This window comes from Erigeron canadensis, chromosome 5 (assembly GCF_010389155.1).
Source record: "Erigeron canadensis isolate Cc75 chromosome 5, C_canadensis_v1, whole genome shotgun sequence".
In the NCBI taxonomy this organism is placed as follows: Eukaryota; Viridiplantae; Streptophyta; class Magnoliopsida; order Asterales; family Asteraceae; genus Erigeron; species Erigeron canadensis.
In genome coordinates, this window is record NC_057765.1 from 1,232,020 (window position 1) to 1,304,108 (window position 72,089).

The 72,089-nt window shown below is 32.6% G+C and overlaps 5 protein-coding genes across 8 annotated transcripts; 4 read left to right on the forward strand and 1 right to left on the reverse strand.

Annotated features, from left to right (window-relative positions):
• The first annotated feature begins 6,356 nt into the window (after positions 1 to 6,356).
• LOC122602278 (senescence/dehydration-associated protein At4g35985, chloroplastic-like) lies at positions 6,357 to 8,168 on the forward strand. Its single transcript, XM_043774988.1, has 5 exons — positions 6,357 to 7,027; positions 7,196 to 7,329; positions 7,418 to 7,584; positions 7,800 to 7,884; positions 8,012 to 8,168. The coding sequence occupies exons 1-5, from the start codon at positions 6,443 to 6,445 to the stop codon at positions 8,166 to 8,168; spliced, it is 1,128 nt and encodes a 375-aa protein (XP_043630923.1). The 5' UTR covers positions 6,357 to 6,442.
• A 797-nt stretch (positions 8,169 to 8,965) lies between these two features.
• On the forward strand, positions 8,966 to 18,953 carry LOC122598847 (tRNA A64-2'-O-ribosylphosphate transferase). Of its 2 annotated transcripts, none has more exons than XM_043771327.1 (7): positions 8,966 to 9,292; positions 11,038 to 11,195; positions 11,490 to 12,180; positions 12,393 to 12,493; positions 12,829 to 12,937; positions 13,151 to 13,210; positions 18,631 to 18,953. In XM_043771327.1, exons 1-7 carry the CDS (start codon positions 8,983 to 8,985, stop codon positions 18,786 to 18,788), a joined length of 1,587 nt encoding a protein of 528 aa, XP_043627262.1. In that variant the 5' UTR covers positions 8,966 to 8,982; the 3' UTR covers positions 18,789 to 18,953. The 2 variants fall into 2 exon arrangements, with proteins under 2 accessions (XP_043627262.1, XP_043627264.1); XM_043771329.1 differs by having other exon boundaries at positions 9,205 to 9,292; positions 11,043 to 11,195.
• An 8,106-nt stretch (positions 18,954 to 27,059) lies between these two features.
• LOC122598832 (putative ABC transporter B family member 8) lies at positions 27,060 to 32,632 on the forward strand. The gene is made up of 8 exons (XM_043771317.1): positions 27,060 to 27,392; positions 27,578 to 27,632; positions 27,769 to 27,947; positions 28,069 to 28,526; positions 29,023 to 29,563; positions 30,070 to 30,249; positions 30,332 to 32,028; positions 32,139 to 32,632. Exons 1-8 carry the CDS (start codon positions 27,141 to 27,143, stop codon positions 32,491 to 32,493), a joined length of 3,717 nt encoding a protein of 1,238 aa, XP_043627252.1. The 5' UTR covers positions 27,060 to 27,140; the 3' UTR covers positions 32,494 to 32,632.
• A 566-nt stretch (positions 32,633 to 33,198) lies between these two features.
• On the reverse strand, positions 33,199 to 41,620 carry LOC122602155 (protein phosphatase 2C 56-like). The gene is made up of 4 exons (XM_043774879.1): positions 41,314 to 41,620; positions 34,772 to 35,059; positions 34,270 to 34,375; positions 33,199 to 33,841 (listed from the first exon to the last, which is right to left on the reverse strand). The coding sequence occupies exons 1-4, from the start codon at positions 41,548 to 41,550 to the stop codon at positions 33,543 to 33,545; spliced, it is 930 nt and encodes a 309-aa protein (XP_043630814.1). The 5' UTR covers positions 41,551 to 41,620; the 3' UTR covers positions 33,199 to 33,542.
• Positions 41,621 to 63,686: 22,066 nt separating this feature from the next.
• Positions 63,687 to 65,801, forward strand: LOC122600885. 3 transcript variants are annotated; one of them, XM_043773663.1, is made up of 2 exons: positions 63,687 to 63,891; positions 65,116 to 65,801. In XM_043773663.1, exon 2 carries the CDS (start codon positions 65,116 to 65,118, stop codon positions 65,689 to 65,691), a length of 576 nt encoding a protein of 191 aa, XP_043629598.1. In that variant the 5' UTR covers positions 63,687 to 63,891; the 3' UTR covers positions 65,692 to 65,801. The 3 variants fall into 3 exon arrangements, with proteins under 3 accessions (XP_043629598.1, XP_043629599.1, XP_043629597.1); XM_043773664.1 differs by lacking the exon at positions 63,687 to 63,891 and adding an exon at positions 64,277 to 64,316; XM_043773662.1 differs by lacking the exon at positions 63,687 to 63,891 and adding an exon at positions 64,909 to 65,019.
• The last annotated feature ends 6,288 nt before the right edge of the window (positions 65,802 to 72,089 follow it).

The following is a 72,089-nucleotide window of genomic DNA, read 5'->3' on the forward strand; positions in this document are numbered from 1 at the left end:
GCACAAAACACCAGACAACACAACAATAAAATCAGCCTCAAAACAACCTGAAAAGCTGCACACAACAACCTCAAAACAGCAGCAAATTTGCCTCACAAGGACCACAAAAATCTGTACAAAACAGCGTACAAGAAGCAGCTAAACAGCAGCATATAACCTTCCAAACAAAACAACAATTTTATAGCTCCCAAACAACAAATTTACTGCAAAACCGTAGCATAAGCAATAGGCGAAACAAAAACTGCATAAAATTCGAATACTGATTTGTTTATTTGTTTGACCTAATAGCCTTCAGACGCTTACACCTTGTTTCAAACAAATTTAATAAAAGTTGAGTTTATTGTATTGTTTTAGTCTGATCACTTGCCACATGTGCTGCCATTGCACTTCTGTGAATTGCTTTAGTCAGATCAAACAACTTTAAAAACATAGTGTGAAACATAACTTGATCATTTTATCATTAAAATAGTTGTTTTTCTCCATTCACTAAATAAAGTCAAACATGTACCATTCTAAGTTTCTAACTAATACCATCAAAACCAAGAAGCATATCCGATTTCCAATAAAAAAAATACAGTTATGAACTTAAGACGTTAAACCACATAAAGAAATAAAACTTTGCAAAGTTTGTCATATGCCTGTTACGTATATCATCAATAACATGGCAGCAAGCAGCAACAACCCATGCCTTTGCATAAATGGAGCATAAATGAAGCAATTTATCAGTATAGATTTAGGTTATTTGGCTGTTGTATGTACAACTTGTTTCTTTGGGAAGGGGTTTTCTTATAAAATTATTAGAGGTGGTAAGATGGGTGGGGTGTTTAATGGGTCAAAATAAGTTTGAAATGAAAGTGAACATTTTTTAAGAGGTTAAAATGGGCAGAATTGGGTTGACCCGAGAACTTTTTTTTTTGTGTGTCATTTGTTAGTATTTAACAGATGATTAACCCATCAATAATGACTACAAAACAAAATTATTAAGAAACAACCTAAATCTTTGGATTTACCGTTAATGAGGTAATATACTTTAAAAAAAAAGGGTAATGGAGGGAACCCTAGCCCCGGTACCACAATTGGATTGCACTGAAAATGGAATTTGGGTAAGCTCCTACGCATTTGACTCGAAGTTCCTTTAGATGTAATACTTTTGTTGACCCATTTGTTCTACTTGAGATAACTTACAAGCCAAATAGCCCTACCCCCTTTAAATATTATAATAGTATCATGATCTTATACAAAACTTATTCAGCTTGGAAATAACCCATTGTAATCGTAGGTTAAGCTATTGCTCAAAACGTATTTTTATCCTACACCATTCTAATGGTCTGCCGTAGATTCAGTATTGACTTGGAGGAAATTGAGGCCATGACAAACTTAGAAGAGCAATTCACTGGTAATAAATTACTACTATAGGAATTCAAAGGGAACCAACAACCAAGTTTATTGCTAATATGTAATATAAAAATTAATGTTGTAATATGTAAAAGACTAAACAAAATTGAAGCCAGACTCACGTCCAAGGCATTGTGAAGAACATGTGAAGAGGTACACCAAGAGCTTCAGCTACATGTGCATGCCCTATTGACCAAAGAAACATGTTAAGATGTGATAACTAACCTTTTCCAATATTCAATATTCAAAGAAACGAGTTTTTTGTGAACGACTGAAGCATCCCAAAACCTAGATAAGGACTCTAAGGAGTGTTTCAATTTGCATTTTCAACATGAACTTTGTGACCAAAGTAGATAATATGGTAACTCAGATATAAACATGGGGAAAATTAAGGTACAATTATCTCAATAATCAGTTTTTAACTGCAAATTCTTGCTATCTTTAAATCGAGTTATCGTAACCATTAATAATCAAAGAACCATAATCAGTTTCTACAAACACTCCAAACTGACTATCAAGAATTTTTGTCGCAATAGGGGGTCAAAGCCAGAGATAAATTTAGCCCCTTTATAAATAAATGTGTCCACTTTAGTTATTATCAACGGTGTAAGATACAAAAATTGAAACATGGCAATTCACTTCACATTATAGTTAAGGGGCCAAAACCATGGCAAAATATAATCTTGTCATCATAAAAAATAAGGTTCTTAAAGGTTGGAGATGTATTATTACTCATCTATTATCTAAAAAAACTCAATAAGTTATTATAATACAAATATCTTGGTATTCGAGAAATGTCTCGTACAGGATTTTCCAATTCCGTTCAGGGTATTTACTATCATAACAGGTTAACAACTTAAGATCAGTGTGTGAATTAGAATAACTAATTCTTTGATTTGGTTACAAGCTACAGCTTTTTCAAGAGTATACATATGCGTACCAAACCGGCCACATATGTCTGCTCAAGACCTGAGAAATGAGTCATACACTCATACACTGCCTTCATGTAATTCAAAATGTAAAAGCCGTCCAAGAAAACTGTTTCGGATGATTTTGCACATGCTCAGACAAAAATTTAGAAGTGGCAAAATCGGTCGGTTGAGCGATGAGTCAAAATGGGTGAAATTTCTTACAACTTCAGTTGACCTGACACACCTTTTGTCCATGTTTTACTTATTACTTATTTCCAAATATATCAAACATTGTCTCATATACGTAATAAAAAATGTATTATTTTCATGATAATCTAACTTCTTGAATAATATGGTTTAGGAGGTTTTTATGCATTAAAAAAAGCATTTGAAAGGTTTTACCCATTTGATCCATTTCTTTTGCATCAACTTCTTATTCATCTTTGAATTTGCCCATTTCACCCATTAGAGATAAATGATTATTCAACTTAGCTCATCATGAGTAAATTGATTAAAATTACCACCTCTAGATGAGGTTAGCAAATATATATTCCTTAGATAAGGAATATATACACATCAACTTTTTAGTTTTGAAATAATAAAAAATGACTTTATTTTTCTGGAAAAAGACACTTTTTTGGTCAAAGCGTGTAAACGTGTTTGCTAAGACACACCTGAAGTCTCTTTGAAATGGCAAGAAAAGGTTGAACATCTCCCCTTGTTCCAACAACAAGCACTGCAATTTTTAATTTTGGAATCACTTTGTAAGAATCCGTAACAATAAAATCCATTTCAGGGGGAACCCCTTCCATACTTTGATATTCAAACAACTCTGAAGGTACATGTGCATTGTCAGATATATCCACCTCCATTGTACCATCACTTTGAATCTTTACAAGTTCCACAATAAGCTTTTGCTGAAAATATAATTATGAAAAGATTCAAAAGAACATTCATAAGAGACAGAAATATACAATTACAACATATTAGAAAAGCTTAAAACTAAGACATGAAACGCTTTCAAAAAAAAAAAAAGATATAGGTTCATGCTAGATTTAATAGTTAAACCACTACGAAGGTGGCTTAGTGGTAAGGCGTCCTGATGTCCTCACAAGAGACCTTAAGTTTTAAACCTACATAGGTAAACATCTTGAGAGTGGCCATGGAAAAGCTTCGGAATCGGTCACGGGGACACCCCGGTTAGGACACTTACATCTGAGCAACAACCTAAATTTTCTGAACTTTCCTCAAAGACCTCCATATATGCTCCCACTTATGAAACAATTAAAATCCAGAAGATTGTCAAAAGACAAAATATGATGACTTTGCAAAAATGTTATGTCACAATTGAACCCATGCCTGTTCACCAAGACATATGTCACAAAAGACTAAAAAAATGTTGTGTCACATATTACTAATATCCCCAAATTTCTTTTACACATTTCATCGAACACTTTATATGTATCACCAAAAGTTTTGTTTGTTTATATTATAATCACCTGAATCAAAAAATAAAATTAAGGAATCACTTTTTATCATGGAAAAACATATCTAAATGACCCATCAGCAACAAAAACCAGATGAATCCCTTCAAAATCTTTGACACCAGAATCTCCAAAAAGAAAGAATACAGATATATTCCGTCCCACTTGGTTATCATTCACGCAATATTTTAAAATCTTTCCCCATATTTTTTCTTTACAAAATCTGATATAAATTAAACACACAAGATTAGAACACTAAAACCAAGAACTCACCTTGTTATTTCCTTCATCAAATTTCACATGAATCCATTATCGTATGTTATCGGACTTTACATCTTGTCACATAAACTATTCTGAGCTCTCCATTGACGAATTAATCGCTTTGAATGATGTTTTTCTTCCTAGAACTTCATCTTTAATCTCGTTATCTACAACCCTTCACATCAAAGAAAATATAATAAAACCCACTAACAAAAAAATTAATAATATAAAAAAAATAACTAATCAAATGATGGAAAACAAAACCTAGTGTAGTGATTTATACACAAACCTTCATAAATATTAAGGAATATGGGGAAGATGATTAATCGGGAGAAAAAGGAGAGAAAGGGGGAAAGAAGATGCAAAGAAAGAAAGATAAAAAAAAAGTGAAAATAAGATTGTACTAAAAGCATATTTCACCAACTTATTTCAAATTTAAAATCCCCACACATTTACATATCCCCACACATTTATTTCAAAGGACCCGCCCATTTCATCTTTGAATTTTCTGACATAACTATGCAGTCAAAGTACCTTTGAAATCCCACATATCACTTTCATACTTTCCTATACATACATATATCCGTATACAATAAATCACATAGTATAAACACCTTAAAATACACACCAATTTCATCATCAAAAAGTTAAAAAACTGACGTGGCCTATCTATCTATTTGAGAATTCCTATTTTGTGACATCATGCGAAATCCTCCTCTAGTAGAGAAGGAGATGTGTATGCATACAGATTAGGGTTGTGCATGGTCCGGTTTGGTCGGTTTTTGCTAAAAATCTCAACCAAACCAATGCAAACGGTTTAACATTTTTTCAAACCAGTCCGTCCAAATTGTTATGCCAAACCAAACCAACCTAAACCAATTAACCGGTTTGGTTTGGTCCGGTTAAACTGTTATCATACTTTTGACGTTCATATATAAAAGCTTTTAGTAATACTAAATTGCAAAAGTTTCACTTATACTTAAAATGAAACACACAAAGTATTTTGAAAAATATAAATCATATAATATTAATTAGCTTGGTGATTTAGGAATCGTATCTTTGAAAATTTTAAATCTAGAATTTGAATATGTTCAACTTTATACCAACTAATAATTTGTTATTTATAATTTATAACATTGAATATTAATATATACATGTATATGTATATATATATAATAATAATAATAATAAACATACCATTGATATAATTAAATGGTCTGATTTGGTTAAACCGGTTTGATAAAAGTCTAAAACCACGTACCAAACCATAAGAGCGGTTTATTAGAAAGGCAAACCAACGGTTTAAGTTTTTGATTTTAAACCGACCAATCCGTCCAATTACTTCGGTTTAAACAGTTTAACCGGTTTAGACCAAACCGTGCACATCCCTAATACAGATATATAGAGTTGTGGCATAAGAGAATTAAGTGGTTATCAATTTTGGCTTTCCAATTGATAAACAAAATCAATGATGGTTGAACCGGTAAACGTGTTTACATAAAAATTCGGAGGTCGCGGGTTCGATCCCACCTCCCGAGTTTTTTAATTAAAGATTATTTAGGGCGCGTTTAGTTGGAGAAAATGTTTTTAAGTTTTCCATTTCTAGTTTTCTAGAAAATGAAAAGGTTTTTCATTTCTAAAAAACCCTTGAAAATTTTGAAAACGCGTTTAAAATAAAAGATAGAGTTTTCATTTTTCCATTTTAGAAAACTAGAAAACATGTTCAAATTCACTTGTTTTCTAATTTCAGGTTTAGAAAATAGAAAAGTGAAAACAAAAACTGAAAAAAAACAGTTTTCTAATTTTAGTGCAAAAGTTGGAAAAAGGGAATTTTCATTTTCTAGGAAAACTTTTCTAAAAAATTACAATTTGAACGCGTTTCTTGTTTTCCATGTTTTCTTGGAAAATGAAAATGGAAAACAAAGGAGTTTTCTTGAACTAAACGCACCCTTAGTGTTCCTCATATCATACTTAAGTGGACACTCCACATCTGCCTACATGACTTGTTGCTCGCCACATTGTTAGAGGTATTTTTTGCTAAATTATACATCCATGTTATTCATTGGCCCTTGATAGAATCATATCGTTTATACATGTTTATAGCATTTTAGTTCTGTTCACTCAAAGAATTTGGAATCATCTTTTACCAAGATGTAAGATCCATCCATTTTGACATAAAATTATCCCACTGAAAGTTAATTATGCCAAAGTTAAAAATAAGATAAAGTTCTTTGACAAAGAGCATAAATTAAAGCTTTAATTCCCTCTCATCTTGTCAAATTACCTATTTACTCCTACCCTTCATCATGCTATTCTTGCATTCTTGATTCTACTTCAACATCACCATTAGGACCACAAACCAAAAGATCCAACAGTTACAATCGAACCAAAATGAGCTGTTGCGGAGTTAGGAAACCAAGAACACTCTCTCCTTCAAGAAGTTCACCACCACCAATGCCACCACCACCAACAATCAATAACTACCCGCAACCAAAAACTGCCAAACATGAAGTCCTTTTATCAATGCCTAATTGTAAAGTTCATTTAATGGATGAAGGGGAAGCCATAGAGCTTGCGAGTGGAGATTTCAAGCTAATTCAGATATCAGACGATGATATTTTGTTAGCAACCATAATCAAAATTAATGATGATCTCCAATGGCCATTAACCAAAGATGAACCAGTAGATCCTCTTCACTACTTGTTCTCTTTGCGCCTTATCAAAGATGAGGCTCCTTTGAGTTATGGCGTGACCTTCTCAGAGAATGTCCATGGGAATTTCAAGTTGTTGGATAAGTTCTTGAAAGAGCACTCAACTTTTTCAAGTTCATCATCATCAAGAAAAGCGGATATTGATTGGAAGGATTTTGCTCCAAAGGTTGATGCTGATAATAATTTTCTTGCAAAGGCTATCGCAGAAGGAACTGGCCAGATCATTAAAGGGATTTTGTTATGTAGCAATGCCTACACAAACCAGGTTTGTGTTTGTTACGAGTCCATACTTTTGTTTACATGCATGGCTAAGGGTGATAAAATGGCGAGTTGGGTAATATGGTCTAGTATAATTCTCAATTTATTTTGGTTATCGTAATAGATGCTATTTGCTATGTTTGTTCTAACAAAAATTATTCATGAATCAAAACAGGTTCAAAAGGGAGGTAATATGATCTTAAACCAGGCAATGGAGCAAAAGAATGGCATCTCAAGAACCACTATAAATGAAAGCAACAAAATCAATGGTTCAAGAAAGGAGAATGGAATCAACAAAAGCTTAAAAAGGTGCAATAAAAACACTTTCCATTTTATTTTATTTTTGTTTTGAAGATTGCTCTCCTATTTGGTTATTTAAACATGTGTGCATATTTAGTGCTAGAAACCTCTCAAGGATGACAGAAAACATGAGCAAAGCAATGCTGAATGGTGTCGGAATAGCAACCGGGTCTGTCATGGGTCCGATGGTTCGGTCACAAGCAGGGAAGACCTTTTTTAGTATGGTTCCAGGGGAGGTCCTTCTAGCTTCTCTTGATGCAGTTAGTAAGTTGTATCATCCAAGCTCTAGTTTTTCTTCCTTCATATACAAAATATGACAATTATGACTCATGTAAGAAAAACTTCTTGTTTGGGTTCTTATTATATAGAGTAGTTTGGTATATAAAGTAACAATTGATTGGCCAAATTAATTAAATTTTTTATAAGAGTACAATCAACTGTTTGAACATATCAAATTGTTATTAACCAAAAACTTGCAGACACAGTAATGGATGCAGTTGAAGCTGCACAAAAACAAGCCTTATCTGCCACATCTGGTGCAGTCACTAGGATGGTCGGTGAAAGGTAAGAAAACCTCTTTTTTAACATCTTCTATATGACTTTTCGTGTATCTTTTACGTGATAACTTACATTACAGTCATGTACGTGATAACTTACATTACAGTCATGTATTTTGCTATGCGGAAAACAGGTTTGGTGAAAGTGCAGGGGAAGCAACGGGCGATGTGCTTGCAACTGCAGGGCATGTTGCTGGCACTGCTTGGAATGTTGCAAAGATTAGAAAGGCTATTACTCCAGCATCCTCGGTCTCCAATGGCGTTCGCATGAATGTTACTAAAATTCGATAAATTAAATGATTAAGTTGTGTGTCCTACTAAATGAAAATGATCATACAATTGTGATCATTAGTGGTATCTCATATGGAATTTATGCATTTGAATCTTAAACAAACTATTGGAAGGAATTGGTTATCTTTGTGTCCTTATTCTTTAATCTTCAAGTTTTTAAAACTTTTGATTAAGTCACGAGCAATTATTGGACTTGGCTCAAAAAGGTTGAGGACTTTGAACACCAAAAGATTTAACATCCAGCTAATGCTTATGATTAAGTATACTTTATGGTATACTTTGTTAGAATTTATGAAAACGATGGATCAAGACAAAATATGTGAAGCTTGCTTCACGTGATCCATTTGGTCAACATAATCAATTGCGTCACTTTATCTATCTAATATCTTATCGATTTCTCTCTTTATGTTGACTAAATTAAACACGTAAAACACACCTGATATATTTTGTCTTGTTCCATTATTTTCATAAATACAAACAAAGTATACAATAAAGTATACTTAATCATATGCAAACAAAAAGGGTTTATTTTTTACAAAATAAAAACCTTTGGCTACTAATTAAGTTTATCTATAGAAAACTTGGGCTACAACTATTACCATGGCAACTTCACATGCAAATGATAAAACCTCAAAAAGGTCAAAAGTAGAACACCCACGAAAGGCTATACACCAAACTTGTATTTACAACCAACATTAAGGGGTCTATAACATAAAACAAATCACGCCGCATTTTTTTTCTTTTACCAGAACTACTTTTTAAATAGTAACAAACCTTTGCAACCCATAAACCCTAACAAAAAAAAAAAAAATCAATGTCGGACGATGATATGAAAACATCATCAATGAATAACATATACAAAGTATCAAGAAGAATAAAGAGGAAAGAAAACTCATTATATAATTCGTTACGTTCGATACACGAGGACTCGATATTCGTATCGGAGATAGCTGAATTATGGCCTGAGTTACCTCTTGTAGCCAACTTACGTTGTGGACTTTGGTATTCTAATAAGTTTATTAATCATTCAAATTATAATTGTTACTTTAAGTCAACTGATGGACATACTAATAACCTGTCGTTTAATACTTCTCGCCTTAATCTTCATCTAGCTTTACTTGCAGGTTAGTCTTTTTATTTTTATTTCTAATTACTAATTCTTTAGTAAAATTTTGTTGTAATTGTTATATTAAATATGTTGTTGTACGAATATTGATTTTGGTTATAGATTTGTAGGTTATCTTTAGTGTAAAATTAAGGTCCTAGCTAGCTATTCGTGTCATCTAGCAGAGTATATTTTATATATATGCCAATTTATTCGGATTTAGGTAGATATCTTTAAGGATCATCATGTTTCAACATAGGATGTTGTGATGTAGAATAGTTGATATCCGATTAGATTGAATTTAATGTGAGGTCAACGTTCCTCCAGTTAAACTAATTTGAAACACTGTTGTGTAGAAGTACAGAGTTATGATCAAACGATTGTCGTCTCTCTGATTCAATGATTTAAAATCTCTTTATCTGGGCATATTGTTACTTTACACACTATGAGCATGACTGTTTAGCAGAGTCTCTTGTCGGTGACGATTGACGAATAGATGTCTTCCTACCAATTACGTCATAATGACCATGATAGTGATTAAACAAGTACACAGGGTAAAAAAGCTCTAAAATTATCATGGTTGACAAAGCTTAAACATAACAGAATTCGAGTAAAACTAATATCTATACTCCTTTATAAAAATTATCACACCCTCCATTTTTAGAAATACTAACACAATAGTTACATATGAAATTACTAAATTACCCTTTAAAACACCCACTATGGAAAGAGTTTTTATAAGATATCAAATTTGCTCTTAATGAATTAATTTACACTCTAAACCTTTATTTTAATAATTATCACTTTAAGCCCTTACGTTCTAAAAATTTCCACTATCACAATTACATCAACCTACACCACTTGACACCGCCACCACCACCAATAGTACCATCACCGACACCACTAGGCCGCCTTCCCCACCATCACCGCCACATTGCGTGGGTACCATGCTTGTTTCAGTATAAAAAGAGAAGCATAGTGATCAGTTAAAGGATCAGAATAGCTGGAAATCTGCTATGGACTTTTCAGTGTCTGACTGATGAGGTCTTTCTTTCAACAAGTGTCAAGTTTTCTGTATCTAACTCCATAAGTTCGTCCATCTCCTAAAGTCTCTTCCAGAGAGACTCAGAATCAGTTTTTGTCAGTCGCCTTTGTTCCTTGACGGTCTGACCTTCAAGAGAAGCTTGACATACAAGCTCGCAGACTCGTCTGGAGCGTAATGCAAGCAACATCTACAAATGGGTTGTCACCATGTATGGCAAGCTCATTATTCTTCACCTACCCGTGTAGGCCTTATCCTGAACTGGTGTAATTACTTGATCCAAAATGTCCCTTTGGGACCATGGATCGGTGCGAGGGGTCAACTCTCTTATAGCTTCACTTCAAAATAAAGCCAGAGAGCTTGTAACCTCTAGACCCTTAGTTAGGATAGCATCTGACGTAGCTCCTTGACTCTTTATGGCACAAACCATGGTTGACAAATTATAAATTTCCTTGGGCAGCCGCTTTCGAACATATTAATTATGAAAATGGAAGCCCTTTTTTTTGGTCTGCCTGAGGTCACATCATTACTTGCTTATCTGCTCGTTATGACCCGGTACTTATAATTTACTTTGGGTATGGAGTTTGGCAACTGGTTTAGTGTATGCACTCCACTTATGATTCATAGAGTTTTAATGTTCATACTTATGTGAATATATGTAAGGTGAATATGTTTTGGATAGATAATAATATTTGGAGTTTCGGTTTCTTGTTTATGGATAGGACAGAAGGGAGGGTGTATGATCGTTGATTCTACTCGGAAAGGGAAGAGGTTTCCAGACAGTATGTCAAAAACCATACCAATTTGGACTTGTGTGTTGAATCGTGCTATCTTGAATTACAGAAACAAAATGGATGGGATCATTAAGCCAATGGAGCGAGTAAGTAGCGGTTGTTTCCATTTATACTGTTATTGCAAGTACTTAATGAATTATATCATGGGAATATATTGCTACCGACAATTCCATTGATTGTTGTTGAACTTTCCCCAATTAAACGAATAATGGAACTTTGATAATTTAACATGTAATTATAGATGAAATATATATTTTATCTTTAAAGTGTAGTTAGTGATGCCTATGATAATTTAGTCACAAAGATATATCTTTCTAACAATTGCATACTGTATGAGTTAGTATAACTTAGTATTGTGTATCTTGCTGGCATGATTGTAGATGGATTTATCTGCTCAAAATTCTGAGACAACTGCGCCAGAGTCCTTTGAATGGGACACATCTTTGCATCTTCCCCTTTGGGTGCCAGACACAGAGAAAACTAGGATAGAGAATCACTTGGACGGATGGGTAAAGCAATTGGAAACAAGTGGAGCAGATATCGCTTCGATCTCATCTTTACTGAGAAAACCTTTACGACCTCTCTGGATCTCACAAAAAACTGTCATATGGTTGAACGAAGTTCCTGATTATGATTCATGGGATTTTACACCAATAATCCTTATTTCTGCATCTGCTTCAAGCGATATATATAGACAAAAGACGAGTTCTGAGTTTAGTTGGAACTACATAGCAGGAGCTGGTGATGATGAAGAGAGTTGGGCAAGAGGTTTAACTCCCGCCCTATTTTGGAATAATGTCTATGATTTGATTAATTCGGGGCCTGATATGTGTAACCAAAAGGTAGCTGCACTTGTTGAAAAGGATAGAGTATATCGTGCTCAACGCGGACAAATTGCTCCCCAGCTATCGGTTAAAGCTACAAAGTCAGGGGGTACCGCTTCAACCCATATTCAAGATCAACCATTTGACATCACAAACGAGAACGGAAGTAGTGGACATTTGTTGGGTGATGAGCATTCAATGTTTTGGTTGGGTTTGACGAACCTTGCGGTTTGTTCAAGTGGATATGGTAAGCTTATTTATTTATTTTTTTTGTATACATGATAATTAGTTATATATTTGCTTGATAATACGAGACCAGCTGAGTAGAGGTGTTTTTTCAGACTCTTCGGAATTGGTCTGTTTAGTGTACATAGGAATTTGTTATGAGCTCAAGAGAAAGAATGGAATTTTATTTCTCTTCTTCCCGTATGATTATTAAAATCATGTCCTGTTTTGCAGATTTCAAGGCATCCAATGTCGATGTCATACTCAACTGTGATCAAAATCAGGTTCTTTGTACCCTTGTGGATGCTGAAGCTCATTTACACCTGCCTATTATGGTTCGTAGTGTCATTGTTTTTAGCCTCGGTCACTATATCCCTTATATTCTCGTCGGAGGTGACAAAATGGGTGGGTTCGGTAATAGGTCAAAATGGTTTTATTCTAAGCTTGGATCTGACCCATCAACACTTTGTTGGCGGTTTTTGAATTTTATAAATACTAATGTGTTAAATAGTACACCAAATATGTTTACTGTTTTAACCCTTTTGAGATGGAACGCAATGCAAATCGACTGATTATTAGGCAAATGGGTCAAAACTGCCAACTGTAGTTTTATTTTCTTTATTAATCTGCCTTAGCTTATTTCATAATTTTTTATTTTTTAACTTTACAGAACTCAAAGTTTGATAGATTTTCTCTGCAAAGAAATTTACCTTCTGCATTGAGTTTTGCCATGCTGCATCTGAGAGGGGGGAAGAGGCTTGCAGTCTGCTGCAACAGTGGTAAGCATCATCTTATACGTTCTCCATGGACTTTTTATTTGAAATACTGTTGCTCACTGATTTTAAAAGCTAGAGAACTAGTAGTTTTTGCTTATCTTTGACAATTAATCTTAATACCTGGACACTTCTTAAACACAATGTTGCAATTAGGCATGGTGTACTTCTTCATTGCCATACCAACGTTATCATCAATTTATGGTTTTCGTTTTTCAGGAGAAGACATTAGTGTTTGTGTTTGCTTGGCAATATTGATCTCCTTATTCAATGTTGAAGGTACACATAATATAGATAAGTAATAGTGTAAAGTTAATTAAAGTAAATATGTAAATACATGTTATTCCTGCAGAGTGTACATCCTTTAGAGAAAGGATACATACCCTAAATTTAAACCAAATGTAAAAGTTCAAACCCATTTTGACCTGTCATGTTTTGACCCATACCAAAAATTACCCAAAATATGCTTGTCACCTAGTTACAATGAAGATTATATATTAATCATATGTGGCATGCATGAATTTACTCATTCACAAGTTATCTAAAATGTCAGTTGTACCAATTTCCATGTATCATTTTTTTGGCCACTACAGAGTGCATACCTTTTTTAAGACCTGTAGATCTACCACTTAGCAAGCTAATAACTTTTTAATAGTTAGAAAAATGTGTGTTGGCTATAAGGAATAGAATAATATTCCCCGGACATGGCAATCTCAACCTATATGAATGGATTGATTTTGTCTTTTATTTTCTCTTTATAAATGTAAAAAAAGTGTTTCTGGGCCAACCCGAACCAACTAGAGTTACTTGTATTGAAGGGAGAATCTATTAGTCGATGCATTTGGCCTTTTTCTAGGTTTTCTAACTGCTACTTTGACGATTGGTTGATGGTTAATACCAAGCGTTCTTTCTCTGTTTCCAAATAATGTTCAAAGTGTCCAAGAGTTGGTTGATGTGAACTATATATGTATCCACTGATCCACAAGTCTTCGTGTTTTGTATCCTGTCTAAAGGGGAAGGGAGTGGTGGACGGCATGGGTAACGGTATGCCATGCCGCCGAGGGAACACCGGCGCCATCCCCACGGCATGGCAGCGGCATGGAGTGGAGCGGCATTAAAGCCCGGCGAGGGATGCTCAATTTCGACCGTTGGGAGAAGCGTATGAGGGGTAGGGTCCACCTTAAAGTGACCGTTTGAAGTTAATTAAAAAATAATAATAATTTCCCCTACCTATTTTTAACCAAAAAAAACACCAAACAAAAACATATCTTCACACTTCCACAAAAAAAACACCACATTACTAAAAAATGGATTCCTCTTCCTCATCTTCTTCATTTTGTGTTCCACCGAAGTTAGACGATTCGTCTACGGGGAGTACTTTTCAGTTTTTTGATCAAGTGTACGCCGAGCTTGAAGATACCGGCACCTCTACCGACACTCGTAGGTATATTGATCGAGACCGGGAAGAAGCTCACGCGATACTAATGCGTGACTACTTCTTTGAAGACTCAAAGTTTGACGAATCATTTTTCTTGTCATTGTTTTCGCATGAGCAAAAGGTTGTTTTTGAAGATTGTTGGTGATATTGAAGCTAACTTTAGCTACTTTCAAGAGGGGTACGACGCACGGGGTAACAAAAGTTGCAGCGCTCTTCAAAAGTGCACATCGGCGATCAAGCAACTGTCTACGGGTGAACCTTCAGACGCGTATGACGAGTATTTATGTATGGCTGCTAGAACGGGACGCGAGACCATGGAGTACTTTTGTGATGCGGTTGTCAATTTGTATCAAAAGGAGTTCTTACGTAGGCCGACATCTCATGACATTGCTCTCATCACACAAGCTCATGAAGAAAGACACCACATTCCAGGAATGCTTGGTAGTTTTGATTGTACACACATCGAATGGAGGATGTGCCCTAGACACTTAAAGGGGCAATACACGAGGGGTGATCACAAGGTACCTACTATTATGATTGAATGTGTTGCTTCTTATGACTTGTGGATTTGGCATTCGTTTTTCGGTCCCGCTGGATCGAACAACGATGTCAATGTTTTGCAGCAGACGCCGTTGTTTCAAAACGAGCGCAATGGATCCGTGCCAGACAGTTCATTTAGCGTAAATGGACATGATTACAAGCGCGGTTACTACCTTACCGATGGAATCTATCCTAGGTGGGTTGCGTTTGTTAAAGTTTATCCTCATCCAGTGGAACAAGATGAGTAGAAATTTAAAAGACTACAAGAGGCTGCAAGAAAGGATGTTGAGCGAGCGTTTGATGTTCTCAAGGGAAAATGGAAGATCTTAGATCGTCCCCTCCGGCTATGGACAAAGGAGAAGATCAAAAAAGTCGTCGCTGCGTGTACTATACTACACAACATGATCATCAAAGACAACGGGCGGGCGATATCACCGGTTCATATTATGGATCCACCGGTGCCAAGAGTTTATAACCCGGAAGCAAACCGGGAAATAATGGATGATAACGTGCATCATCGGCTCCGATACGATCTCACGGCGCATGTATCGGCTTTAGACTTATCATTCCTTGACGATCCAGCGATGCAGCCACCATCAGTCGCGAGTTTGATTTAGTTGTCTTCATTTTAGAAATTTAGAATTTAAATTTATGTACTTTTTAATTTATGTTTATGTAATGTTTAGTTTTAATTTTAATGAATTTTTAAGTTTTTATTTAATGTTTGATTAAATTAAATGAAAAAGAAAAAAAAAATTTTGGAAGGGATGAGAAAGTCATGAATGCCATTAAAAATGTTTGGGAGGGTTGAAAAGGAAAATTGAGTTGGACGTATTTGATTGGTAGAATTTAAGAGGGATGGGAAATTGGGAGTCATGACTCCTCTCCTCCTAATACAATTGCCGTGATGCTAAAGTTAAAAAAAACAATAGCTTTGGAGGAAACAAGCCAAATGGTCCAAAATCCATCCAAAGCATCTTTAAATTAAAAATCTGAACAATTCTTGTACATAAATCTTTAAAATCATTTTATTCAGAAATCAAGATTTCAATTACAACGGTATAATTCTTGTAGTCATATTTGAGACATTAATTATTGATATGAACAATTTTAATTTTGGACCAAAGCTAACACCCTAACAAGGTGGAATCATGGGGTATCACAAGAAAAGCACAGCACGACATGAAAATTATGTAGAGTAAAACTAAATGTATAAAAGGATCAAGTAAATCCATACGAACCATTCAATAGTGCAAGTAACCGGATCACATCTAAGCATAAACCCTAATTGGGAATGATGAATCATGGATCCAAGAAGAGTCGAAATCCAATTCTAGCATAATCAAGCAATCAATCATCCAATACATCTTTGAGCTCACTTGTTCACCTGAAAAGTGTACTACAACAGGTCAACATAAAGTTGTTGAGTTCGTAGGGACAAGTAATAGGAAATAAGTGTGTCGGGATAACAACCGTTAACGATATACGAGGATTAAAGTACTTAATCACGTTCCAAGGAAACCCTAAAAGGTTTCACGTTATCACAAATCAACGTTTTCGTTCAATTATAGTTATAATGGCACGACTTACATAATAAATAATGCGCGATAAACCGGCATGACTTACATGATAAACAATGCGTATAATACGTTTCAGGCACGACTTACATATATTTCAAATGCGTAAACTACGTTCAAGGCACGACTTACATATATTTCAAATGCGTAAAATACGTTCCAGGCACGACTTACATATATTTCAAATGTGTAATATCACGGCACGACTTACATATATTTCAAATGCGTCATATCAACGTTACGTTACAACTAAGCATTCATATTCAATATACATGTTAAACAATATCGTTAACAACAAAGTTATGCCACAAATCGTGGGCTTATCGTTATGCCATCAACATGGACTTAATCGTTATCACCATCACAAATCTATAATACGTTAAGGGGGAAAATGTTATCATGCGAGATCCTATGTCCCGATCCTTATCAAAATGTTTTCCATCAATCAACAACACAATGCACATACACTTCTTACGATTCTAATTTCAAGGAATCATTGATGCTTATATATAGGGTCACCCGCAACCTTCCCACCACATCTCCTATTCATTGAAAGTATAACCATCTTCGATGTATGTACAACTACCCAAACCACAACAAGTATTCATAAATTGAAGCATAATTAACCGAGCAACAAGTCAATACGTTAATCAAACAATCAATCGATTAAACAACAATAACAAGCACGTACACTTTTCAGCCCGAATCTCAATTGAGTAGGGAGGGTTTACGAAACTCACCTTTGTCGGCAAAACAAGTTAAGAATGATCACAAGCGCACAATATTCGTCACACGATCCCAACCTATAGTTATACATATATGCATATCAATACACTTCATAATTTCATTATTCGGGACTCGTTCGATCAAATCAGAATGATGTTTGTTGGATGGATACGAGATTAAAAGGATGTTAAGAATCGACTTGACAAGGATTAAACGAGTTAAAGTCATAAAGGAAGGAAACAAGCAACAACATGGGTAAGAATGGTTTGACTAAAAGTCAAAACTGACCAAGAACATCCAAACCCTAATTCGACACTTAAATTCCGATTTTAGTGAGGTTCAAGACTCAATTTAACATATAATCAACATGATTGAACATAACAAACATAACTCCTTTCATAATTTCGTTCCATAACATCACTTTAGACTCAAGAATCGTCCTTGACCCATTTTGGCCTCACAAAACCCTAATTCGACATAGACCTTGATTTGAAGAGTGTTAAGACATGGTTTGAGCATAATTTGACATAAGTAATGTGTATGAAACTAACCCATACTTTAAAATCGTTCCATAACCTCAATTAAGCCTCAAATCCGATTTTTGACCTAAATTATCCAAGTTGTCAACCCCAAAATCGACCCATTAAGCTTTTGAACCAAAAATTGACTAAGGGTTGTTTAGATTAGACTTGAAACATGATTATAAACATAAAATGGTGGATTTGAGATGAGTTTTACTTACCAAAATTACCTTCAAAGAGTCAAACCCGAATTTGAGCTAGATGGAAGGATTTCTTGCACTTTGACTTTCAAAATTTTGATATGATATAGTAATGATGATAATGATGTTGATTCCTTCACTAATCTAGCTTCAATGACATTAAGTGATGATGATTTTCTAGAGAGAGAGAGGGAGATGCAAGAGTGTGTGTGTTCTTGCATAAAGTAGAGAGGGAAAGAAAGATAAGAAATGGATGGGTGGGTGGGTGGAAGTTAAAGTCTAAGATAAGGGGGTGTGGGTGCCAGCACTTTTAGACTATTACTCTGTGAATTAGTCTATTTTTTGATTCCAGCACCATTAGACTATTACTCTGGGAATTTGTCTATTTTTTGATTCGAGCACCTTTAGACTATTACTCTGGGAATTAGTCTATTTTCTGTCTTTTTCTCATTTTCCCCACATTTAGACTACTAGAAACACGAGTTATATACATGAAGGATGAATCCGAAAAAAAAGGCAAGTGTTACCTGCATAATTAACGAAAGTCAACGGGTCCATCACCACGAGTGTTACAATTAATCATTGTCAAATAGGTCAAAATTCGCAAATGTTACAATTGAATGTAGATATAAGTCATATAACGAGAAATCTATTATCTGTATTTGTGTGTCACAACTTTACGATTAATTTTGATCAGGGGTTTATGATGACGGAAAATTTTTCAAAGAGAAAAGAATAACAAAGCTAGATATGCGGGAGAGACTGATATTCTTATGCAAATATGCCGTAAATGCAAGGCCTTCAAGAGGTAATCTTAAGCAAGTATTCAACTTTCTTTCTAGTGCAAGTCCTTGACTGCGTTTTTGCAAACTTAAACTTGTACAAGCACATTTGTTATAGAGTTATACTAGAGATTAGATACATACATAGTAAAGAGGTGGATCTGAAAAACTTTATGTAATATTCTTTATAACTTTGTTTTCAAAAAGTATAAGCAATGATAGTACTCTGAATAATGTATGTCTTTGTGGTAGTAGTGCATACCCCTTTTCAAAGCCGTCTATCTAATGTTTGTGGTGTTCGTACCCGGATTGTTGTCGTTACATGATCAAGCATATGTACAATATTGAACTGGTCATGAGTTTATATAGTGTTGAACATGGAGTCTGAGTAGACTGTTTTGCCAAGATGGTGAAAGCCCGTAACCATAGCTTTAACATATCATTCTTTTGGTGAATGTCTTCTATTCAAGGAAACTGCTGTAGTATGATAATTGTAAGTGGTCATAACACCTTTCACGTCTTATCATTTTGTTTATTCCGTTTGGAATATCTAAAGCTACTGCAAATCCATATGGGCTATCTATAACGTGTCAGAGAACTAGAGCTATTGGTTTCTTATGAAACAGGAAGTATTCCTTAATGTGCACTAAATTTATGAAATATGGAATAGAATTATATCATTGTTTGAGGATGCAAGGAAACGTTTTAGGCATGTAATCACTCGGTTTACTTATCTTACATTTCTTTTACTATTACTTTGTATATGTGATTATCAGAGGATATACGCAAACTTTTGAAGCACGTAGCTCGACTTATGTCTTGTTTCTTTTTAGTATTACTTGGTGTATGTAATTACCACGTTAATACCTTAGCCTTTTAAGTATCTTTAAAAAAGTAGTTTTATCTAGATTCGGAGAGCATCTTGTTTATGGTTTGGCTCAACCAAACCTTTCTAAATGCACTTTCTTCCTTTAGCTTGTCTAATGATCAAATCCTAGAATTTGCATATGCGTTTTTCTACATTGCAAAAGAATGATTGCTTTATTTTGGCTTCAGAGTAGTATTGTTGTATTGTGTCGTCAGGATAACGCAATCTTCAAGATCATGAGCAGAGCGAATACTTTTGACCCGTTTTTGTAAACCAGTCAACTTGAGTTATGTATGATTTCTTGCAGGTCAAATGAATGATCTTTACAACCTATTAAGCTGATTTGTTTTTGAGATCAATAATAAATATCTTTTAATCAATTGGTCTAGATTGTTAAGGTTGTATTAAAAAGTACCCATTATAACCTGTTGCCCAAAGAACCCATATTGGCGACTTGTAGCTTTAGAATCTGTAGTACGACTTTTGTTGGACTCAACAAGTGGACTTAACAGTTTAACATCTTAAAACTTGTGTGTTGAAACAGAATCCAAGACTTTTCAAGGACATCGAATTTTTTTTAATTAAACATGCATTTTACATGTTGAAACAGAATCGAAATCCCTTAAAAATCGATGCTTTTTAATCTATATTATATTATAAAGCAGATTCTTCCTAGATTTTCAACATTGAACTTGAAATTTTCAATATTGATTTTAAGTACTTCCCCAAAATGTCTCTCCTATTTATTCTATATTTATTTAAAATAACTATAATACTATTTCTCTCTCCTCAAATATCAACCAATCATCTTTTTTTCTCTCCTTCATAAATTATTTATTCTTCCAATTCATTCAAAATCTTTTATCTCAAAAACCGTACATCGATAAATTATAAAAATTGTATGGGTGTTTTTAAAATTTCATGCTCTTTCATTAGAGATGTCATTTGATATACTTTCGACAAATTTTTAAATCCGAGGGCGGAGCCCGTACGGCTAAGGCATTTGACTATCATACTCTATAACATATCAACTCCTATAACCTATCATACTCTATGACCTAGGTATCACCCCACCATTTCACCGCCGCAACGCGCGGGTACTTGCTCTCGTGTATTCAAACACGCATTTCACGCCGAAGAGTTCTGTCTTGCGCATAAAAAACAAGACATATATATAGCTAGGTACAATGATCAAGCACTCGAGCTGTCATTATATTTGGCAATAGAACAGGAATTGATGCCGCAACTTGTTCGTACTGATGAGAATATGTATGTGTCAAATGATAGATGATTCGTTCCTCTATAACAATAACCACATTTATCAATGAGGAATTTGACATTATACCACTATTTTAAAATCGTGCATCATCAAACATGTTTTAGATTATTATACGGTATAATAACATAATCATGTTTGATGATGTTTGGCTAAAATGGTATCGAATTATCGATTATTTATTACATTTCTTAAAGAATTAGTACATTATTAAAGTTGAGATATAGAAAAATCTCAAAAGGTGAAACTTTTAAAATGGTATGTGATGTGATGGTAAAGAATCCCCACCTATGGACGTGAGCTTTGAAAGCATGAAACAAATCTTTTCTTTAAAAAGTGATTGATTTATGTGGAAGTATTAAAGTAGATATGTATATATCGACCACTTTTACGTTGTCACACCACATGAAAACAAATATGATAAAACGGACAACCCGATGATGCATAATGTACAACATCATTATGCTTATGAGTTGAGTTATTATAAAGATTATGAAAATTTATCCATAGGAATTGCTACTTGCACATTACGAGTATATGTCAGTTTACATAGCGTAAGAAGAGGGAATTAAAGGGAAGTTTTTCTTCTTAATTACCTCAAAAATAAGTGATTGTATACAAAACCGAGATTAGATTTAGAAAGAGGATGATGGATGTTTTTGGTTGTTTGTTGGCGATTCCCCGAAGGTAGAGTTCGTGCCCTTTACGTCAATCAAAGGTGTATAATGTATAGTTGATTGAGATCGTGCTTATTGAGTGAGTTTGGATCTGATCGATCGTATGTAGAATATGCTTTGATATGTTTGATCATATTGAGTCTATTATGAATGAGTAGGAATGAATGCCTTTTAGGTCTTTCGATCCTCCTTTTACAGAAGACTTTATCTTGGAGAAAAAGTTAAGCCTCTTTAGAATTTTCCTAAGTCTTAGGCCATAAGAGTCCAGGAGGATTCTTTCCTTCTTTACTGGACTAAGAGATAATATCAGATCCCGAAATTTTAGGGGAACAAGTATTATCTCTTTTATCTTACTGCGGAAGTCTTCGTTACGGACAGCCTTCGTGTCGTAACGTGTTACTGTTCCTTCGTGTGACAGGTCATGCGTACTGCTGGGATGATATATCATCAATAAGGGAAAAACTTTTGAAACAAAAAACTACTACACTTCCCTCTTTAATCCTCTCCACTCATTCTCTTCTCACACTTAAAAAAATCTTAAAGATAGATTTTATAATTTTCTCATCTCTTCTCCTTTCTTTTCCATCCTTAGAAATAAAAAAATTTCCAAATATATCAGATTCCTTCGGGATTGGAGTTTGATATATAAAACACTAATCCTACTGAACTCGTTAAAAAACCTCGATCTAGAGACATAAACTTCAACCATTACGGCATTTAATGACACTTATTGGATGTGCCAATTTATAATGATAATTTTGTCCAGACACACACTGGCATACAGTTTGTCATAGCTAATTCGTTGTTAAACTATCATATATACGTGTCAAATTAGTTATTTGCATGTTCGTCACAAAGTGGTCGAGAAACCGTTGGTTATTTTTGGACGGAAAATTTTGCTGTCGAAAATCCGTCAGTAATTTCAAATTTTCTAGTAGTGATAGAAGCATAAAGAAAATGAAAACTAACATTTTATTAGATACGTGCATCTTTAGGTTTGCTTTTGTTATGATCATGGTACCTTTTGCTAACATGGGAAACGGGCTAATGTCGAAAGTGTCTTGGTACCACTTAATTGAGTACAAGAAATGATGTAACCGATGAGAGTTTTGGTATATCATTTGCAAATTTAATTAAGCCCATGCGTCTATTTGAGAGAGGATCTAGGGTGGAAGCAGGCAGTTCAACCAGTCATAATGACTTCGATTTGGTGTACATGAAAAATAGGTATAATTAATTTTGTGCTTAATTCAACATGGTGCTCGGTAAGTATAGTTATTGAGGATATTTAGACTTTATCTTACATGTAGATCAAGCGATCAAAAGTCGAGCAAGATATAAAACTTTAATGTGAGAAGTTTGGAGTGAGTTTGATTTCTCTGAATTTGGTTATAGCTAATGTTTGATTTGATTTGCTAATAGTGTATTTTCGCTTCAATTGGTGTATGTGACGTAAATGATTTTGTTGGTCGTCAAGCCCATGCATCATTCCAATTTTGATGTATAGTTTGACTTTTGAGTATTTCCTTTTGAACTAGACCCTATATATTTTGTGTTATATAAACCTAATGTAAAATATATGAGTGAAATGAGTTTTCAGTTTATATAATTGATATAACTTTCATCAAATGTTATATATCACGAAAACAAATATTTACGCTTATCAAATCAAACTATAATATCTAAATTGAGACGGATGAAGTATAAATTTTGAAAATGTCCTTATGACCTCTCTCGATTATACATATTATACATTTACTATATAAAATTAATTGATTTAAATTGGTTTTTCACATGTCAAGTTGTGATTGAGTGTGGTCTTATCAAAATTTGATATATCAGTAACTACACATTTCCCTTTATATATTATCTATATTTTTTTACCGAAGATTAAAGGTACTGAGGTAGTAATAGAAATATAAATTTGAACCAAAACAAAAAACAACTGATTTATGATATTAGCCAGCATTTTTTTTTAGCAAAAGTGGATATGCACTAAACAGTTTTTGATTACCTAAAAAATGCGAACATAATAATAGAGTCGAATGAAAAGTTTGATCAAATTTTGAAGTCAAAAATGGTGTGTGAGTGAGAGAAAACCTGAAGGGGGGCCAACAATAACTTGTTGAGAATAAAAAGCAACAATCACCATGACCCAACATAGCATATACTACCAACCCCACATGATTAAATTAAATTTCTATCATTCTACTTTCCTCCTTATTGCATTATCTTATTGTAAATTTATCACGTTATTCCACATTGACCACACTATAATCATATAGTGTACTATTTTAATATCACTCTTTAGCAACATAATCACACAAGTATGAATGAATACATTGTTAATTCTCAGTCATTTGAAGCCAATTGTACATTGGGTTTGGTAGGTATTTTTAGAAATCGAGACATTTAAACAAAACTTAAACCCAAACGCCTTTGATGATATACAAGTGTTCAACCACGCTCATAAAAAGATGTGTCCAAATTTGAAATATGCCTATGTGACTAGAAAATATCAAATTTATCTAATCGATTTTTTCATGTATAAATCATTTCTTGTTAGGCACATCTTTAAGTCTACTTTTTAAACAAATTAAACATATTCTTTATATGATACGTTGGTATAAAAAGGAATGAATTATGTGGGTTATTGAGTCATATATATATTAAATATCTTTATTTTTTCACCTAATATTTCATTTAATCTTCCGAAATTTAAGTAATGGATGGTAATATAAAAAAATATAAGTATATGTAAAAATGTTTGTTTGAGTATTTTATAGATTTAATTGAAAACCGCCTTAAAAACAAAAAGAAAATGATAATGACAGCCCTAAGGTTGTCATTAAAAGCTTATTACATATATAAAAAGTAGTATTTTATATATAATAATTGCCCTCCCAAATTTTCGCAAAAAAAAGTACAAATTTTAATGCATCAAAATAATTAATACTGACAGCCCTAAAGGCTCTCAATAATAAAACTCAAAACAAAAATGAGGTTTTTCTAGCAAATGGTTATAAACCCATTAAAGAGTATTTGCTTTCCATTTTCTCCCTTTCATAAAGAAAGTCTTAAAAGCGACCATTCACGGAGAACACAAAATTCAGCCCATGATATTTTGTGGGTTCTCTTGCGCACGTCCTGGGTTCGAATCTTGTTCCCAACCAAGTCTTCAGGGGTTTTCACCGGACATGCATATATACGGTAAACGCGCTGAGTTTCAATAGGTACATGGCTCCAGAGGGTGGCCACCCACTTACCCTTTTTGATATTTTGTGGGTTCTCTCTGGGTTTTTCTTTCTAAAGCATATCATTTCTCTTAATTATAGTGAAGTATAATTTACCAGAACTTCATGCAAGGATAATCTATTTAGGTCGAGTTTGGTTTGGTATTCTTTTTTTTTTTTCCTTATACACTATTGGGTTTTGTTAAACACAATCCTTAGGGTTGTAGTTAAGGTGAATTAAATAGCTGTACACTTACCATAAAATTTAAAGGTAAACTTTTAATATAAAAGGTATAAACTTTTTATACACGTTAAATGTAACATTTTACTAGATTATTTCATAAGAAAGCACTTATTCTTTTACAAATGCATAGTAATATAATAAGTTAAAGAAAAAAGTTAACTTAAATTAATAAAAACACATCGCACGTATATTTGAATTTGAATACACAATAAAGTAGAAAAAAAATATTTTGATCCAGTTTCACTTGGGTAACCAAATGGGTGCATGCGTGTTTATACCGATTTATATAAGTAGGAAATGAAACAGAAAAGTAAAAATACACATGAGAATTGATTGGTTGACATAATAAATAAGCAGCAGGGTGCCAATTTCTTATAAAATCTAGAGTTAATTACGAATAGAGATCCTTTAAAGTTGTATTCTATTTTATAGGTAAAGTTGAGCACATCTTAACTTTTGGATTAAAATCTTGGCCTTTGATTTTAATCCAATGGTCAAGATACCAACTTTATCAATAAAGTTGAGTTTTAACTTTAGAGGATTTCAATCCGTTAATTACCCATGATGGTCTATGTGGTTTGTTAAAAGATACAGATCCGTAATTTTCATAAATTTAAAGTTTTGATTTCTAATTTTGAAGCCTCATACAATTTAGGTCCAAAAGCATTGACTTTTTGACTAAAAATATTGACTATTTGACTTTAGTTGTTGACTTTTGAACCAAAAATGTTAATAGGGTTTCAAAGTCATAGATAAAAATCATAAATTATGAAAAGTACTATTGAAACCTATAATTTTTGACAAAATACATGAACGATCTTTATAATTATCTCTAAAATCTAAATTAAAATATACATTACGGAGTATTATATTATATATCTACTAAAAACTTACTTACTTTTTATAAGCGCAATGTACAACTTCAAACTTTCGGAGATTTTGCTAGGGTACTTCACAATTTTTAAAAGATGTGATACTAATCCTTAATCACAACTAGATATTAATAATGTTTGTTATTTTTAACAAATGATACAAACCTTTATGCATGTACAAGTTTTATATTAAGTACAATTTCACTTTTCATTACACCATCAACAAGATCATAGAAATAAATTTGGGAGTAAAAATAATAGTAAAGTAATATGTGATGAAGGTAATAAAATGTACAGCTTTTAATGGTTGTATTAATTAGATCCTAGGAAAGTAGTAATTAAGATGAAAGTAATAGTAAATTTAGGAAGGGTAAATGTTTTATGAAACATTATATATATAGAATAGAAGTATAAGTAATTACAGTTGTTAAAACAGTAACTAAATATTGTTATGTGTATTTCGTTGTTAATAATCCCGAATTAATGTGTGTTAGCGACTTTATTATGCTAGGATCCAAAACTTTGTCGTCTAGACTCTGTAAAGCGTCTTCCGCAACAACGCGTACAAGGTATAAGACTAGTGTTTACAGTAGTCGTATTTTAATATAAAAAAAAACTTGCAGTCTTTGTAAGCTACTAAGCTTATGTTATATCTTCAATTCCTTTAAAAAAAAAAAAACAACTTATGTTATACAATGCCTTCTTACTACAGAAAGTACAAAACATTCAAATGCTTTCTTACCCATTTTCGGGTAACAAGTTTCAATTATTTACTCGTATTAAATTAAGGTAAAGAACTACCATACAACTCCTTCACAAATCTTTTTGTCTAACCTTTTCTCAATACATTTTTTAATTTTAAAGTTTAGCTAAATTATTTTCACTTTCCGTCCTTAATGATAAGGTTTTAAGTCGTGTTAACACTTCTTTATCTATAAAGTTGCAAACTAATATATATAAACAAAACTAAAGAAACTATAACATCAAAATAGAATAACATAAAGTATTAGGAAAGATGCATGGACATGACCAACATATTTTCCATGCTTAAAATTTCCTGCAGCCACAAATATACTTTGTATCAATTCCTTAAATTTTTTAACAACCTTTTCAAATTTACCAAACCACAACAACTCTATATATATACACGTATATATCATGCACATATATCTAACCCACATCAAGGGTGGTCTAATACTTACACACACACACTTCTCCTTCTTGCTCTAAGAAGCTAGCTAGCTTGGACTAAAACATGAGTCTTCCGACTAAGTCACCGGACGTATCTAGGGAGGAGACGAAGGAGAAGAAGAGGTCGATAACAATCATCTTTCGATATTCTGATTGGTTAGACAAAGTGCTTATAGTATTGGGCACTGTTGGAGCCATTGGTGATGGAATGTCTACAAATGTTTTGTTAGTTTATGTTAGTCGCCTCTTTAATAGCTTGGGTTATGGAAGAAGTGTTCAAACCAACCCTGATAACTTCATGAAAGAAATCGAAAAGGTTAGCTAGCTAGCTAGCAACCATTTTACTTAAACATCATGTTATTAGTTTATGGTACTAGAAAAAAATCACTATGTTTCTAGTGTGTCGTTTTTAATATGTTTTACACTGTTGTATACTGATACTTATGAGTTTCTGGCTGTGATACAATTGTCTCATTTGGTTTTCTTTGTAATATGTATCAGTGCAGCTTAGCTTTTGTGTACATTGGATTGGGGGTGATGGTGATGGCGTTTATGGGTAAACTTCGCTTTACTTCATTCGTATTTTTTTTATGTAAACGCACACAACAAACACAAACGACTAATTGAACGTTGTATGTCAAATAACTGAAATCTTTTTTATTTGTTGTTCTTGGGGATTCATTGTTTTGCAGAAGGGTATTGTTGGAGTAAAATTAGCGAACGCCAAGTTTTAAAGATACGATACAAGTATCTGGAGGCTATTTTGAGACAAGAAGTAGGTTTTTTTGATTCACAAGAAGCAACAACTTCTGAAATCATTAACAGTATTTCCAAAGACACCTCTCTCCTTCAAGAAGTCCTTAGTGAAAAGGTAAGGTACCCTTTTTTTACGACGAAAAAAAGGCTCTATTTAGTAGTGAAAAGACAATTAGGACTCTTTATAAGTTGACCAAGATCTTGATAAATATATGCTTTGGCTATATATGTTGCAGGTGCCGAAATTCTTGATGCATACATCAGTGTTCTTATCAGGATTGGGATTTTGCATATACTTCTCATGGAGGTTGTCAATAGTAGCTTTCCCAACACTAATTTTCTTGATCATCCCAGGGCTAATTTATGGAAAATATCTCATGTTTTTATCAAAGAAGTCGTTTTTAGAATATAGTAAGGCGAACAGTATTGTGGAGCAAGCTCTTGCTTCTATAAAAACTGTCTACTCGTTCACTGCTGAGAAGACGATTGTTAAGAAGTACTCTATGATCTTGGACAGAACAACTGAAATGGGTTTGAAACAAGGTATTGCGAAAGGTCTTGCTATTGGGAGTACTGGACTTTCTTTTGCGATATGGGCGTTGATTGCTTGGTATGGAAGTCATTTGGTTATGTATAAAGAAGAAAGTGGAGGGCGGGTTTACGCAGGAGGTCTGGCCTTCATCTTGGGTGGATTGTAAGCAATTCCTTTCTCTAAATCTTTCTTTTTCTTTTAGTTCTTTTTAGTATCAGCCACAGGGGATGCATTGTTAATCCATATATGTATTTTTCAGCAAATTTCAACCCATTTACTAATGAACGGGTCAACTCTTGTTGTGTCTTAACATTTCAAAAATTTTAAAAAGCAATCTAGTTAAAAGGTAAACAAGTCAAATGGGTTGAAACTTGAAAGTCGTCCGAAGTCTATATATGATGAAAACAAGCTTTAGAGTAGATATTATTCCAGGAACCAAACTTTTATCATGATTAGAAGTAAAGCCATCAAGTATCTTATAAAGTAAGATAATTATTTTTTGTGGGTCAACCCAACTCGGCCCGTCCATTTTCACCCATAGTAAGAAATGACCCGTTTCTACCTGAACCCATCTCACACATTATCCAAGCTACTTGGCGCACCCATCTTACCACCTCTAGGTTCAGTTTGGAAAATAATTATGTTTGGTTTCTTGCAGATCTCTTGGGATGGCATTACCAGAACTGAATCATTTCACAGAAGCATCAATAGCAGCGTCAAGAATCTTCCACAGGATTGGCCGGGTCCCAGAAATCGATGGTCAAGACAAAAATGGACTTATACCTGATACCATTCATGGAAATATTGAATTTGAAAACATTGAATTCACATACCCTTCAAGGCCTAACTGCATTATCCTCAAAGATTTTAACCTCAAAATTGAAGCAGGGAGTACCATTGCTCTTGTGGGAGCAAGTGGAAGTGGCAAATCCACAGCTATTGCATTAGTTCAAAGGTTTTATGATGCAGATCGTGGGACTATCCGGGTCGATGGGTTGGATATCAAAAAACTGCAGTTGAAATGGCTGAGAGCACAAATGGGACTTGTTAGTCAAGAGCATGCACTCTTTGGAACATCTATAAAAGAGAACATTATGTTTGGAAAGATTGATGCAACGATGGAGGAAGTAATCGCAGCTGCAACTGCTGCCAATGCTCATAACTTCATCAGGCAGCTTCCAGAGGGATATGAAACAAAGGTAAACTCCTAACTTCTAAACAAATATCAAATGGGCCCAACCAGTTGAAAGTCTAGCTGAAAGGGGTCAAATGGGTCAATTGGTTGAAAGTCATCGAAGGTAAATGCTTATGAAATACGAGTATACAAAAAAGTATTTGTGAGTCAATCCAACCTGGCCCATTTCGACGTGTTATTAACAAAAAACACTTTTGACCATTACCCAACCCACACATCCTGTCACAACTAATCTGGGTAGAAAGTCACCCAAACGCTTTTGAATGTGTAAGATCTTCTGAACTGTTAAGTTTAAGAATTTAAGTTATTATAGTAATATTATGGTATTAGAAGTAAGAATTACAATATTAACTATTTGAAAAAATATCTAAAAAATTGACAAGAAAGTGTTTGCGGGTCAAACCTAACCTGGTCCATTTCCACTCATACTTCTCAACTGGAAGTGTTTTGAACTGTTACCTAACCCAGCCCATCTTACTACCTCTAATGATGAGTTTCTTGATTTTAAAGGTTGGCGAAAGAGGATCCCTTCTATCCGGGGGACAAAAACAACGGATTGCCATTGCTAGAGCAATTATCAAGAACCCTGTGATTTTACTTCTAGACGAAGCTACAAGTGCACTTGATTCGGAATCAGAAAAACTTGTTCAAACTGCTCTTGACCAAGCCTCTATGGGAAGAACAACAATGGTAATTTAAGAAATACTACTTTTCGAGTTTCCAATATCCACACTAACCATATGAACCTAAATCTTGATTCTTGACATAACAGGTGGTCGCACACAAGCTTGCCACCGTACGAAATGCAGATGTGATTGCTGTCATGAGTGATGGCACTGTTATCGAACAAGGTTCACACGCAGACTTAACAGATAGTAACACCGGTCATTATGCACGATTGGTAAAACTTCAAAGACAATTTAGTTCGTTTAATGAGCGTGAAACCAACACCCCAATCACTACAAAAAGCAGTGCTTCGAGATTAAGCACATCCAAATCAAGCCCTGCAACATTTGATTCGCCAACACCTTTCAGTGACGCGCATTCTTTATCATCATTGAATCATCCTCCACCTTCATTTTCTCGACTCCTGTCTTTAAATGCGCCAGAATGGAGACAAGGGTTGATAGGCAGCCTTGCTGCAGCCGCTTTTGGATCTGTACAACCAGTTTATGCGTTGACAGTTGGTGGAATGATATCAGCTTTTTTTGTAACAAATCATGAAGAGATGAATTCTAGAATCCGATCTTATTCTATAATCTTCTGCTCACTTTCTATCATATCGATTCTGGTAAATCTTATACAACATTACAATTTCGCATACATGGGTGAACAGCTAACAAAGAGGATACGATTAAAGGCACTCGAGAAAATCTTGACTTTTGAAACAGCTTGGTTTGATGATGAACATAATGCTAGTGGTGCATTGTGTTCTAGGCTAAGTAACGAGGCTTCGCTTGTTAAATCTCTTGTAGCAGACCGAATGTCACTACTAATCCAAACGGGCTCAGGCGTATTGATAGCCATGGTTATGGGTTTAATTGTGGCTTGGAAGTTAGCACTTGTTATGATTGCAGTTCAACCTCTTTCAATTCTTTGTTTCTATGCAAGAAAAGTATTGTTGTCTACAATGACAGCTAACTTCATAAAGTATCAGAATCAAAGCACTCAGATTGCAGTTGAGGCTGTTTATAATCATAGAATAGTGACCTCGTTTAATAGTTTAGAAATCGTTCTTCAGATTTTCGATAAGGCTCAAGACGGGCCAAGAAAGGAAGCAAGAAAAAAAGCATGGTTAGCTGGAATAGGCATTGGTTCGGCTCAAGGACTAACTTTTATTTGTTGGGCATTGGATTTTTGGTATGGTGGTAAGCTAGTAAATGCAGGGGAGATATCAGCCGGGGACGTTTTCAAAACGTTTTTTATATTGATCAGTACCGGAAAAGTTATAGCTGATGCAGGAAGTATGACTTCTGACATAGCAAAAGGCTCGACTGCAGTTGCTTCGGTCTTCTCCATTCTTGATCGCCAGTCTCTAATCTCGAGTAACATTGATGGAAGTGAAACCAGTGGAGTAAAGCTAGAAAAACTAAGTGGTGGAATAGAAATAAAGAAGGTAGATTTTGCATATCCAGGCAGGCCAGAAACCCAAATCTTGAGAGACTTTTGTTTAGAAGTGAAGCCAGGAACGAGCGTTGGATTAGTCGGTAAAAGTGGGTGTGGCAAATCCACGGTGATCGCATTGATTCAAAGATTTTATGACACGGATAGAGGTACGGTGAAGGTAGATCGGGTAGACATTCGAATGCTCAATATAGAATGGTACCGAAAGCATATGGCACTTGTTAGCCAAGAACCTGTTTTGTATTCGGGAACTATTCGTGACAATATCTTTTTTGGAAAGCCAGATGCATCCGAAAACGAGTTAATCGAAGCTGCAAAGGCTGCAAATGCTCATAGTTTCATCTCGTAAGTATACAGCTGAATATTATAAATACGCGACAGAATACTATATGTGCTATTCAAACCATTTAAAACAAGTGTACTAAAGTTTTTTTTTTCTTTTTTGTTATTTATAGGTCACTTAAAGATGGATATGACACCGAATGCGGCGAAAGAGGGGTACAACTATCGGGAGGTCAGAAGCAGCGGATAGCCATAGCTAGAGCGATCATTCGGGACCCAATAATACTATTACTGGATGAGGCTACAAGTGCTCTAGATGTTCAATCGGAGCAAGTTGTACAAGAGGCATTGGACCGGATTATGGTTGGAAGGACTACGGTCGTGGTAGCACATAGATTGAACACGATACGAAACCTTGACTCGATTGCATTTGTTTCGGAAGGGAAAGTTGTGGAGCAAGGGAGCTATAATCAACTTAAGAACAAGAAAGGGGCATTCTTCCAACTAGCTAATATTCAAAAAGCATAAGTTGTATCTAATAGCCAGATTATATGTATGTATACATATATATGTAAATTCGATATCGAGTATTCTGGGACATACCTAATTAAGAAGTGTTTGTAATCGAGTAATGGTTTAGGTATTCAAGCAAACATTTTATTTCGAATTAACTTCTCTTTTGGGCTAAATGCTACACTTACAAACAAATAAAAAGAGAAAATTAAAATAAGCATTATAAGCATTAATTAAAATAATTCTAATGGTTTTTATTGGTCCATTTATATTTCTTAACATTGTTTGTAAATATTTATTTGTAAGTGCAACATTTCTCGCTTTTAAAATGTCAGCGTATTTATCAGTTTATGTATATGTTTGTATCATGTACCTGTGGACTGTCTTGTATATCAACTCAACTTTCAAATATTTGTGTAAGTATTATGATACTTAGGAACAGATTTCGATTAAAAATTTGAAGAAAAAATCATCGACAAAATATATCTGGTAAAAAATACCATACAAATTTGTAAATTCTATAGATACAAATCGATTAAAAAAGTTACATGGCACAATCATGACACAAACCAAATTCGTTAACATTTTAATTCAAACTTCTTTTTTGTTTTCACAACTTTAACACGAGAAGCTGCCTATCTAAAAAGCCAAGCCAATATGCAAGCAGTATAAGCACTAACTCCACAAAAGTATTAAAGTTTTAAATTTTAATACATAGTGTACACTTAAAGATATATTGGCTTTTTTCTCTTTACAACCTTTATGAATAAGATATGTTACAATAATAATCAACTTTTAAAATGCAAGACAAGACAAATGAGCAATAGGTTGCAATTATAATAATCTAGTTATATAACCAGAAAAAATGGCATGTTAACATCAGTTAAAGGCTAATTTATCAACCAAGAACATCATCATCATCACAACAAACGGTTAACATCTAGTTTTCTCAGCTTGTTACTCGATAGATAACGGGTCAAGCCAAGTAAAAAGTAAGGAGTGATCTTGTTTACCAGGTTGAAAAGCAAAAGGCCTTTTGTACAAGCTCTTCTTGATCATCTATTCTACTGCTTTTTATTTGATTTTAGATCAACAACGATCACTGATATGTTGTCAGAACTGTTTCTCCCCACGGCTATCTCAGTCAAGCTATCAGCAAGAATCTGTGCAGCCGGTGCCCCACCGTTAACGGTAGTCCGCCGTTTCCTGCGTAACACACGACGAGCCACCTCACCGACATCATTGTTTGACATGACATCCCAAAGTCCATCACTTGCTATTATCAAACACTCGTCTTCGTTGGTTCTGGTTGTGAAACTTATTTCAGGAACAGGAATTATCCATGGTCTTAAGTAACGATCACCTGAAGTAGCCAAGCGATCAATCATCGTTATATGGTCGCAACTTACGAAGGGAAGGAAGCAAAAGGGTCAGATGGTTTGGGTAAATCTTCTAAGTTTGAAGGGATTACTTTTCTATAAGTTGACAACAAACGGGTTGGTTTGACCTGCAAACACTTTCTTGTTCACTTTTGGGAATGACTGATGCACCATATCCAAGTCCTCTTAAATCAATTGTTTCTAAATAAATCGACCGTTACTTTGAACAATTTTTGTCATCAATATATAAGTTCTTTATGATCAGAAACGATAGTAAACTTTCCAACCCAACCTGTTTTAACACACCCTGTCAATTTGGCCTGTTTTAAAAGTTACCAAAATAGACTATGCACTTGTTCATGAGGCCATCTTCGTTTGCAATAATAGAGAAGAGTAAAATGTGATAATGTACCTATCGCTCTGGACATGGCAAGGACTCCAAATACTCTTGCTCCATTCCAATGTATGATTTTCCCATCCTGTTTTTCGATTCTCAAAAGTTCATCTTCTCTATCGGGCTGTAAAAGTACCAACCAACAACCCGTGATTTCTTACATAACTTCATAAAAAGATCGACACTCATCAACAACTATTTTCTGTCATCAAAAAGGCATAAGTACCGGCGATAAGGTTAATTACTTAGTACCAGGTTAAATGGTTGATTTACGTACGAATGCTTATATGAAATTTTGGCTGAAAAAGGAACATGTCAATGGGATTCAAAGAGTACTTTAAATGCACAACCCTTTTAAATGTTTTTTTAACAAAAATAAAATGGGCAATTAGTGTTTTGGGTCAACTTGTTCCAGCTGATATGTGACAGAGTTAAGCCCCCCGGGCCGCTTTTTTTCTTCTTTTGGCATCAATATCTTGATATTTAATACGTCTGATAGGGAAGCAAAATTTTAAGAGACCTTTTGATCAACTGTCAAAGGGATTGTTTCTGTGCCACGGCAAAGCACTGCTCGAGAATCACCACAATTAGATACAATGATTTGGCAACCAGATAAGACCACGGCAACCGCAGTAGATCCTACGATTTCAGATGCACCCGCCTCTGTAAGTACTTCGTCGTCGGCCCTCTCAAAGCTAGTGGACAACACTGCCTCCCATCTTTGCTGCCATTTAAATCCATCAGCTGCATCTTGATCCCACTCTTCTGCTATTACTTCATGCATTCGCTCCGCACAGAATTTTGCCACCTAGACATTATTAATGAAGTCATATAATACAACTGATGATACATATGATGTATCAAAGCCAAAAGTAATGGAATAGGTATCAAATGTAAATTTATGCAGCACTAGAAAATGCAGCACAAAGATGGAGTTATTAGCTAAATGTCTTATGCAATGTAATATGTTTTGATAAGTTAAGGGACTAATACTGACAATATGTAGAAGTTAGAAACAGAAGTCAATTGTAGACGGTTAGAGTCAAACATATAGATACAAAAGTTATATGTATTAATGTATAGTGATTGTAGTCCTCCCTCCGTCCCATTTTAATTGTCATGTTGACTAACTTTGACCGTAAATAACTTTGTTTGTGTCATGTAACACTTAGATATAAAATATATGAATGGATTGAGTTTTTAATGTACTTTTCGTTCATATAAGTTTCATCAACTATTATATAGTACAAACAAAGTTATTTACGGTCAAAGTTAATCAACATGACAACTAAAATGGGACGGAGGATATAGTTGAGAGTTAGTTGTACCTTTCATTTTTAACTCGATAAAATTAGAAATAATTCATAAAATGATTCTCTCTCAATTTCTTCATAAATTCCATTTCTCTTTAACCACCAAGCAAGAGAAAGCAATTTAATTACCAAAAGACCACATCAATAAGAATAAAATTTAGGTTTTGTTTACCCATTAAGTCAATTAAGAATGTTTACTTCTAACTTAATAAACAAAAACATGTTGAATGGTTTATTTATTTATTTATTTATTAATAGTATATTACTTATCTTTTCTGCTGTTTAATTAACTCGTTTATCAATGGTTGAAAAAATAAACAGACCTTTAAATAGATTTCTGTAGAGTAGACTATAGAGAACGATGACTCACAAATTAAGTTACATGCTAAGTGTGATTAAATTAATTAAATAAAAGACTAGTATTCAGTAAAAAAAACTCAACCAATTAGCTATGTAGAGTTGGCATGCCTGAATGGGATATAATCTTTATTGTAATTTGTAAGATATTGTTTGTGAATTGTGATACCACAACACACCACTGCCACACTACTGATATCATAAACAGTCAGATTGACTGATGTGGGTTGTGGGTGGGGACCATAATTAGCCCAAAAACAAAACAAATATATATTGCATGACCAACCACAGAAGCTTGAAACTTCATATTCAAGTCTTTTGATGTTCTATCACATTTTTCCCTTCTAGTCAATTCAATTTCTAGATGAAGAAAGTTTTTTTCCAAATATTTTGAGTATACTTGGAACTAAAATAATAAATCCAAAAAACAATCTCAAAAATCCGGTGTTGACAAGTGAAATAAATTTTAGTTATTTCATAAAGAAAAGATGCATAAAGTAATTAATTACTACGAGTATATGCGAATGGTAGTCATAGATAACTTGAACGAATCTCAATCTTAAATTTTATCATGTGTCAGGCTGTCAACACCAGAACTTTTATCTCGTTGTTAAGCCAACCACTTTAGTTCTACTTATCATTTTTTGTATTGGGTAACACGGTTAGGACAAAATAATTCAGTAACAATTTGAAGAAAAAAAAATGCATAGCCAAAGAATAAGAGCGTTCTTCATGGACCTAGTCTATGATAACAGCATCACATAGAGAGTAAGAAGTTGGGATGTCAAATACTTTTTTAGATAATTTTTTAATCTCAAAAACAAGAAGTTGACAATTGTTTGTAAACATATGTCAAACCTCCTACCCACAGTTTTATTTTTATTAGTTTCTTCCTTTTTAATTGATTACTTTATGCAAATCTCATTCTTGGCATTAATATTAATATTAATATATATTAATATTAATATATATAACAATTCCCAAAAGTCAACCATGTGAGTAGAAACATTGTAGCTAAACACGCTAAACACTGTAGCTAAGTACCATACCAAGTACCAACTCGGTACACTATAGCAACTCGAACCGTAGCAATCGGTACTGTAGCATTTTTTTCTTCTTTTTTTTTCAATGCTATACTTTTAAAGTTTTTTATTTTTGCCACTTAACTTTTAAGTTTTTTAACTTTAGTTTAACATTTTTATACAAACTTAAATAACAAACTTTTTAATTTTTACCAATTAACTTTTAGGTTTTAACTTTAATCATCAAATTTTTATTTTTTACTTTTTTATCTATTATTATAAGGTTTCTAACTTTTATCATCGAACTCTCGGTTTTTTCAACTTTATTTAGCGATTGTTTTCTACTTCTTATAGTAAACTTTAAGTGTCCAAACTTCTGGGTAATGATAGATGTATGTTTGCATGATGCGGCAGCGATATGTCTCCCGTGGCAACGCCCGGGTTAAAATTCTTGTATATAACAATTCAAATTCCCTTTAGCTACAGTACCTGCCTTAGCTACAGTACCATGTCGACGTCAACAATTTTTTTTTATCTTTTATTTTTTACGATTGTATACTTTTAGAGTTTCTTATTTTTACCACATAACTTTTTGGTTTTTTTACTTTAGTCTAACATTTTTATAGAAACTTAAGTAACAAAGTTTTTAATTTTTACCAATTAACTGTTGGGTTTTTAACTTTAATCATCAAATCTTTATTTTTTACTTTTTATCTCTTATTATAAGATTTCTAACATTTAACATCGAACTCTCGGTTTTTTCAACTTTAGCTATCCATTACTTTCTACTTCTTATAGTAACTTTAAGTTTCCAAACTTTTGAGTAATGCTAGATGTATGTTTGCATGATGCGACGGCGATATGTCTCCCGTGACAACGCTCGGGTAAAAATTCTTGTTGGTCAAAAAATTACAACGGATGCTAAAATCAACAAAGTTAGCACAAGCGGATATGGTTCACTTTTCATAAAATTTGTAGGCTAAAGTTAAGGTAAATTTAAGCTAGATTGATAGATCATGAATATCAAGAAAGAAAATTATTTCACAAATACTTCTCAATATGCATATATTAAAAGAAAAAATAATGCATAAAAAAAATTGAACAAGGAAAGAAAAAGTAAGCAATTGATGCGGTAGCATTCGGACTCGGCCCAGACCCAAGTCAGTACCCGACCCGCATGAATAATCTAGTATGATATGGAACATTCTAGAATTATAGTATTGTTATTTGTACTCTCCATTTTCTTATGTAATTAATTTAGTTTATTAATGCTTTGAGTTTCTTATCATAAATCCCATCTATAATTAAATTGGGATCTAAATTTTGTATTAGTTAGTTTTTGATCAATAATATATGAATTTTGTTCTTCCTCCCTATCACAAGTGTGTGTGAAACTGTGAATTACTCTGATTATCAGTATTCATTTAAATCAATGATAGTTAGAATAATTGTTTCTTGGTATTTTTAGAATTAACAGGGTCAATTATTTATCCCTTTAATCTATCCTTATTCTCGCTGTGTCATTTGGTATCCGAGCCAAAATTCCCGATTAAGATGTCTTCTAATGATGACATTATTTATGATTCTCCTCCCTTATATGATGAATAAGGGGATGAGGAATGGTATACTTTCTTTACCCGTAGCGATCGTATGTTATCAAGTAAAAAAAGTGAAGATGGTGATGGGAATTGATGGAAAAGATGTGATGGATATTTGTGATATTGAAGTGCCTACGGGTGGTGATTTGCAATATATGGAAGCTCCCAAGTTAAGGACGCAAAGTGTGACTTTTCAACTACACAAGGTATCATGTCAGACAACTATTGGTACTGAAATTGGAAGTGATTTTAAAATCATTAATAGACTAATCTCAGTTGCTTTAGATGAAACGATTATTTATGATAACATCTTATCATATTGGAATTCATACAATTGGTCAATTTTTAGTGTGGGATGTATCTTTTATGGAGAATACAAAAGAAGTAATAAATAAAGAGCCTTTACAAAAGCATACAAGAGCTCTGTGTTCAATCCAAACTATTGTTAACGGGTCTACCAAATTTTGTAAGTCCAATGCTATGTTCGATCCAGGTGGTACAGGTTTCGAAATTAAGATGTTTATGGTAGTTATGTTTATACTAATTAATGAATACCATGTTAACATTCATATCAATCCGGGTGTGATTCTATCGGTGTTTTAAGCTTGCAGAAAACTCGAGGAAGAGTTTTTTTCCAAAGAGGGATAAAATGATGCGGTAGCATTCGGACTCGGCCCAAACCCAAGTCAGTACCCGACCCGCATGAATAATCTAGTATGATATGGAACATTCTAAAATTAGAGTATTGTTATTTTAACTCTATATTTTCCTATGTAATTAATTTAGTTTATTAATGCTTGAGTTTCTTATCATAAATCTCATCTATAAATTGGGATCTAAATTTTGTATTAGTTAGTTTTTGATCAATATATGAATTTTGTTCTTCCTCTCTATCACAAGTGTGTGAATTACCCTGATTATCGATATTCATTTGTGAATCAACGATAGTTAGAAAAATTGTTTCTAAGTATTTTTAGAATCAACATGATCAATTATTTATTCATTTATCCTTTATTAATTCTCGCTGTGTCAGTAATCATTCATTTCATAAAATTGGAAATAATACATTTTTTTATCAACTTCTTTTTCACAATTATAAATTTTTAACTTTTAACCAGATATTGTTAAATATGTTTTAAAGTATTGTATTATACAATAATATTAAGGATATATGATAGATTTATGTCTAAGAAAAGATCATTTACAGATCACTAGTTTAGACTTTAGAGTACCTCGGTACCATTTTTTATATTTCCCCCCTAATCATCGATAGCTTTTTAATTATTTTGCTCGTTATACTTTGGAAGGAAAACACCAAACACGTGTGCTAAAAACAAAGAAGAATGATAAATGCTATTGATATTGACCACTTCTAACATGCTACGTGTCATAGCATACCAAACTCAACCTGTATATACGTACTCCTTTTCCTATACTACTTTTGAATGCATAGACCTACAGCTGGCGAAAACCACTCGTTAATTTTGGCTTTTCACAACCAATTTCTTCTTTTACTAGTATATTTGACAAAACTATTTGTTAATACTTAATAGAGCAATGACACAAGTTGTAAAAATAAAAATTTAAAAATGCTATATTTACAAACAAATAAGAATTTACAAACTTACTATTGCCATCAATAGAATATAGAATATGAAGGAAACAAAAAATGATATGATTTTAATTTAACATATCCATCTTACAAAACAAATTAATTTATAAATATGTTTTATAACTTATTTATTAATCTAGCATTTCTCTTCATAAATACGAGTATATATTTATATAATCAATTCAACGGTTGAAATGTAAATTTTTTTACAAATTTAGATTTATATATTTTCAATCATATGTATAGCGTACAAAAGTTATTTTTCTACGTACGATGCAACTTCTTTTTTTTTTAACGGCCTACGCACAATGCACCTAAAACACATAATTTCTCAAATGCTCCGAGTCATTAATTATTCATATAGATTTCGTGAATAAAAACTCTCTTCAAATTTGAAAATTGAAATGTAAACATATTAATAGATTATGTTAAGCCACTAATTGAGGGAAGTGATATCTGTACCACAAAACTTGATGTATTCACCACAAGTATACATTACTGATTTGTACAGTTAGTTATATAACTTGTATATTATGGTAGACGAATCAAAAGTAATGGTATATTTATCATTTCCCACTAATTAAATACACCAAATTTTTTTTAAACTTCATTTGAAGAAGTAGAGAAAAAAAAAATTAACAAACAAAATAGAATAAAAAGTAGTACACCAAATGAAAGTTTGTAGTAGTACTTTTTTGCATTTAATGCAACAATTTTTAGTTCCATTTATACTTTAAATATCAAAAAAAGTTTTATATGAATCATTTTGAATTAAAAAAAACTATGAAAACCTTTATACTATAAATCGATGTTTATATATAAATGATATATGTGAACAAATTTATTAACATATGAACAAATCATGTTATATTTAATATTACATAGGTTCATCATATATCGTACTCCATATTAAGAAACCTTCAATATATCAAAATTACGTTTGTACTTGTGAAACATTATAAGAATTCATAAAATCCTACAGTTTTTTTTTAACACAATGGTACACGATCTTAATACGACAAGTGTACGTTATACTATTATGTATGGTTAAAAGTTATTGCGTAATTCGGTAAAAGGCCGTCAGCTCTTATTAAGGTAAAGTTGTTGCGTAATTATTAATCCATCTATATGAATAGAAGGAAGGAATTGAAGGAACTTACTTGTGAGCCACCATGACCATCATAAACACCAAAGAAATGAAGAGGAGAAACCTCTTTGTTAAAACATCCACCCTCATGATGATCACACATCATGGACATAAACCCAGGCACAATTGCAACCGCATCTTCCATTTCTTTTCGTCTCCCGATAACTGAATTAAAACCCCATGTCACCTCTTTATTATTATTATTATTATTATTATTGTTATTATGATTATTATTATTATTATGGTTCATTTTGCCAACACATTTATTTTCGGTCACTAAATTAATAATATTCTCATCCCCAGATGAAGAAGAATGATTACTCAAAATGTCAATAACATCACCACTACTAGTACTACTAAATATCGATGAAACTGTTGAGCTAGATGAAGATAATTGATCACATGATGATAATGTGTCAACATTTCCTTCTTCGGATTCAATTGGCATCTCTTTGTTTTTATGGTATATATGATATGATATAAACACACACACATATATATATATATATATGGTGAGAAAATTTAATGTTAGTATGTAGCTAGAATAAGGAATGATGTTTTGTATTTGTTGAGAAAATAACAATGATGATATTCGGTGTAAGTGGTTCTAGTGATTTATGTAATAGAAAATCGGGGTTTTACATTGGGTCAAAAGGTTTTTAATATTTTGTTTTTGAAAATTAATTATAGTAAGCAAAGTGAGCCTCCAATATCATCTTTTAACATATTTTAAATCTCAATAACTTGACAGTGTAAGTAGGAAATTGAAATGTAAACAGCTTTAGCCTATCACAATTGAAAAGAGACTTCTTTTTTAGTTTGAGATAAGTATCTAGAGATATAATGAACTATACATAAATGCTTATATTGTGTAATGAATTATTCGGATATTTATTGTATGTAATGAACTTTCAAATCCCGGTTATTGGATGTATACGACCAATCAAAAATTAGCAAGTGACAACTTATATAGTTGCTACATATACTCAAATACATTCAATAACTAGGATTTGAAAGTTCATTGCATACAATAAACATTCGGTTAGTTAATTACATAACATAAACATTTGTTTATAGTTTATTATATTCCCAAGTACTTAGCCTTTTAAGTTTTATCTAAAATAAAAATAATCTTAAACCTTCGTTGACTTCTATCTCTAATACTCGTAACAAAGATGTTAATCACCTATAAACCTTACTGATTCTATCTCAAAAGTATTTATAGTTTGTTAGTGTTCCTAATTTAACCAATTATCGATATATAGATTGATATTTGAAGGGTTTTGAGATTAAAAATGGATAAAGACTTTTTCTAAAATGTATTTTTATTTTTATTTTTGAAGGTGAATTTCGCTGAAAATTTTGTGTCGCGATTCGACAGTGGGAGGTCTAGCATACGTTGTCTTAACCGGGTCCGCGCCAGAGAGCTCCCTCGAAATAGAAAAGTCTATTTCAAATACCTGATGGGAGAAAAATCTCCTACTAATCTGCCCGATGCCACAACGATTAATAAGGGTAAACTCTGTTTCCTCAGATTTGAACTTGGATATACCCAAACTAATTCCTCATAAAGAGACTTAATTATTATGTCTTTTTAAGGCTTGAACACAAAACCTTTTGTAAAAGGGATGATCTTTTAATCATTAGCTAAAGTGCAAGGACAAAATGCATTTTTATGTAAATTGAATTTGGATATATGTGAAAGAAAATGATTTAAATTGACTGTTAAAAGAAGGAAAAGGTATTAGTTGAGAAAATAGGAAAAGGAAAGATGTGATGAAGACACGTATAAGAGGGACAATGAGACAAAAGAAACACGCAATGATCGTCCCATACAGATGTGAAAACACACACATGCCCACTCCCCACGCGTCAGTTTCTTAAACCTTACTAATAATCATTTAATTTGATAATTACATTATAATCATATATAACCCCGGCCCTTTGTGATTAAATGTGACTAACATCGTGGAGAATAAACGTTTTAACATGTGGCAATTGATTGACTATCTCGGCAGCTCGTCAAAAGCGAAAGATCATCCAAATTTCTCTAGTTAATAGAAATGGACAGGGGTCCTTGAGCATTAGCTCAATGATTGAAAAACCATCTTCCATACATGAGGTTTTGTGTTCAAGCCTTGGGGAGGACATAAGGAAGTATCTTTATTAGGGTTTGACATGAGTTTACCCCAGATTCAAGTCTGAAGAGGCAGGGTTTACTCCTATTAACCGTCGTGCCTTTGGGCGAATTAGTAGGGGTTTTCCCCTCATCGGGTATTTGAAATAGGCATTTCTACTTCGAGGGAGCTCTCTAGTGCGGATCCGGTTAAGACAACGTATGCTAGACCTCTCGCTGTTGAATCGCGAAACGAAGTTTTTAGCGAAATTCACCTTTCAAAAAGAAAATAGAAATGGACAGGGATTTGAATTAAAATCAATGATGATAATTTAAAAATGAATTTTTATCTTAACAATTAATTTTAATTTAATAATCAAAGTTTTTAACTTTATAAATTGTGTATAATTTTAAAGAATCTCAATTCAATAGAAGTAGGGTTTTTTTTAGAAAAATGGGTCTTACTATACTAGTCTACTAGATGAGCATCCTAATAGAAAACTGCAATAGGCTCTCAAGTCTCGACCCACAAAAGTATTTATTTGGAGGCTAATTTTATGCTTGACATGGATTGAACCTACGACCTACAAGAAAGAAACCGAGTGACTCAACATTAGACCAATCATTTATCATATTAGGAATATCTAGAATGTGTTATTTTCACTATTAATGAATAAAGCTGAGCTATCTAGGACAATTCAAAAGTGAAAGACTACCAAACATGTCTACACTTGGTGTCTAAAGCCTATCGCGGAGTTTCATTCAAAAAAAGTATAATGAAATATAAGCCAAGGTTTGGAAACTCTGAACCGTGACATCATGAGTAAAATTTGTGTATCTCACCATACGATCTATATCTCTGTAAGTTATTTACGTCTAAAGTGTGCTTTAAATACACAAATAAAATGCGACTACATATGAAATATTTATCTCAAAACATGAAATTATATCTTTTAAGATTCATTCTTTATATAATATAATAAAAAGAATGTTAATTGCAAGGTTGATTTATATAACTTTTTTTATTTTTCCAATATTCTTTCAATCAAACATTGGACTTTTATAGAATTTAGATTCTAAGGGCGCGTTTGGTTCACAGATTCTGATGGAATTTGATGGAATTGGAATTGAATTTCATTCCGTGATATGTTTGGTTGTCAAAAGATGATGGAATTTCATTCCATTGAAATGTAAACATTCCATCAAATGATGAAATCTCAATTCATTGGGGTTATTGGATGGAATTTGATTCCTTCATTCTCTTGAATTTTAAGAAAACAAAATACATTCCATCAAATTCCATTCTTTTGGAATCTAATTCTGTTGACATATTTCATTATTTCTAAAACATTCTGTGAACCAAACGCGTCATAACTTTCATGAAATCACTCAAAATTGCATGAACCAAACACTCATAAAAAAAGTTTAATTTTTTTCCTTCCAAATTATTTATTATTTCTTAACTATAAAGATTAGCTTCAGCTTTAATTTAGCTATCATGTAATTCATATTTTTGGAAAAAAGAAAAAGAAAGAAAGATAATAAGGTCCTGGACTTCTGGATATTATTTGGGCCATGTTTAATGCCACTATCGTAATAGTATCGCTGGCCCAGCATGCTTATAATAAGATACAATAGTCTTCTAGTATTGGGCTTGCTCGGTGGAATATATTAATTGATGATCCTAATCATTAAGTATTAACTCAACAAAATTTGGGCTGATTCTAAAAGTCTAAACTGGATTGTTCTCATCTATTCATCTCATCTATACTACTCATAATACATTTACATTAATACCTGATACCACACATGACGAATTTAAAACGTTCAATAGATTATGGGAACCGATATATATATATATATAACAACAAATTTTGTCAATACACCACCAAACATACATTGTTATACATTACGACACTGTAAAGCACGCTTGATAGTGCATTGTTAAAATTTAATGGTGTATAGATCACCTTTCATAAGATATACATATTGCTAAATTTAACATATAGTTTTTATAAACCAAATAATTTTCAAGTTTTTTTTGCCTAGACACTTGGGTCACATCATTCAATAATAGTTCATTGAGTATATTAAAACTTAACATGTAGTAAAAACATATATATACATAATTTTTAAATCCCACAATTTTTGTCATCGCTATCTTTAGAGAACATTTTTTTTTTCAAAATAATCATTTAAAAGTTGATCACCATTATATTCACATATAACATATGTCACTGTGGAAAATGCTTTTTCCATACTAGTTGTCGCCATAGGAAGAATCAGTACCAATTTAATTATTTGTAATTAGACATGATCAAATATTCTATCTTAGAACTGTTTAACAAAAAAATTAAAAAAAAGTAATAATTTCTATCTTAGTTTAGTTTCACTAGTTTCCTAGAAAGCTCTCACATGTTCTCATGTCATGAATGTAGATGTCAGGTTTATCAATAAGACAGGTGCAATTCGATATACGTACTTAAAACTCTTTAGCATATTGGTAGATTGAAGTTTAAGCAATTTTTTTAGTGGCAAATGAACTTAAATTATCAATAATGAGGCTTAAGCTACATCTATCTCATGCAATCAATTATCCGCATACACTCTCTTCATCAAATCAGTTTTTTAGTTCTTGAAGTTGTAGATTAACGATTGTTAGAAATGGTTCAACCTAATTATGACGAAGGTTTTTATTATATAAGTCTTGTTAATTGTAATTATGAATTAACTTGAAACAAAACAGCTAATTACACCATATAAGTACTCAAGAACATTTGCAAGCAATTTGTTATAAGAATTGAACCAACAAGAAGATGCCTTGATTTGTTATTACTTAAATATTTGATGTTGTGAATTTCCAATATCTATTTATTATTTGTGAGTAGAGTGGGCTAGATTTTTAATTAAGGTACAACCGCATTGACTTATGTGACAATTAATTTTGTTATGCTCCATTTGACCTATAATGCATGATTCGCAGCTTTAAAAGACTAACATTGGACAAAGTGGCAGAACTTAACAGTTACTATGGAGGTGCGGAACTCAATAAGACATAAAACTTAGCTTGGTTAGAAGGACTAATATGTAAAATGAAAATTATTTTCAAACAATATATAAGAAAATTAGTATTAAAAATAAAAACTTTTTGGAGGGGCTAGAACCCCTTTGGCCTCTTAAAAGTTTCATCCTTGATTGGACATGAACTTAATAATGTTAGATAGCCTACTTAGTTTAAATAGGATATGTATTACATTATTGGTATTTTCTTTATCAATGTTTTTTAAATAACAATTTAACATTATTTATTTTTTTTATATATTTTTACAGGTTATGCAATTGCATACACTTATATATGTCTATGTGACTATGTGCATACGATACTTGAGTTTAAGATATCCAATCGTTATATGAAAGAAGAGATGTAAACAGTTTTTCCTGTTCCTAAGCGTTTCTTGAAATATACTTTTTCCAATATGTCAGAATATCTCACATTATGTTTGGTTCAAATGAAATAGTTTAGGTGGTACTTCAGCTAAATTTTAAAATAGGAAAAAACTTACAAAATTATGATCGACTCTTCCATTTCATTTCTTTTTATCTTTATTCTTGTCACATTATATTGTAAGTTTTTTTTAATATATAAACATCTTTTATCCATTTCTCTAACTGGTACGAATTAGTTAATTTCGTGAATCGAGCGAAGGCATGGGAGTATTTTAAATTAACGATAAAGCAAAATAAACTATTATCGGTTTGTCACCGAAATTAAAATATGTATGCAACTCATTTTCATGCTGCATATTGCTTTTGTTTGGTGCGACGTCATGCATCTAGCTGGCATGGCTCTTGGCTGTTCGAGCATTTTGTAATCACACCACCACACCAAAGTGGTGTGCCACATTATTGCCACATTAGTATCATACCAGAACCACACCACATCCGTAATAATAATTATACAATATCATACATTATTTTTTATATTTTTATTTTAAATTAAAACATAACAAATTTATTTATATACATAAAAACCTTCTATAATACGTTAATAAACATGAATATAGTTATAATTAATAGTTTTATAAACAACAAGTTTAAACTTAAATTAATTCATTTTTATATTATAAACTGTTTTGATAATTTATGAACATATGAAGTTTCAGGGTTTAAGTGGTAAAAATAAGTTTATAAATTAAAAAAACTAAAGTGAAAACTTATCATCATTTTCACTTTCCTTATCTCTGCATAGAAGCATAACCATATTTTTGAAAATGAAAACTTTAGAATTTTAAACCCAAACACACATAATCCGCACACACAAAGAAAACTAATAAACAAAAAATTGAACGACCCCATAAATTTACTGACGTTGATACACCAACGCCGACCTTCCACACCACAACGACCCTACCACCACCCCGATTGTGGTAACAGTCCACCCTACCACCCCGACGTTGTTAGCTTCAACGTTGACTACCTCATCACCATTACAATCGCTCTTAGCATTATGAGTTGATGAAGCAAAATATAATTTATTATAATCCGATATATAATATGTACGTACACTTAATGCCTTGAAAACAAAGATAGATAAGAGGCAAGGGTGCAATGCCACACTTTAACTATTTGGCAAGGTTTTGGCTCTTTTCTAGCCAATCATACGGTGCCACGTGTTTTTACTAATTCCTTCCCAATTCTTGCCAAAAACTAGCCAAAAGTGGTGATGTAGTGCAACAAAACTAACCAAAATGTCAATGCCAGAAAATATAGAAAAGTGACAGGGTTGTCGGAAAATATATAAAAGTGATTGTATTTTTTATAAAATGTAAACTTGGGCTCAGAATTTGGGGGTCGGGAATTCGGAAGTCGGAGACGCCATGACTGCCAACCCAAAGGTTTACCCCGCCAAGATACGTCCCGGATCATCTGAGTCTCATTTTGACCAACATTTTGCATCGTCATTGCTCATCTAACGTAACATCTGCAACCTAATTGTTCCACGATATCATCATTGGTTAAAAATACTTTTACGACTACCTCTTGATTTAATGGAACAAAAGACGGCAACACTATCAAGGAAAAATCCGGTAACGCTACCGCTAAGTTAACACTATGAAACATGCAACTAACGGCAATATAAATAAGATAAATATACATATAATCAACAATAAGCAGCGGCAGTTAATCGGAAAACCCAAAAAAAGGCTCGCTGAAAAACCGTATAAACCGGAAAACCTATTAAAAGTGGCCAAAGAGCCAATGAATGTGTCAACTGCACCCTTGCCAAATCCAAACAACAATTTGGCCGTAAAAAGTGAACTTATTTGGCCTGTGACCGCCGAAAACCCCAATATTACCGGAATAAGGGTATTGTACGTTAGGAGCATCGACAAATTATTCCGGCATGGATTTCGACAATAAAAGCCAAGATAACCATAGGATTAGCCTCAAAATCTAAAACTCCCAAATTAATTTTTAGGTTTTCGGTGTAAAAAGATTTTGGAACAAGAACAAAAAAAAAACGGTCACATATCACACTCACAACATTCACACGGATCGGCCAAATGTGACTGATTTATATAGCCGATCAAACTTGTCAGTGCTTGCCGATACACATGCTACAAGGTAGCCAAATAGCCGATGGTTGCAGAACCAACTTGCTGATAAAATAAACCGACTACACCCTTGTGCCTAAATTGTGGTATTTTAATTTGATGCAACCTTATATAAACAACGACGAATTGAAAGGAGAATCTGCCACTAGGGCGCGCTTGACGGTGCCAAGCTGCTTTCAGTGATCAACTGTTCTCTCAATATCATTAGTGTTAAGCAATTCATGAATTGTAAACCAAAAGTTAATAAATATAATATATGGGTCTATTAACTTTTAAATAATTATACACTTATCATAAAATTCAGTAGGTGGACTTTTGACATGAAAGGTGAAATTTTTTTTATGCGTGTAACCCAATATAAGAATTCGTTCAACAGTTTTACTAACAACTAGATTGGTGACCGCGCAATGCAGCGGTGACAGTGTGCTTATAAACGTTAAAATAACTTCATTGCGGTCGGCGATGTAATAAATTTTTGCGGTGGGATGTGAACGGGGGAAAAGGGACGAATTGTGAATTAGGGTTTTTTCTATTTGTTTCTACGTGAGGGAAAAATAAAGGTTGAAATTTTGTTAAAGACATTTTAGTCACAATCTATAAAATAGAAATAAGAATGTATTAAGATTGAGGGTAATTTAGACATATCAGGCTCTTAAATTCAAAGGAGGGAAGTTGAGTTTGTTTTATGAGAAAGTATAGAAAAGCGCTTATTTGATTGAGAGAGCTTCAACCTTATAAATTTATAGAATTTATAGAAACACTGATTCTCTCGTGGATTTGACTAAGAAAAAAAAGAGTTAAAAATCCTTCTAATCTATCTCTATATTTCTCCTTAAATTGCTATACATACCATAATATGGTGAGTATATCTACAAATTAATAGATTTTTATTATTATTCTTTTTTGTTTACCTTAATAAAACCAAAAAGTGTCATATTATGTATGTCAGTATATGGACTACATTCCTAATTTTTGGATGTTCTTTTCATGATGCCTTTCTTTGCCGTCTGGACCAAGTAAAGGTAGGCCATATAGTATTTTGTACGTTTACAATGTGTTGTTTTCTGGTCGTCTATGTAGTAATGTAGATGTGTGAAAGCGATGGTAAACACTAAACGTCCATGCGATTATTGACTAGAATTAATGAAACTATTAATTGAATTAATGAAACTATTATGTTGAATCACATCGTAAGGATTTGTGCATTTTAATGTTAAGGTTATATTTTTCAAGAAGGTTCATCCGTTATGATTGATCGATCTCAGATTGCAAAACGAGCACCTTGGGCTTAGTAATGTGCTCGTAAAAGACGACAGTAGCGAACTTCCTTCTGACGGTCCTTTTAACATATGTAAAACTATGGGCAATCTGGAGAAGGAAAATAATTACCACAACATGAAACAAGACGATCAAGGTTTCGATAATATGGAGGACAATGCTAAAAAGGATTCAGAGTTTGCACGTGATAAGACGAATGAATCAGTTAACAAAAGCCATGACTCCCAACCTTCAGTTGTTCCAGGATCAAAGGGCTTAGGGGATCCTAACGCAATTGTTCCCTGCTCCTACTCCGAGTAAACCTCTGGGTTTTGAGGAGTACTTGCATTATTTATCCAACTCGTTAAAAAATGGAGATCAGGTAAAAGATGGTCAAGGCGTCCCTTTGTACTCCAAGGGCACCAGTGGCTCCTTGTTTAATGATTTCTCTAAGTTCATTCAAATGGGTAAAATCATGGGTCATGATATGGATGGGACTTTCATTGATAAGGATCGGTTTTTGGTGATTTTAACTCCATTCGAAAACCTGAAGAAAGGATCGGTTTTTCATTATGTAGAGCCAACATGGTGAATTTTAATGCTTTCATTGATAAGGCATTAAAAATCCATAAAACTAACATAGTGTATAAATAATTATTATTATTTAAGTGTTTAACAACACATTGATCCATCAAAATGGGAAAAATCATGTTTTTTGTTGGATGCATCATTTTGATAAATATGCATCCAATATGGATATACAAAACAAAAAACATGATTTTTCTCGATTTTAACAGACCAATGTGTTGTAAAACACTTAAATAATGATAATTAGTTATAAACTATGTTTTTTTTTTGACAAGTAAGCAAATATTTTATATCAAAATCAAAAGAGAACTCAAGGCGAGCTTCCTAAACATTTACAAGGCTAAATGAGGACTTAACAACCAATCTCCCCATCTAATATTAACCTTGCGGTTTCTATACGTATACCAACTAAAAGAGTAAGAAATAATGTCATCAAAATAGTCGCCTCGTGAAGCCGCTTCCTGTTGAAAAATGAAGACGCCATATATACCACCAAGTCGTGAAAATCACCGAGAGAACCAGCTCCTTGGGATCCGTCTTTATCCTTACATTATCAACGATCTCAATAAGTGAAGAAGGGAGATCCGGAGCAATACAATCTAAGTCTAGCCACTTAGCAATTCTTGAAATAATTCTAGAAGAGATAGAGCACACAGAGAACAAATGGTCTGTTGTCTTTAGGAAATTCGAGCATACCGGGCAAAGAATTGTTGGTATTTCCAGACATGTTTTGATAGATTGAATCTAGTGAGAAGCCTGTCCAATAACAAACGCCAAACAAAGATATTTACCTTTTTCGGAACATACTTTATCTACCAGGTAAAGCGATCTATCGATGACAACAAGTTGTTATCAATATGTCGTCTCAAGGTTTTAACAGCAAAGGTAGTATCTCCATCAAGGTTCCACACCCATCTATCTGGCATTTCAAAAAACGAGTAGCATCCCAACTTTTCCAGCAAATCCTTGTACTAATCCATTTCCCTACCATCCCTAATATCTTTCCTCCACTGCCCTTTCCAAAGATATTTACCTTTAAATTTTTATCTTCAAGTGTCTATGTGGCATATTTTTGATCTCTTCACGTCATCTTTTTCCTACGTGTCTATTGTCTTTTTGTTTTCCTCTGTCCTAGGTTGCGTTTTTTCAGCCCACTAACAAAGGCGGCTACCAATGAGCCACCCCCATTAGCAGAAAATTAATAATTTTGATATATTAAATTAAGGATTTGCTAAATGCAGTTCTTAAGACTATAGTTAAGGTATATTAAATAATTGTATACTTAATATAAAATTTAAGTATTGAATTTTTGATATGAAATATATATATAATATTATTAACCAACTCCACCTAGGTGGGTTGGCTAGGGGTATATTTTAAGTCCACTATGTGAACCCTGAAGGTTAGTTTTTCACAAGGTCCTAGGTCCGAGTCTTGGGTTTCTCATGTTAAGGTATTTTCCATGAGGAGGAGGTTAGAGGTCCAGCTATTTGTTGTTTAAAATTACATTCAACACGTCTGAATCGAAACTAACTTTACAATATATATATATATATATATATATTATTATACACGATAAATGCAACGTTAAGGGTTGCGTTTAACATTAGTATATAATATAACAACAAAGAATTATTATTTCCCGTACCATCTTCGAGGTTGTCGTACTAAGCTCATGGATATTTTTGATTTTCTTCAATAATCCAAATTCAATTTTCTCGATAAACTTCAATAATATTCATATATGATTTATTTTTGCAATGAGAATCAATTATTTGCAAGTAAGTTGGGTGATGACTTTTAGGTTGGTTCAACGGCCTTGATCTAGAAACCACGTCTATATAATTAAACACACATATAATTATCGTTCCAATTGTGTGGAAGTCTTTTCTTGAACCACTTGATCAACAAGTAGAAATTGACGTCAACGACAATAACATAATAAAAAGTTTTTTGGATTGCATGTAAGGTCTTTGTTTTTTTTTTTATATAATAAACTTAATAGTTAAGAACTTAATCATTAAATCAAATTTCATGTTTCTTTTTTGACTTAATACACAAAACATTTTTAATGCATTCAGACATTTAATACACGCAACACTTAATGACTAAAAAAGGAAACGGGCCTATACATCTAACATCCATCCATCACGATGCTTGATTTGAAAATAATATCTAAAATACAAACTTGATTAACTAATGTTTTTAAATTTGGATTAGAACCGTTTGCCGAATGAATTAATTTTTGTACAATCATAATTGGCTTGATTTTACAGTTATACTACATATATATATATTTTTTTCTAATTGGCGTTGTAGCCGCACGATGTTACAAACACATGGCGCTACAACAACATACTCATAATATAATATAATACTGTATAAAATAAAGACTTAATTAATGTTTTTAAATTTAGATTAGAACCGTTTACCGAATTAATTAATGTGTGTACAACCATAATTAATTAGCTTGTGTTATGAGCTCAGCTGAACAGCCACGTGGACTTCCCATCAAGGACTATAAAAAGGCTAGCTAGACTCTTGGCCGGATTAGTCGACAAGACCATGTCAACCAATATATATATGTTCAAGAAAGACGAGAATAGGCCAATTCAGTTTTCACCATTTCTTGCAAACAATTGGTTTTGTTATTTACATATTTAGGAAAAGACACAATTGTAATCTCCATCTTAATAAAAACAGTAGTTTTGTTGGCTTAGGAGATTGGTTATCTCGGATAATCAACCATACCAGCACGATGTTATAGACACACCGCGCCACTACAACATACTTTTATTTATTTAATTATTTTTTCCATGTGATGAACTTGATGGTGAGAAACAGTATGGTACTGCTGCGCGCTAATACACGCCCAATTAATGTTTGGATAAGTCTATCTTTCCATTTCGAGAAAATGATAATGATACATTTATATTAATTGATTAATTTATCAAAGTTATGCATTAGATATCTATATAATATATTACTACCGTATAAATCTTGTATAGTTTGGTATATTTATTAAAAGTAATGATACGAATATTTATTCCCGTCATGATAAAGGTTGTATAAACCACAATACAAATGGATCAAATTAAATACTCGATCGATCAATATATATAACCATGAAAGTGAATAAGAATCCTATATTCGCATAGGTTACTTCATCCAATTAAAACTACTACAAGTTATATACCTGCCGGAAAACTTGTCCGGTGGCTAAAAACTAGACACCGGCAAAGAGGACAAGAGTTGTGAAGTGAGAGCCATTTGGTAATACAATCAAAATGATATATGTGTCCACAAGGAGCTTGCTTACCACTTGTACATGACGTTGAATGGAAACCTTCCATGCACACGGTACATACACCGTATAGATCCATCACCGTTGGCATCGCGAAAACGTGGTTTTGAGCTTCCTCTGGCGTCGGTTCGTCGTGGTTTTTGGATGTGACTGTTTCGGCCGATGTCGTGGTAGTGGTTTGGACATGGTCTTCCATGGTTAAAGATAGATCAAGATCGAAGCAATCTTCCATGTTAATTGAGATTAATTTGGGGTTGCTTCAATTAAAAGAAAAGAAATGTTTGAGATTTTATATGTATATTGACTATTGAGACTAACAATAATGGAACCGATCCAAGGATATATATATATATATATATATAAATACTTTGCAATAAGTATGAATCCGAGATCTAATTAATTAAATTTTTTAACGACAAGCTCACACTAAATATTTTATATTAAATTAACCATGACACCATTAAAAAAAACAAATCACTTTCAATATGGGCATTAGAAAAGTACTCCCTCCGTCTCATCATATTTGTCATACTTTAAATTTTCAAAGTCTTCGTTTTGTAATTTTGATCATAAATATTTTTAATTATGTTATATAATATCCGACGAAAGTTATATCAATGGAAGCACATCTAAAACTCAATCAATTCATATAACTTTCATCAAGTATCATATAACACAAACAAATATATATAAGGTCAAAATTGCACAAAAAGACTTTAAAAATTCAAAACTAGACACTTTTAGTGGGACGGATGGAATATATTTTAATCTTTCTTATACGGGTAAGTAGTATCTTAATGTTTGTCAATGATATTACTAATGAGGATATTTTTGATTCAAAATTAAAACATATTATTAACTCAAATTAAATAACTAAAATTCATCAATCAAAACTAAATTTAATTTATCAAATCAAATAATATTCACGAACATAGAAACCCACCATTAATTTATACCACTTTTTAAATCCTCGGCAAACCATGATACCTCATACAACTCCATGTCGCGAACTTAATGGCGCTATGGGTCAAATAATCATGAAGTTATAGAGTGTGCAATGTATATTACCTCTAAGACTATATCGTAAAAGCTAGGTAAAGATAAAATATGTATGTTTTTGTGAATAACAAAAAAAAATTTAGATTTATATGGGTAATAACAAATTTACAATAATATTTAGTCATTCGATCACAACACGTTTATTTTATCGAATATCTTGTAACTTTTCAAAACATACATTATTGTAAAGAGTTAAATATTATTGTAGATTCAGTCCTCAATATGTATCACTATCCATATTATAATCGTCTAACAAATGGGGTGCCATGAATTTAAATAGGTCCAAAGATATATAGCATTTAATCATAAGATATTTATTATGTGTTGTCATTATATACACAGGAACTTTAGTAGAAAAATCATGTTAGGAAACACTAACGTACACAAATATCTTTGAGTGAAAAACCATATATGCTCTCACCTAAGATTTAAGAAGATAGTTGCTATGGCAAGAGTTCGGAAACGGTTAAAGCTATTTCTGGTATCTTTTATAACTTTCTGTCTTCAAGATGGAGATGGATGAATCACTCTCATCATGAGTATCAACATAAATTCTTTTTAGAGGAAACTAACATTTTTTATGGAAAATGACATTAGTACCATTAATAGACGTATCATAATTGTTCAAACCAATAATACATCGTTTGGTATCAATCCATTTACTTTAGAGAATCACCAATGAAATTTGATGAAAAGATTTTTCGTTAAGGAAAAATTTTCACTATTGGACGCATAGGTTTTCTTTTGTCAAAAACTTGATAATGATTAAGCTATTAAACAAAAGTTTTTTTCAAAATCAAACTATTTAATCGAAATAAAGCTTTAGAAAAAGTTACCATTGGAGTGTAGATGATTTTTTATAAAGCTTGAAATTAATGAATTCATGATGTGACAAAAGAAAAAAATAAAATAAAAGCTTTTTATCTTTAGAGATGCTATTATAGAGAGTGGAACACTATTCATTAGCCGAAACTACATTTTCATTAAAATTTATTTGTTTACTGTAAAAAAAAAGTATTAAATCATAAAGTAAATATGGAATATTATTTTTAAAGAAATTAAATAGTAGAGAAAGCAATTTTTTAAAAAATTATGTTTGCTATAAAGATATAAATTTTCATTTATATTTGATAGAAGTATCACTAGAGATGACTTTAGGAGCGAACTAAGGTTTTAGACATTGTATGTTGACAACTTGGTAAAGTATCCAAATCATGTAACATAGTATACGTGAAAATCCGTATTAATTGTCACGCGCAAGTTTTTGATTGATCTTTGATCAGTTACATGATTTAAACATTTTTATTATGACTACAAAAATGTAACATATGGTTGTCGTTATATCAATAGGAAACTGCATCATTAAACAGTTGTCGGGTTGAGATCTAAGCCGCTAATGTTATGCATTCATGTAGCTTCTTCATGTGATATGTTGGCAAAGAGACAAAGGGTAACACAGTAGGTGGGTAACACCCAAATATGCCTCGAGAGATTGAATTTATAGATTTCTATAGATTTGTAGAGTATGGTCTTTCATATATAAACATGACCTTATTTAGATATAGCTGGAAAATAGTGATGTGCTCTTAGATGGATATAACAGTTTAGAATGAGGATGAAAAAACATGTGTGATTTAGCAAGAGGAAATAAATCAATATGCATTGATTGATCAAAAAGACAAATATGCGTTTAAATGGGCTTCTTGCATGGGTAATTTAATGGTTCTGGGCTTCTAGGATTGTTACCCGAAGGCTTGAAATAGATAATTGCCCATTATGTTAGCCTTCTCTTCATAAAAGTAGAATGGAATCATGGGGTTCTATACTATATAAAATTTATAGCCTCGTATTGCAAGTTAGAAAAGATGAGACACATGAATCAACTATCGTTAATAAATTAAATTACCACAAACCATTAACATTAATTGTAACATCAGTCTCTTACATTATAAATATCTCTATTGCCCCATTAAATTAAACACCTCTACATCAATACATACACCATTTTACGTCACCACCATCACCTTCCGTCACCGTTGTTGATACTGCGTTGCGCGGACACAGTACTAATTTTCTTTATAGTCTTCTCATGAGATCAGGTGCTCACCAGCCTCAACCTAGTTAATAGTCTTTTCAAAAAAAAAAAAAAAGTTTGCGGTTTTTCATCTAATATTGTTGGCTATCTATTCTTTCCCTATCCTATAACCAGCTTATTAGGAATTTGTTAAGATAGAACACCACTTAAATTTATCTCATTTTTTGAAATTAATAATTGAAGAATGTCCGAATGAGAATTTATGGCTGTTAGATACACAGCTTGGGTGTAGAGCTCCCCACATCTTGATTTTTTAATCTCTAAAAAATTGAGGTCAATCATTTTTATATTATACAATAAATATTAAAAATTAGTATGTGAAGTATTTAACAAGTAAGCTTAGATGTTTTACAGCGGTATATTCATTTTTTTTCTTAACAATTTATGTGCTACATTTATTATTCTGGATATATCGGTTAGGCAACAATACTAGATTTAAAATATTATGCAACACAATGGCATATATATTGCTCATGTGTTAGGCAAGACCAACATAAGTGTAAGCATGCTTCAAGATTACAAGAGAACAAGGCATCAAAAGTTAAAGAAATTTTTTTTTTTCAAAAGGTAGTTAAAGAAAGTATTTAATTAAAGTGGAACGTGCTCAAAGGTGAAGTCAACGTTATCCTAAAGAAATTGCATGAAAAAGATCGTAGGAGCATCATGGGATTATGGGAATTAGCATGTTGACTTAAAAATTCATTTATATATATATTAAATAATCATGGACTCGTGGTTGCTGCCAAGAATTTTTTTAAAAAAAAAACCCAAAGCGGATAAAAGGCTAACACCCTCAATTTTGATGCGACCACGATAAATCTTAATCTTGACAATGCGGCAATGACTCAAAGAATTTGCTCTCCCATATGTAAATTCTCACCACATTTGCATGTCATGTAGAATTTAATCAAGAGGCTACAAACGAGAAAAACGTGTACAACTCTACTGCCTAAGGCCCTGTATGTTTAATACTTAATGTACTTAATAAAATAATATACGTATTCCATTAAGTCAAATAAACATGTTTATTTTTTATGATTTAATAAAAAACAACTTTATTTAATTCAATTAATCCACACAAATATTATTTATCCATCAATTCATTCGGTTGTATATATTGACTTAATCTACGAAGATATTATTAATCCACACAGACATTAGAGTTAGGGAAGGATCGGGTCTTTTTGAGAACTTATGACCAAGAAGAAGAAGCTTTAGCTATATTTGTTATACCCATTTGAATCAAAACAAAAAAAAAACTTTCTGAATTTATATAAGAGAACTGGAAATTTTTTCCATCTTTAGAAATATAAAGGACGTCAAAGAAAACTGAAAATCATGTATAGCCCAATAGATCATCTCCGGCCACAATAATGCATAGAATGAGCGATAATTAAGTTGTTTATATTACACGAGGTATGCCTATGAGATAATAAAGTTAGAAGGTTGATAAAGTTACTCCTGTTTTACGTGTTTTCTTTACATTCCTGTTTGTAATCTAGCTCCTCGCTAGCTCCTTTCATCAATAAAATACCAGTATTGAATGTTAAAAAATAATAATAATAATAATAATAAAAAAATGATAAAGTTAAAGATCCAATAGAAAGAAAAGATACAAGTATTATAAAACCACATGAAAATTAGAATGACAGCTGGCACATCATCAGACTATGTCCTCTTTCATGTGAACAAGCTACTTTGAACCATTTCCTCTTCTTTAATTACCTCTCTTTCTTCACTTTCAATTTTTGCGTCCTGCATTTAGAGTAACAATAGACTTTTACGCATGCGGAATATATTTGGTCGAATCCTTTTACGTACATACAAAGTATAAAAAATTTATATAATCCTCCATTATAGCTAGATATAAAAAAAATATATAATAAATCAAATTAAACGATTGAAACCAATTAATTAATATTAATAATCTCATATAAAAACATAACTTACAAAGTATTGTTATTCATAATATATAAAAGGGTTAAATCCATAAAAAGGTAACTTATTCTGCTAAAATTATTAAGGGGAAAGGAATATGAGGCTGTTAGGCAATGAAAAATCTTTTACATATCTTCTTTTTAAACCATAAAAAGCATGGGGACCAAACATTGAATCAAAATATTAAAATATTGGTATGTGATGGATTTTTCACCCAAATCGTATACTCACTTTTCTCGATTATTAAAGAGGGTAACGTATTTAATTCATTAATTTATACTATACTTATTAATTATACTCGTAGTTGTTACTATATAAGATTGTGTACGCGTACGTACCTTGACATCTTTTTCTTGCGTTTGGACTTCCGTCGTCACAAGAGATCCTTCCGACGCGGCTTGATCGGATTTACCGATAACGATATTATGGTGCCTCAAGGATACAAAGCTTTCGTTCAATCGACGATCCATCGTCTTCAACTCTTTGGAAAGCGTGTATCGTTGAAGCAGATTTAAACTTCGAATTGCCTGGATACAGTCGAGTACCAAATGCTTTGCTTCTAATAAAACTTGAAGGAATCTCAATGTATGTTCGTCAGTCTGCGCCGTTCTTAACGTTTCAACAATCTCATACATTTTTTTTGCACTTTCTCTAAGATTCTTCACCTTCTTTCTAAACGTCATGGCTTGGTACTATACGGTGAAATTTTTTTTTAGGGTAAATTGAATTTTCGAACAAGAGGTTTTAATTTGTTTCGTTTTATCAACGGACGGTTATCCCTAATTATTCGAATACGAATACCTATGAATTTAGATGGATAAATATCTATACTTCATATTAAAAAGAATCGCCCCATGTTGAAAGTTACATGAGAAAAATATCTAAACTACCCTCCATAAATATCTTTCTTTTTTTCTTTTTTTTTTCATTTGCACCCGTATCCGCTGCAAAGCGCGGGTACCATGCTAATAAATATAAATATATATATGAGAAATGATATAGTTACAAACAAAAGTTTACTAACCATGTTTACAAACATATGTGGACCAATATAAAAATAAAGGGATTCAAGAAAGAGAAAATAAATATAGTTTCATTGGTGGTTATTGATACCACATGTGTTTGTAGTTTTTGTTTGTAAAATTTTGTTTGTGGATGTAGCATTGCTCTATATATATATATATATATATATATATATATATATAAGGAAAAAACTTAAATTCTTAGATTGATTTCAAGGATTGATTTATAACCATCAAGGATTTATTTTTAACCATTAGATCATTAAGGTGATTTTTTGATTAATTTGAGTTATAGTCAAACACAATCTTTAATCGCACCTACCTAATTTATTACCACTAGTTTAAACTAACATCGTTGTAAATTGATTTAACTAACATGTCATCTAAAAATCTACAGGTACACGGTATAAGGGGTGTTTGTGATTGAGTTTTGAGCTGATTATCTGATTATTGCGTTTGTATAATGCAAATAATCAAAAAATATGTTTGGCAAAGTAAGTGATTATCTGCGTTTAATTAGAGAGAAAACACAGTTTTGAAAAAGCAGGTAGGGACATGCTTTTTCAAAATGCAGTATTTAAACGCATAATCTATTTTAGAAACGTAAATACAAAACACCCCTAGTCTATACGACTTAGATATTGACTAGATATTGATTATTGAGTACTATAGAATTAGAACACTACAACAAATAGAAGGGGAGTGATGTACGTATATTTGTTGTTAACCCCACATCATTTTCATTTATTTTTTGTGGAATTCATATTTTATGTGTTACATTTAGTATTCTAGACATAAGTTAACAACATTACACTTAGAATATTATGCAAGACAATGGCATATATATTGCTCATGTGGATAGAAGTCATTGATTAAAGTGGCACATGCTCAAAGTGGAAGTCAACGTTATCCTAAATTAAAGATAGCATGAAAAAGATCGTAGGAGCATCATGGGAGTTGACTTAAAAAAGGATCTTTACAAGATCATTTATTATTTAGGAAAATGTTAATGATAGGTTGTTGTTAATTAACAGTATACGAGCATGGTATTCGCCAGTGTTGGTCCTGAGTATTCGGATGCTCAGGGCTCGATAGTGAAAATATGTTTATATTAAAAACTTTATATAATACGAAGCAACCTTTTGAGGGGTTGTAAAGTAGTCAAACTAGGCGACTCATCCCATTTTATTAAGTTATGAAAATTTTCCATTTTACAACTTAAGGAGTTAAACATTGTTTGAAATTAGTTACCACATATGAATCAATTAAAATGATGTCTACATGTATTTTTTGATGCAAAAATTATAATATTTTGTTATTATTTATATAAACTAAAAATTTACTTTCAATACTTCAAAATTGTTAACTAGTTTAAACGTTCTTGACTCATATTAGACGAGGAGACATGATTACACAAATGATTAGATTGAATTTATAACACAGAATCGATAATATAAAAATGAAATGAATTATGTAGGAAAAATATCATCTGATATATATTGACTTTGATATATACTCGTAATTCTTTCTGACTTTAATCCTTTACATAGAAAATAATGTATGCTAATTTCTCATTACTTTTTAATCCTTGAGTCGGCTAGACCCAACCACACAAATAAATTAGTATATCCAATACTCAAAAACTAAATATCTTATCTTCTAGTCTTCTAGGTCTCTAAGATTCCGATGGTAATGCGAGTTCACCATCACCTATATATTATCTGCACTTTTCCTGTATTATTAAGGCCAATTATGTATACATTTTTTTTTTTGGTATCCACAATGTTATTTGAAGGGTTCTTTTGATTGGGAATATGGCTGGCAACTTTAAAAAGCTATGATTAGTAAGTGTCATTTGGTAATGCAGCAATTTTTTTCATCTATTATTTCAACGGTTCCATCTATTTAACGAATAATTACTATACATAATATGGGCTTGAATAACCAAATGAACATAGTAATGAATAACTTTGACTTTCATATTGCTGCCCATTTCCAATTTGTTGCTCAGGGCTGTAGCCTAGTTAGCCCACTAGCAAGGCCGACCCTGGTACTCGCGCAATGCGGCGGCAGTAATGGAGAAAGCTGTATGTTTAATTAGAGATGTTGAGTAGTTACATAAAGAAAAAAAACAAAAAAGTCCAAGGGCAAATCTAGTAATTCAAAGGCAGAATTACCTTATATAAAAATAGGTCATTTCTTTTATAAAGTATTATAGATTAAAGGCATAAAAAGTGATAGTTTATGTACTAATAAATAGGTAATAATTTTTAATTTATAATTTTAAAAAAACTTCTAAATCATCAGATGGACATGTGAGAAATAAGAGATATGATTATGAAAGAGATGAAATGAAATTCACTTTGTCACATTTATATGGTTTTCAAAAGATTTTTAGGTTAATATATATTTAAGAGAATTAATCATTTTTCATATCAAAAATCACCCTTACAATTTTTTATAACAAAATAGAAACTTTAATGCATCAAAATATTTTTACTAATAGCCTTAAGGGCTTTGATTACGAGGTTCGACTTGATTATAAACGAAGTTTTGTGGTTGGAAACTCAAGCTCGATTATTAAACCAAGTTTAAGTTAAACTCAAACTCTAATTAAACTAGTTTAAGTTGGCTCGATTTCAAATAACGCAAACTTTGACTTGTTTACACTTTTGGGCCAGGATTTCTCTGGATTGGGCTTGTGGGCTTCAGATGTTTCTGAGTGTTTCTCGGTCAAATCGATGTAAATGTGTCTAACCAAGTCAGTGAGTAACCAACACTTCAGGAAGTTCAGTGTATTCTTAACGTTTATTTGGGCTATTAGAAAAGCAAAAAACGATAAATTATTCTTCGGTTCGACTCTTTCAATTATAAAAAAAAGTTAAAAGACATTCGATTTAATAGATTTAATTTTATCAAAAACTGTTCTCCATTCAAAAGCATCTTTTGAGCTGATTAGGGTAATCTCTAAAATTGTAAATTGCTTTTTGATAGTTTTTCTGATGTTGTAACTCTAATGAAATATTGCTGTTTGAAGAAAAATTTATTTTTGACTTTTTATAAACATATTTTTACGGTTGCCATCAATAGTTTACATGCATTTTTTCTTTTTCATAATCTTCATGTGCTTGGTCAAAAGTTAGTAGCTTAACCGAAAAAGTCAACGTTAATGACCCTTTTTTTCAGCCTTCACCGCCGGCACTCTTCAGTCACCTCTTATTATAAAATCCCAAATTTACCCTCAGATAGTTACAACATTTACAGCCAACCTCTTTCATAATCTAAACTTCCTATAGGGATAGTTTAGTAATTTCCTATTAAAACTGTTAACTGGTGACTTGCCAAACCATAATACTTTTCCACCATTTTCATTAAAGTCCCATTTTCAAAAAATTTCTTTCTTAATTCAAACAGAAAAAATAGGGAAAGAAAGTTAACCAAATAAATTCCTCATAATAAAGAAATTCTATATATTTCATCATAATTGTTTTCAACAAAATTCAACCAAATAAATTCATTTTAGTATTTTCAAGAAAAAACCTCTGTTTCATCATCAAGCAAGCAAGTTTGTGATCAAATTCTATTCTTATTCCAAAGGTAAAGTTTTCTTTTTTAAAGATTTTTCTTTTTGGTACTTTTAGTGCATAACTTTTCAAGATTCTTTGATCTTTATGATGGGTTTTGTTTTAATTTTAATGGGTATGTTTTGTTTTATGGTTTTGGTTTTGGAATTTTTGGTGTGTATGTTCTGTTTTAGCCTTTAGGGTTTTGGTTAGCCTATTGAGGGAAGTTGAAACGTTTGAGAAAATTTAGTCAATTTTTCTAAATTTTCAATACTTTGATCAAGTAAGCAGAAACGGTTATTGTTAGGACCTTTTAGTTTCTTTCAATTATCTTGTTTGTATATAATTATCTAGATGATGTATATTAATCGTATAAACGGGTATACGGATTAGGTTTTCTTTGTTCTGGTTACCCCTAAGAATACAAGTCTTTGACTCAAATGTACCTGGTCTAAGCAGGTATCCCATGACCGTTTCGACCATCTCAATATAATTATAAGATAATCATATTATTGATATATATGATATGTGATACATGTATGTATGCATATTATATGGTAGCTTTTATTTGATCGAGTCCCATCATATGAGAAGAAAAAAGTTCTGAGCTAGAAATTTCTAATATTGTTAAGTTGTAAGGTTTAAGAAGTAGTAACTATGATTATTGATTATCTAGTTTTTTGTTTTATCCTCTCTTGTTTTACAAATTCCGGCAACAAGAGGGGATCTTTTTTGTTTTTCTTTGTTTTCATGTTTGTGTTTGTTTTGGCTTTCATTTCGTTAGTTTCAAGTATTCGAAAGAAGGGTCTTAGCCTATAGGTATTCAAGCTCCCATCAACCAAGAGGGTGTTGTTTGACTTGTTTCTAGTCCCATGTATGCGGATTTTTATTTTTTTTGCCTTCCAGATAAAGATTAAAATCAACACATTTAAACATGAACACTGTATCTCAAATCCTCGTTTCATTCCCTTGATTGTATATCCTATGGTATGCTTTCATCGTACATTTTTTTATCAACAGCTCGAAAGACATGTTTGTCATCTTGTTCTTAGAGTTTTTATTGTGATATGATTTAATATTGAAGTTTTATGGACTATTAAAGTTGAATACATATATTACCTGTGTGCTCCATTGATGTTTCCTATAGCTGAAAATGTTAATGGTAATAGTTTGAGTGTTTACACTCCCTTATTTTCATCATCCGTTGCAGAGTATTGTAGAAACTTAAAAATTTTCTCAGATTTATAATATTATGCAGATGATGTCCAATTACCAATCTACACCTCGAAGCAATCGGCCTAAGGGATTTCTGGCAAAACACGTGCTTCAGTTTGCATTATTTGCGGCCTTCAGCCTTTGGTTATTGTACCAGATCAGTCAACCAAATGGCAGCAGTAGGCCGGTGAGGCAAGTCAGCAGTGAGGGAATTTCCAACATTTTGGGGCGGAAGGGGAGTGCTGGATTGTTAGAGTCAAAGTCAACCCCCATTGCTTACCCCGGTATGACTTTAGAAGATGTAACAAACCCCGGTGAAGAGGGTGAGATTCCACGGTACTCCAAAGAAGTCGAGGAAGTGGAGTTAAAGGAGGAAAATGTCAATAATACCCTTTCACTTCGACAATATGGTCAAATGAATATGAATGAAGATGGATCTTTGGCCATAAAAAAGTCAAACATTAGCTTTTCTGATGAAAATGGCATTCCACAAGACATTCGTGACAAGTTTATTGGGATAGAGTCAAGTAAGCCGGCTAATGGAACCCGAGTCAAAGTTCAGAGGTTCATTACTACACGAGCTGGTAATGGAAACAACAGAACAGTTGAAAAATCTTGAGTACTCATAGGTTCACTCAATTTGTACAGATAAAGCAAGCAGACATCGATCTTACTGGTATTCGTTTAGCTCATGAAGTCATGATATATATAGAAGGTTATTAATATGAATGCTAATGGAATAATGAGCTTGATTTTTAATGTATCAATTGTGAATTATCAAGAGTTTTTTTGGGATCTGATTTGAAAGCATATGATCAGAACTGCCAGTTTAAAGAAATCTTGCAGGTTACAACAATATATATGATACATTTTCATATGTTGAAGTATGTTCAATTGAAAGATTCATAACTTTAGTTTGGACTTTTTTTCTAATATAACTCGTTTCTTAAGCAAAATAAAGTACTTGACCAAACAAGCCTTGACTAGTCCTTAAAGATTGCCGGTTTCGCCTACAACCATCTAATCATTTTGTCACGTATCGCTCATGTCTAACAATCTAACATGACTAATCATTTTTTCACATATCGCTTATATCTAGCATAACATACCATTACATATGCATCATATGTCCAGTGATGCAAAACACGCCCTGGTAATGACAGTCGCTAGTATATGCTGTCCCAGGCTTCAGCAAATTTACCGACAAGCTCAAATCGGTCAATACTAGTCCTGCAGCTTGGTCAATCTTTACTTTTCCTTATAAGGTTTAAAAGCTTTAAACGAGAAGAGACTGTACAGCTATGGTGTGAAACTAACTGTAATACCTAGGCTATGAGCAAATTTTGAGACTCATACTTGGGCCTGATGCAATCCTGGCCCGTGGATGGAAGTAATGGTGTTAAAAATGTTTCTTTTCGGTAATAACGCAATAGGGGAAAATTATCAGTGTGGTTTTGTATGTACAACTATTCAAGTTTGCATAAAGCACTCAACCTTTACACCTTTTACAATCAATTAAAATGGACAAGATCTATACATCAAAGATTCTTTGGAAAATCAAGATTATTCTTAAATAACTTGGAGACAACCTATTTATTCAGTTGACACGACACCCTCGATTGCTTTGGGTTTGTTGGAGTCCCACTGAACAAATAACAAACCCAATGGTTCAACGTTAAATAACAAAAAAATGGTAGTCTATATTCCAATGTGGTTAAGAATTCGCTTTATCAAATCTATAAAAGGGAATGTATAACCATGAGCCCAATAACGTTTCACAAGTAGTTCAAACTTTTATATATGTTTGGGCAATTGGGCAAGTTCTACTACCTTGACAAGTCTATTCTCTTCTTTGGATTGACCAATGTATAGATATATCTTTTGGACTACAAAAAGCCCAAATCTAGCCACAACTGGGCTCTTATAGTAAACTGTAAAAAGCCAACAAAACTTTTACGAAATGAATTGGGTTGGAGTTAGAATGGTCATTAACTAGTAAAACTGAAAAGTTCAGGGAAATGTAAAGTTGCAAGCATATACTAAACCTAATGTGGTTTGATTATAGCCAGACCCTCATCCTAAGATATACCTGAATATGTTTTACCTAGAAAATTGTAAAAATAAATAGTGTCAGTGTCGGATCTGAGCACAAACCCCAGGTCAGTTTGTAAAAATATGTTTAATCGGATTAACAAATAAGATATCACCCTTTCATATAAAAGCGATTTGTTGTCCTACGATTTGGATCTTCATTTTCATGGTTCAAACTCAGTTTCACACAAATTAACTTGTACACGGTATGTGGTGTAATGTAGCTAGGTGCCTGGGTATTGAATCCAACAAGTACAATTGGTGGCTACTGGCTAGTTTGGTGCAAGTTATGCTTGTTTTTTTGCATATATTATATAAAGGCTTGTTTGGGGTCTTGGTTTATCTTCGCCATCCTTCATGGGCTTGTAACATTGGTGATAGTTGCCTCAATCCACTTTGATCTATATTTCCTTATAAGTGATATGTTCATTTTAAAACTAAAATTTATGTGAAAACTAAAAAACTGGCTAAAATATACTATGATATGAATCTAACACAATGTGTTTTAATTGTGGTTTCCAAAACACAATGTGTTTTTATTGTGTAATCTAAACACACATTGTGTTAAGTTTTAAATCACAATGTTTTTTATAGCGAGTGAAAATCAGAAAACTGTTCAAACACGCTGTGATATGAACTTAACACAATGTGTTTTCTAAAAAAAAAAATTAAAAACATATTGTGTTAAATTCAGATCACAGTGTGTTTTGGCCAGTTTTCTAGTTTTCACAAAAATTTTATTTTTCAAATAATAACAACCTTATAAAATTCTCTCTTACCCCCTCTCCATTTTTTTCACCCTTTCTATAAAGTGAAAAGAAAAAATGATGCAAATTGATCAAACTGCTTTAATGAATCTCATCTAAAAAGAGGTAGATATGGAATGATCTTTCTATCTTTAACGAATTAATTTACACCACCAGTTCTTTAACTTCTAAAATATTTCCAGTAATCCCTTTGCATCAGTTGCCTATACCACATTGTAACATCCTAAATTTTTTTTAAAGCCAATAAAATTAAACCTTTATTATAGTTTTGACATTAAAATAATTTGATAGTATTCTGTTTTTGGATACGGGGTTAACTTAGTTGGAACCTTAGTGGATAGCAGGTAAATACCCACTAAACTAGGGAAATGGAGTTGTACGACATGAGTATGGACATGACATCAACTAAGAAAGTTAAACCAATAACATAATAACTTGAAGCGGGTCGTGATCAGCAAGAATCTTATGTGGATAAAAGAGAGAAACTTATCCAGATCAATTTTGGTATTTATATAATATAGAGTGGCGTTTTACTATTCCGCATGCGAAGAAGCTAGATCTTGTCTTAATGGTTCTTTTAGAATACATGCTCGAGACGACAAGATTACTGATTGAGTGGAATTGTCCAAAAACCTTTCACAAAATTATTTTATCTTTCACGTTACTCGTTTTATGACGTATTAAACCATCAAGTTTTTCCCGTGTACTTTTAAAAGAAATCGAACTTCAAAATGAGCTTAAATAAGGCAATGTCAAGGTGTCTTTGGCCTTGTGATGAATTATTTTAAGAAGAGGGTAAATCAAGACTATATAATGGTGCAAAGTGTTATGAAAGCATGGAAGAATATGGTATATGTTAATGTTATATCGTATATGCGGCTTGGATCACGAGGTCTCGTGATCCATTCCAAGTGGGAGAGAGTTGTAATATCCTAACTTTTTTTTTAAGCCAGTAAAAATTAACCTTTATTATAGTTTTGACATTAAAAGAATTTCTTAATATTTTGTTTTTAGATACGGGGTTAATTTAGTTGAAACCTTAGCAAATAGTGGGTAAATACCCACTGAATTATAGAAAATGCTTTATCAAGAACAATAGTAATTATCTTCTTTTATTTCATAAAATTGGAAAGTGGAGGTCGTGTGGTGGTGGTGTGTGGACTGATTTTGAAGAGAAAAATAGAAGAAGAAAGGTGTTATTTCAATCTCAATTTTTGTTATTTCCTTGAAGGTAAGATTTCATTAACCTAATTTTGATTCTTGCTAAATTATCATTTAAAATTAGGGTTCTTGAATTTGGGAAATTGGGGGTTTCTTAAAATAAGTTAATTGATTCAATACAACTTGGGGTTCTTAAAATTTAACCAAATTAGAGGTTTCTAGTTGGGTTGCATGAAAATTTTGATGAATGTTAGTTAGAACAACATTTGACAGATTATGCCTCTGATTTTGCAACGAGTAAAATACCCATGTATCAGATTATTCACTTGTAGATTCCTATAAAGAAAATGTAGGTTTAAGTGTCATTTCGAAGTGGCTACTGGAATGGGTTAAAAAGGTGGAGTAGAACTGGAGTTATGAATTTTTGAAGTCATTGTAGTCATTCTGAATTTGCAGGAGAAACGAATCTGTGTTTGTTTATGAAACGAGTATAACATACTCATACAGGTCAAATCTTGTGTTGGTCACTGAAGATAAAATGTATCTATATGTGTTTTACTTGAAGTGGCTATTGGAATGGGGTTAAAATATGGTGGAGAACTCAAGTTATGATTATTTGAAGTCAGTGTCGTCAAATCTATTTTTGTCAGTTAGAACAAAAATTGTTTATGTTTTTAAAACGAGCAGAAATTACTTTTAAATGACAATTCACATGTTGGTCACTAAAGATAAAAGAGAAATGGTGACAATAGCCAATTTTCGTTGCGATCGTAACAAAATAGCCAACAAAATCGCAACAAAAAATGAAAATCGCAACAAAAAACGCGAAATCGCAACAAAAAACGCGAAATCGTAACAAAAAATACCAAAATCACAAAAAAAATGCCAAAATCGCAACAAAAAATGGAAATCGCAACAAAAAACACGAAATTGCAACTCGCAGTTCGCAACAGTTTGTCTTTGACTTTTTTTTTTAAAGGATACTAGTTTATTATATTAGACATGAATACAAAACTTCAAATAAACCCCAAACTTTAATTAATTTTAAAAACACAGTATAACTAAATAAAACATAACATTTATTTAAAATATAAAACATTAAAAATTAAAACACACAAAACATTAACCTACAACACAAATGCATAAGAAACGTTACAAACTTACTAAGAGAAACATGCATAATAATAGTTCGTAGAACACATTATTAAAAGACAAACTTATTTCTTCATTTCATAAACTTTTTTGGCAGTTATGATGAAATGCTCCAAGGTGGTAACCGCACAGTCAAGTTGTTCCAGAGCAACTTATTTCTTCATCTCATAAACTACTTTTTATGTATTTGTGTTGTAGGTTAATGTTTTGTGTGTTTTAATTTCTTAATGTTTTATGTTTCAAATAAATGTTATGTTTTATTTAGTTGTATTGTGTTTTTAAAGTTAATGAAAGTTTAGGGCTTATTTGAAGTTTTGTATTCATGTCTAATATAATAAACTAGTATCCTTTAAAAAAAAGTCAAAGTCAAGTTGTTGCGAACTGTGAGTTGCGATTTCGTGTTTTTTGTTGCGATTTCCATTTTTTGTTGCGATTTTGGCATTTTTTTTGTTGCAATTTCGAGTGTTTTGTTGCACTTTCGTGTTTTTGTTGTGATTTTCATTTTTTGTTACGATTTTGTTGGCTATTTTGTGATAATCTGAAAAACCTTGGCTATTTTGGTACGATCGCAATGAGAATTGGCTATTGTCGCGATTTTCTCAAGATAAAATGTAGATATATGTGTCATCTAAATTTGGCCACTAGAATCAAGTAAAAAGAGTGAGTAGAACTTGAGTTATGCTTGTTTGAAGACAGCCTAGTTGAATATTAAAATGATGATTTTGTTATAAGTGAATTTGGCCTTATGATAAAGATATTGTGAAGTTCCTCACTCGATGGTTTAACTCAAGAGTGTAGAATAACAAGTCAAGTAAGCACTAGATTAGACTAGTATTACGATAAGTATAAATTCAAGAATATAAATAACGTAATACGATACTTAAGCAATAACTAAATAAACAAGTATTTAAGTGGTGAGACACAATGTAATTTTCAAGTGTATTTCAATTATTGATGTTAAATAAAATATAAGGTTGTTGTGGAACCTACATAATACAAAAGTAAGTATCTAAACAACCTATGAATTACAAGTGATCTATATTTGCTAAATAAACTCCTTTGATCGAAATACTTAAAGTTGTGAAGTATAACTGTTAAGATCGAGAGTATTTAGGCAAATGAACCAAATTGCAAAAGTGTAATTTGGACGAGGGAAATGACATGGTATTTATAGGCAAAAAAAATTAATATTTAATTCTTTTTGCCGACAAATAAAGTTATATACATTTAAGGATATAATATTTATTCCTTAAATGCATTGATTAAAGTACATGAATAAAGTCATATAGATGTGACTTGTTGTACTTTAACCAACCACCTTTACACGCGTGTATGAACTTTTAACAAAGGACAAATGGATTATCTGGGTAAAAGCATGTAAAGGTAAGCAAGTCAATTCCTCGTAATCAGTGTTCATACTTGTAAGGTCTAGAACACTGACAAGGAATCCAGTCAGGAGATCTGGTAAGACTATCAATGGGCCCCACCATTTGTCAGTCTTCACACTTCAGTCTTCAACTTCAGTGAGAATGTCTTCAGTGGAATGAATTCGACTGGAGTAAAGTTCAGTGAACTAATCTAGTGAAATCCAGATTCCTGTACAAGTAGATAGTTCACTGGGCTTCTCATAACTTCTGGACAAATCTTAAGTAGAGCTCCAGTCTTCAAGTCTGAAGTGAGTCCATTGAAACTGGACCTAACAGATATAAGATATTTATATTTTGTGAACCAACCCAAGACTAATATGATATTGTAAAAGATGGGTTGGGTGTTAAAATGCTAATGATTTTGGCTAGGTGGCCTAATATGTGATTGATGATCTTATATGTACTTGTGATTATTGCTA

Excerpts from the sequence above, each read along its gene's own strand:
- LOC122602278 (XM_043774988.1), top strand. The coding sequence starts at position 6,443 with ATGAGCTGTTGCGGAGTTAGGAAACCAAGAACACTCTCTCCTTCAAGA. Across the intron at positions 7,028-7,195 it reads GCAATGCCTACACAAACCAG|GTTCAAAAGGGAGGTAATAT; the intron begins GTTTGTGTTTGT and ends GAATCAAAACAG. Across the intron at positions 7,330-7,417 it reads ATCAACAAAAGCTTAAAAAG|TGCTAGAAACCTCTCAAGGA; the intron begins GTGCAATAAAAA and ends GTGCATATTTAG.
- LOC122598847 (XM_043771327.1), top strand. The coding sequence starts at position 8,983 with ATGTCGGACGATGATATGAAAACATCATCAATGAATAACATATACAAA. Across the intron at positions 11,196-11,489 it reads TCATTAAGCCAATGGAGCGA|ATGGATTTATCTGCTCAAAA; the intron begins GTAAGTAGCGGT and ends GCATGATTGTAG. Across the intron at positions 12,938-13,150 it reads TGCAGTCTGCTGCAACAGTG|GAGAAGACATTAGTGTTTGT; the intron begins GTAAGCATCATC and ends TTCGTTTTTCAG.
- LOC122598832 (XM_043771317.1), top strand. The coding sequence starts at position 27,141 with ATGAGTCTTCCGACTAAGTCACCGGACGTATCTAGGGAGGAGACGAAG. Across the intron at positions 28,527-29,022 it reads GCCTTCATCTTGGGTGGATT|ATCTCTTGGGATGGCATTAC; the intron begins GTAAGCAATTCC and ends GGTTTCTTGCAG. Across the intron at positions 30,250-30,331 it reads CTATGGGAAGAACAACAATG|GTGGTCGCACACAAGCTTGC; the intron begins GTAATTTAAGAA and ends TTGACATAACAG.
- LOC122602155 (XM_043774879.1), bottom strand. The coding sequence starts at position 41,550 with ATGAACCATAATAATAATAATAATCATAATAACAATAATAATAATAAT. Across the intron at positions 35,060-41,313 it reads ATGGTCATGGTGGCTCACAA|GTGGCAAAATTCTGTGCGGA; the intron begins GTAAGTTCCTTC and ends AATAATGTCTAG. Across the intron at positions 33,842-34,269 it reads TGCCATGTCCAGAGCGATAG|GTGATCGTTACTTAAGACCA; the intron begins GTACATTATCAC and ends TGGCTACTTCAG.